The sequence below is a fragment of the Cryptomeria japonica genome, chromosome 11 (genome assembly GCF_030272615.1).
Source record: "Cryptomeria japonica chromosome 11, Sugi_1.0, whole genome shotgun sequence".
NCBI classification, from domain to species: Eukaryota; Viridiplantae; Streptophyta; class Pinopsida; order Cupressales; family Cupressaceae; genus Cryptomeria; species Cryptomeria japonica.
This window is the reverse complement of record NC_081415.1, coordinates 69,596,450-69,668,538: the sequence shown is the minus strand read 5'-3', so window position 1 is coordinate 69,668,538 and position 72,089 is coordinate 69,596,450.

The following is a 72,089-nucleotide window of genomic DNA, read 5'->3' as shown; positions in this document are numbered from 1 at the left end:
ACAGTTAGCATGTAGGAAGTAAAATTTGAGATAGAGGCAAAGGCATCAAAAGTAGCTTGAGCAAGTTCTCCATATTTTGGAAGAGGAAGGAGCAGGCCTCTCCAGTTGCTAGGAGTATGTTTTTCACTCCTTTCTTACAACCAACCTGTGTTTGAATGTTCATATTGAGATCCTCATTATGATCCCAGTTCATAATTCAGATAAAAATGTCTACCTCCCAACCTTTTTTATACAAAGGTTTGCTAGATTAATTGGGGATGAGATTTTGTCTTTTATATTTTGAATTTTGTTTTTAAGTCTTTCTAAGATATTGTATGTGACAAATTCATTAATTAATCCATTTCATTTTATCTAGAAACAAATCTTTGAACCTAAGACTCAGCCATGGAAACCCTATTAGTATGCAAAGAAAAAAAAGATTAGGAGTACAGCTTGCATACCTCGCAAATTGATTTTTTTCCAATCTCTGTTAGTTTTAGGTATGCTTTTTTATCTGTATTGCAAGAATTTTTCTGCCTATGAACCTTTGTATTACAAGTTTAAGTTGACTCGCATTTTTGTTAATAACTGTTGGTGTGTGGGATATCTGCCTAGAAGGCAATCGTTAATCACCCGTGCTCCTTGAAATGCAGACATGTTGGGGTCAAGGTTTTACTATTTGGATGCAAAGAGGTTTTCTTGATGCTTTTTATTTTATCAGTCCTATAATTTAGGACTCCAACATGAATTAATTTTGGTATCCTTAATGATACTGATGAATACAGTGTTATGTGCTGCTACAAAAAACTAATAGAAAGAGAAACCTACTTTTCCATGGATAATTATTTGGTGAACCGCATACATTTTTTTTGTTGTGTTAATTTTATTATGTTTTATATTGTCAATTTTTTTCTGCTTTTATTCATATTTTAACAAACGATATTAGAGTCTAATCAACTTTGGTTCTTGAAGAGTTTAAGACTGTTGCACTTTAATGAAAACATGGTATTTTCTTTTTTAGATCTGAATGCAAAAGTTATAGTTCTCTTATCAAGGATAGATATTATCAATGGAATGCGATCTGTGGAAGCCCATGGGTGAGAATCTTGTTTATAATGTATTTGATTCTTGCATGGTGGTGACCTAAAGTTCAAGTTTTGCATTATGGCACTATCATCTTATACATTGGTTATGTTTATTTTCTTTGTGGTCATGTCCGTGAGAGGGTGTTCATTTTTGGTGGGTGCTGTTGACCCCTTTGTCCCATGGAAAAATTATATGAAGTGCTTAGATTGGGTTCATGGATTTAGTCCTTGGTTATATGAAAGCACTAGATGATTGGCCATTAGTTTCTTATGGGTTGTGAAGTTAGTATGTTTTATATTTTATAATATCTTGGACAATTTATTTCATCCATTTCATTGTGACTTGTGGAGTTGATCTTTTTATGACTTGAATGCTTTTCGACAATCTGGTTCTTTTGTAATTTTTATAATTTTCATGATTCTAAAAAATATTGGTTTGTAGATCTAGGGTATTCTATATTTTTAGATTAAATATTTGATGTGAATTTCTATATGCTTAAGTGCATTTATATTTAAAGAGAGATGATTTGCAAGTCTTACATGTTCACCAAAATTAGTGGTTTTATATACGTGGAAATATTGTGTTCAAACACTTAAGAGGTTTCTAGATGGAAACAATTACAAATTTGCAAGGCTGCTTGTTAAGTTCGAATTGATCTATTAGTACTCTTATGTAGATTTATTTTGTAAATCGCATATGATATTGATCATAGTGTTAAGTCTTGAAAGTATACATGTTATATATAGTTACCTCTATTTTGCACGATACTAATGTGCTTTTGAATCTATTTGTTCTAATATTAGAGCATTGATTGTGGATTTCTCCTATGAGATATTGCATATGCCTAGGTCTTGTAAAATTGTCTAATGCACTAATTCTATTTGGTAAGGATTATTCTTGGTCACCTTGGTTATGTGGTTATGTGTATTGCAATGAGAAAAAGGTTTTTGAGTACTAGATATAGGTGTTCAATAGAATCTATAGTAATAGTCTATGACCCTTGATAAACTCTATTCACATTGAATAGTTTTTTTGAAAATTATGTTGGTCATGATGCTATAGATAGTTTGGTATTACTTATAGTTAGTGTTTCATGGTTACATAGTATAATGTATCTTTTCTATTGATAAAATATGGTTTATCTTCATTTAGGAGACGATTAACATGATTCTTGGAGAGTTTAGTATCATGGTTAGTGAAAACTTTGGTAATGATATGGATTCATCACTTGGTGATGGATGATCTTTTGTAGTGGTTTTTTAGTATAATGGAGGAGCTCCAAGATCTTGTTTCTTTAGTGATATTTCTATGACATTTTAAGATTTATTGGAAAAACATTGTTATCTTTATGTGATTGGACATGTTGACATCTTATTTAGCCATAGAGAAATCTTGAGTCTTTGGTGTAAGTGTTAGAATTATAAATTTTTAATCTTTTCAAGTGATCATTGGTTGAGAAGATGGTTTGTATTTTGTGTCTTGGTGTACTCTACCTTCTAGCTATAGTTTTGACATGATAGAGGGGGTCCTCGGAGAATCATATGTTCATTGGACCATATGATATTCTTTTTCAGAAGATGTTAAAATGTGATGTCATGATATGTGTTACTTGATCTTTTATAATGGACTAGTTATTTATCATGGTATTGAGTATATTAGTCATTTACTTGAGAGATTTATGAGAGTGTAATATTAAATTTGGATCTTAGAATGGATTGATTAGTTTGAGGTTCTTTTGGATACTTGGAGTCTTCAGTGAGGAATTTACTATCAAGATGGTTATACTTTTGAGTTTCTAGAAAAAATTATAATAAGCCTTCACTTGAATATGGACATGATTTTAGGAAGGACCTATAGAGGATATTGTTCCTTAGAGAGAGTCATTATGACTTGGTGTATCCTAGAGGAAAAATCTCGTTCCCCAATCTTTTCCTAATCAGTCGACAATCATCTAAGAGATACTACCCATTTTACTTTAAAATATGTTTTATTTTCTCATGGATGTAGGTCCTGATATAATACATCATCCAAAGGACCAAGACAAATATAGGGCTAACATTTTCTTTTTGAAATGCTAGCATTAACGTACCACATCATGGAAGATAATAGAGATTAATTTTATCTGCAAAAGAATTATACAGAACAATTTTACACAGAGATATAGTACCAACATGGTTGAGTTAAGAGAGTAGTCCTCACCATTGCATAAGAAAGATGATATCAATAGAAGACTAATTTTCTCTAGAGTAAACTCATCCATGAGGGAGAATTAAGAGAGTGCATAAGGACACCCCTAACTCTTGCGGTCACCCCAAGAAGATTCTTTATCAAAGATATATGGATAAATAGAGTTTAATTTCTTAGGTATTATCTATGCCCTTGAAAATTATAGTTTTAGAGGTTTCCAAAGTAGATATTTGGCTCTACAAGTTTTGTTCCATGACTTTGTGTAGTCCTTTCTATGACCCTAATTTCACTAGTATGAAGAGTTCTACTTGTGCAACATCCTTGTTAATTACTATTTCCTAATTTATCTAACTCTCTTATGACTACCCAAATATGTAATATGCTAGTAAAGATACTAAGATAAATTTATTTAATTATGATATAATGCAAGTTATGCCATTATCCTCTTAAGGTGGAATTTAACCCTTAAAATTATAACTTCATAAAATTTATTACTCAACAATAATCATGGGCTTTATCCAAATATATCCTACTACTATATATATGAATTATATTTAAACAAAATTTAAATAAAGAATATTATTATTCTATATGTAGCGTTGTAAATTGTAACCAATCTAACTTACACCTCATTTTTGTGCTCCCACTTTAGTTTGTCCCATCCTCATATTCTCTCTAGGTTTATTCAGGCTCGATTATCCAGCTCTGATGTCATATACATTGATTGGTGGGTCCTACTATGGAATACCCTCCCCTTGGGTTGCTTGTTCTAGTTTTTTTTGTTGAAGGACCAGGGTGCCCCAAAATGCTTTAGTCCCTATCAAAGGGGCCCCATTTGAAATGGGGTAGGTGTTATATCTTGTTGATAGCATTTGATTCTTGGGAGTACACATCACCACTAGAGGTCAGCCTAATCAGTAATTTACCTAGAGAACCCTATATAAAGACATACTATCATTTTAGTTAGATCTAGAACATCAATTAGATCATTTGTGCATTCGTGAAGCATAGATTATCAAGAATCTTAAAAGATTCAAGGCTAGATATTCATCATTCAAGCATTTTTCAGAAAATTTATAACAATCTTCGTGCAATCATTTGTGTGTGCTTAGGGTTTTTTGTTTTCATGTATTTTTCATGCCATTACATTCAACTTTTATGATTACATTCAAAGAAAATCCTTCATTAATCTTTGAAGAGTTGGGGGATTTGTTGCTAGAAAAGAAATTTCAGATGCGGTGGTGATTGCTAGTAAGGCTATTCACTCTATGGTAGACTCTTAGGTAAATGCTATGTTAATTAAACACATATCTAAAGCTTATGACAAAGTAAAATGTAAACCCTTTCAAAAACTTGTAATATCTCATCTTTAGTAATGAATGGGTTAGTTGGATTATGGATTGTGTTACTTATACCTCTTTCCTAGTTATAATGAATAATGAGTCTTTTGCGCTATTTGGGGCTTCTCAAGGTCATCATCAAGGAGACACTATATATCCTTGATTTTTTTTATTATCATAGTTGAGGGCTTAGAAATATTCATTAAGTCTCAAGTTTCATAATTTTTGATTCAAGACTAGAATTGGGGTAATGGGCCGCCAACTCATTCCCACTTGTAGTTTGTGGATGATACTACTTTAATGGGTATTTCCCAACTTTATAAGTAGAGAATTTTAGACAAACTTTGGAAATTTATTTAGCTATGTTAGCAATAAATCTAAAGGAGATAGACCAAAGTTTTGTTCCCAGAGGATTTCTATTATTATAATCTAATTATCCTAGACTTTGTCCGATTAAGGTGATAGAGTTATTTTGAATCTATTATAAGTCTCAACTAGAAAGGAAATATCATACATAGTATTAGACTTAAGAACTAGATCTCTTTATATTCACGTATAAAAATATTAAGTACATTCCCTTATATCTCCTTAAGTCTTTTATCTTTTCTATATATTCTAACTCTTCCCTATTACTCCTCTATTATGGTAGATATTTTATCTATACTTATAGCTCCTATTAGGGATGTGTCCCTTAGATAGTATCCCTAAATACTACTCACATTCTATCTTTCAAACTACATTTTCTGAAACTTCATTTCTGCATTACACCCTTATATCTCTGGACTAGTGTCTATATCCATTTTTTGGTCAAGAAGATGCATTAGGATAGAAATTCAACAACCACAAATCTTTTATCTATTTTTTTAATGTTGTTGAGCTTATTTAGATAAGGATTGCCAATATTTTGAGATTTCAAATTTGTTCCCTTCCTTTAATTTATCTTGGTGTTCCTCTCATTGTGAGTAGACAACTTATAGGATATTAGAAAGAACTGTTGGATAAGTTAAGTAGGAGAATTAACTAATACAATCATCTATGTCTCTCCACTACTGGAATGACGACTCTTTTGTTGTTAGTTATCCAGGAACTCCTTATCTACGTGTGTTGTGTTTAGGTGTTTCCTTTGTATTTTATGAGGGAATTTGATTCTCTTTCTCACCAATTCCTTTGGAGTGGCATTTTTCTTGCTTCTAATTGGAGCTTAGTTAAGTGGGATGCTATTTGTAGGCTAAATATTGATGGGGACTTTGTATTCATTAAATAGATCTCAATGGGCAAGTTCTAACTACTAAATTATATTAGTGATGGTGTAACAGTCAAGATTATGTTTGGGATAAAATTACTACTCATAAATATCTCATAGGCGTTGATAGTTTAGATGTTCTCAATGCAACCTTGAAAATAAGGGATATATGGTTTGACATTTTTTTAGAACTAGAACAAATGTAATTAAACAAGGGTATTTTTAGCTTTGTAATAAGGGTTTAGAAGATTTATTTTGGCTTGAATCTTTCGGATTTTGAGGCATAATTCTTGGAGGTGTTTCATATTCGACGTGGTTGTTTAGGTCCACACTATGTCTTAGCCAACATTGTTTTGGACCGCATACAATATTGTAGCATGTAGGGTTATATCTTTGTAATTTTTTATTTGTGTTGAGATGATCTTCAAAGATAGGTTTATGTCATATATAAATATATGTTAGAATCTTGTTAGAGGAATGAATCAAGTGGGAAAATAATGTAAATTGATCATTCAGTAGTAGTGTGAATAAATGTGAAGAAGTGTGAAAGAGAAAAATATGTGTTATGTGCTTAACCGAAATTGTAATAAAGCATGAGGAGATGCTATCCTATCAGTTCATCATCTTCCGGATGTAATTCGAATATGTTTGTAAGATAATGAGTCTTCCCAAGGGTTGAATCCCTTCTTGTTTTGTTATTTGAGTAGTGAGCTCTAGGCAGTGTGCCTGAATGCATTTGCATTCCCCATTGTAATATTTCATATACTTCTAACAGGGTATCATCATATTGTGAGTAGGTTCCCACCATGGTTTTTCCCTTAATCAGTTTTTCCACATCAAAAATTTTGGTGTTATGTGTATTATTGATGTGTTGTTTATTTATGCTTTCACTATTAATTATCAGATCTAAAATTGTGTTTGAGCTTACTTAAAATTTTGAGGAAACTGATTCACCCACTGTCTCAGTGTTTTACATTGTTTTCGATGAGTGGTATCAAAGTTAGATCCCCCGAAATAAGCTTGAACACTTGAAGAGATCTAAGATGACAACATATGCTTACAAGAAGGATAGTTCGAGATTTGATCGAACAAACTACACTCTTTGGAAAACCCGGATGGAATGTCATCTGAGATGCATTGGTAAAGACCACTGGAAGATTACTAGAAAAAATTATATACTATTCCTTTGAATAGTCCTATAACTCCAAATGAGATAAAGGAAGTTGCATACAATATTAGAGCTAAGGAAGCATTGTTGAGTGTCATAATTGATTTTGAAATGACAAATGTGATGGATTTGCAGACTGCTCATGAGATCCGAAATTTGGAAATCTTGTATGAAGGTGTCAGTCATATGAAGGTAGCCAAGTTTCAGAGCTTGAAGGGAAAGTATGAGTTGTTGAAGATGCGAAAAGATGAGAACATTACTTTTATATAGAAAGTGAATAAGCTTGTGTGCAATATCAAATGTGTCAATGGAGTATTGGAAGAATCAAATATTGTTGCTAAAGTGATGAGATTCTTGACTTCTTCTTACAAGTATAAGGCCACTACTATTGTGGAGATACAGACAGTGACAAATGTGGCTAGAGACATGTTGATTAGAAAACTTATTGCCTTTGAATTGAGTGAGTTTGGTGACTCTCTTCCTAAGAAAGAATCTGCATTCAAAGATACTATTTTTTGAAAAGCATAGATATGATCTAGGAGAAAAGTTTGAGAAGAGTATCTAGATATGAAAAGCGGAGGAAGGAGATGGAAGAATAATAAAAAGAGCTTGAGGAGCTTGAAGTCCTTATTACCCAGAGATTGCCTAAAGGAGCTAGTAAGTATGAAGGAAAGTTCCCTCTTAAATTATTTTCATGTAATAAGATAGGACATTTTCCTTCAAGGTGTCTAGAAAGAGTTCCTAAGAAACCTTATAATGCTAAGTATAAGAAGAAATATTATTATGTTGCTGAAGAAGGTGTGATAGATGATGAATCTGAGAAAGGAAATTTAGGTGATGATGAATGGGTATTTATTGCTATCAAGGAAGATTAACCAGTGCGTGTTGATTTTGCTAGCTATACTAATGATGAGATAGCTTTAGTTTATAAAGTTGAAAAAAAAGATGAATGGGTTATTGACAGTGGTTGCTATCATAATATGATGGGTGATAAGAGTAAGTTTGTGAGCATGGAAACGTATGATGGTAGCATTGTTAGATTTGGTGATGGTAAAACTTGTGTAATCTATGGTAGTGGTTCCATTTCTCTTGATGTTAAGCACAATACTGATGATGTCTTGTATGTAGGAGGTCTAAAGAATAATATCTTGAGTGTTGGTCAGATGGTTGATAAGGGATATTATTTGCAATTCAAGAGTAGCAAGTGTAGAATCTTAAGTGGTTTTGGAATTGAGATTGCATTAGATACAAATAATAAAGCTAATATATTTCACTTGAATGCCGGTGGTAAAATTTGTTTGATTTCTCAAATTGATGAAAGTTGGCTATGGCATAGGAGGATGTGTCACACAAATTTTGATTGCATGGTTAAAATAAGTTATACTCTAGCAGTGAGAGATCTTCCTAAGTTAATTAGTAAAACCTACTAATCTGATATGCAAGGAATGTCAATTAAGAAATAAGACAAGACTTGCTTTTAAAATTAAATAGTATTATTCTAATGGATTATTGGATCTTGTGCATACTGATTTGTATGGTCCTTCTAGAGTGAGAATCTGGCAAGGGGGTAGGTATTTCATGTTGCTGATTGATGACTATTCAAGGATGATAGGGGTTACATTCTTAAGGGATAAGTGTAAAGCCTTGGAGAAGTTCAAGATTTTTAAAGCCATGGTTGAGATATAGACATGATTGAAGATAAACTATGTGAGATCTAATAGAGGTGGAGAATTCATTTTGAGTGAGTTTAATGCTTTTTATGAAGAGCATGGAGTGAAGAGACAGATATCTACACCTAGAACTCCAAAGCAAAATGGTGTTGTGGAGAGGAAGAATATAACAGTTCAGGAAGCTACTAGAACCATGATATTGGAAGGAAATGTTATACATATCTATTGGAGAGAAGTTGTAAGTATTGTTGTATGCACCCTTAACTGGGTGCATATCAAAGGTGATACTAGTAAGACTCCTTACGAGTTATGGTTTGGTCATGTTCCTACAGTTAGATATTTCAGAATTTTTGGAAGTAAATGTTATTTCAAAAGAGATGAAGATCTAGGGAAGTTTGATGCTAGATGTGATGAAGAAATTTTTCTTGGTTATTCTAGTAAAAGCAGGGCCTACCAGTGTTATAACAAGAGATTGAAGAAAATAGTTGAAAGTGCTAATGTGATAGTTGATGAAGGCAATGAGAGATAGATCAGATCTTGTTGATATGACTCTGATGATCGGAATGATAGATCAAATAAAAGAAAGCAAGTGCAAACCCAGAATCAAATTCATATTGTTCAAAAAAAGCCAAAAAATCAAGGAGAGATTGGTGCTAGTGTAGAAGAAAGAACTCAAGAGTCTGAAAATCAAGAAAATCCTAAGACTCCCACATATGTGAGGTGGAATCATTAAAAAAAATAGATCATAGGATATAAGAATAAAGGTGTTATGACTATAAGAATAATTGCTGAAGATATTTACTTGATTTCTAAGATTGAGCCTAAAGATTTTAATGAAGCATGAAAATATGAAAATTAGGTCAAGGTAATGGGAGAAGAATTGAATCAGATTGAGAAGAATATTACATGGGATCTTGTTCGTAGACTTAAGGATAAAAATGCAATTGGAACTAAATGGGTCATTCGAAACAAATTGAATGAATAGGGTGAAGTTGTTAGGGACAAAGAAAGACTTGTTTATAAGGGATATTCTCATATGGAAGGAATTGACTTTAAGTAGACTTTTTCTCTAGTGGCAAGAATTGAAGTTGTTAGATCATTTCTTGCTTATGCTGCTTACAAAGATTTCAAATTCTATTAGATGGATGCCAAGTCAACTTTTCTTAATGGTGAGTTGGAAGACGAATTTTATATTGAGCAATTAGATGGATTTCAATTAACGAATAAAAAATACATGGTTTGTCGGTTGAAGAAAGCATGGTATGGATTGAAGCAAGCCCCTAGAGTCTGCTCTACCAGATTGGATAAGTATTTGTTAAAGGTTGGACTCAATAAAGGTATTGTTGATAGCAATTTGTACTTAAAATTGATTAGGATAACATTTTGATTGTTGAAGTTTTTGTTGATGACATTATTTTTGGAGGTAATTTGATAGTTTGTGTAAGAAGTTTGCTGAAGAGATGCAGAATGAGTTTGAGATGTCTATGATTGGTGAAATGAAATTCTTTCTAGGATTCTAAATTACTCAGTCAGAAAAAGGTATTTTCATATCTCAATCCAAGTATGTGAAGGAGTTATTAATTTTTTTTGGTTTAAATGATACAAAGCTATTCGGCACACCTATAGTGACTGGATGAAAGTAGACAGAGGATGATGACTCTCCGAAAGAAATTCAGATAAGATACAGATCTATGATTGGTGGATTATTGAATTTGACTCAAACTAGACCTGATATTATGACTGTTGTGTGTCTAGTTGCTATATTTCAAGCTGATCCTAAGGAATCTCATGTTGTAGCTATGAAAAGGATATTCAGATTCTTGAAGGGAACAATTGATTTTGGCTTATGGCATCCTAAAGGTAATGAATTTCTTTGAGTGCATTTACTGATGTTGATTGGGTAGGTGATATCAATGATTGAAAGAGTACTAGTGGTGGTGCATTTTTCTTGGGTAGGAGATTAGTTGCATGGTTGAGTAAAAAGTATAATTCCATTTCTTTATCCACTATAGAGGCATAATATATTGTTGCTACTAGAAGTTGTACTCAAGTAATATGAATGAAGCAGATGTTGAAGGATATCAGAGTTATAGTTGATGGGCCTACTGCTATATATTGTGATAATTCAAGTGCTATTAATATTTATAAAAATCAAGTGTTGCATTCTGAGACTAAGCATATATCTATCAAGTTTCATTTTTTAAGAGAGAAGGTTAATGAGAAGGAGACCAGATTAGAGTATGTATCCACAAAGGAACAAATCATAGATATCTTCACAAAACCTTTGCCTAAGGATAATTTTGAGTACATCTCAAAGAGAAGTTAGACGTGATTGCCTCTCATGATAAGAGCTAAGATTTATAAATTAGCATCAGTCCAATGGATTTCACAATCATATCTTGTAATCCAGATTGATGAGTGGTGGTTGTTACTTAAAGGAAGTAGTCAGTGTCGTGTTTCAGATATTCATAATTGTTAGTTTTGTGGTTTGCAAATATGTGCCTTTGTCATTGATGTCAAAGGGAGAGAAGAATCATGGGAAAAACCTTGAAGTAATCTAGGGGAGAAGAATCTAAGATTTGTGTGTAATGTATTTTGATCAAAAGGGGATATTGTTGAGAGTTGTTATTTTCTTTGTCATTGATTGCTTTTCACATCATATGTTGTCATCAATGCCAAAAAGGGATATTGTTGGATGTTTGGTGATATTTTTTGAAATATGTGTTTAGACTGACCGAGTGATGTGTTGTCATTCATGTCAACATATTCCTCTACATGTTTTAGAGTTGCAGTCATGTTAAGTGAGTTGGTTTCATCAGTATATTACAAATGAGTTGTTATAGATTAAAGGGTTTTGAGATAACTGTATCTAGTTGATTCATCTTAAGTTTTAATGGTTTTCATGATGGTTTGATCAAATTATGAGATTAGGTATTGTGATTGGTATTTCAGTTATTTGGTGTTTGGTGTTAATTAGCATTCTGGATTATGCCTTGCATTGCTCTGCGTTGCAATATCTTTATTTGCAAATATGTTGGGATGTTGATGTGTGTCTTCAATTCGAGTGGTTCATATTTTAGAAGTCCACAAGTAAATCTTTCATTTTGACAGTCGATTCTTATTGATTTTCTTGAGCTCTGATAGATAGATGATGACGATTCTAGAAATTTGAGTTGATGTGTTTGTTGCAGTGTGATTCACATTCTTGTAGATGTTTCTAGATCGTATGCTATACGTGTTGATGATCTGCATTGATCGATGAGTGAGTTATTGATGATTTTTCTAGGTATATTGGTGTTCATCATGTTCTTGGCTGACATGATGCTTGTAGTGTGTTGTGGATGTTAAAGGCATAATTCTTGGAGGTGTTTTGTGTTCGAGGTGGTCATTTAGGTCCATACTATATCTTGGCCAACATTTTTTTGGTCCGCATACAATATTCTAGCGTGTATGGTTATATCTTTATAATTTGTGATGTGTGTTGAGCCGACCTTGAAAGATAGGTTGATATCATGTATAAATATATGTTGGAATTTTGTGAGAGGAATGTATCAAGTGGGTGGATAATGCATTGATCATTCAGTAGTAGTGTGAAGAAGTGTGAAGAAGTGTGATAGAGAAGAATATGTGTTATGTGCTTAATTGGAATTGTAATCAAGCATGAGGAGATGTTATCTGATCAGTTCATGATCTTTAAGATGTAATCCAAATATGTTTGTAAGAGAGTGAGTCTTCCCAAGGGTTGTATACCTTCTTGTTTTGTGATTCAAGTAGTGAGCTCTAGGTAATGTACTTGAATGCATGTGTGTTCCCCATTGTAATATTTTATATACTTCTAATAGGGTATCATCATATTATGGGTTGGTTCCCTCCATGGCTTTTCCCTTAATCAGGTTTTCCATGTCAAAAATCTTAGTGTTATATGTGCTATTGATGTGGTGTTTATTTATGCTTTCATTGTTAATTATCAGATTTGAAATCACGTTTGAGTTAAGATTTTGAGAAAACTGATTCAACCCACCCCCCAACATGCCCCCCCCCCCGCACCTCTCAGTTTTCTACATTGTTGCCAACATTTTGGTCAAGTTAAGGCCATTGATCTTGTTAGTGAGCATTATATTAGCCACAATTGTAGCAAGATGTTAAGAAGTTTGTGCAAAGTTAGAGAGTATGATAAATGTCAAAAGGAACAAGGAAGAAAATATGGCTATATCACCCATTACATGTACCAAAGAATCCATGAGAGGATATTAGTATGGATTTTGTTCTTAGTTTACTGTAGAATTAGAGAGGACATAATTCTATTTTAGTGATAGTAGATAGATTCTCAAATATTTCAATTTTTATTCCTCATAAGAAGACTAATGATTTTGTTCATATGGCAAAGATATTTTTGAAAGAGATGGTGAGACTACATGATCTACCAAAGAGTATATTTATCAATAAAGGAAAAAAGTTTGTTGGGTACTTTTGGAGGACATTGTGAAAAAAAATAAGGACACATTTAAAGTTTAGTTCAATGCACCATCCACAGATTGATGGGTATACAAAAGTGGTGAATAGGAGTTTTGATATCCTATTGAGATGCTTAGTAGGAGATAAACATAAGGGATAGGATTAGTTAGGTGGAGTTTGTACACAATCTAATTTTATCAATAGGAGCATTAGTAGATCACCATTTTAGACTGCATATGGAAGTATTCCTAGAAATGCTTCAGAGTTAAGGAAGATGGACAAAGGAGAAAAGAGTAGTGTTGAAAGTGAATACTTTGTAGAGAATTTGAATAATTTTCCCAAATAAATAAGAAAACATATGAGATAATGAATAGTCAGTACAAGGCTAAGACATATCAAAAAGGAGATATAAGAAATTTCAGATTGGTGATGAAGACATGGTTCATTTGAAATAAGAGAGATTTCTAAGTGGAACACATACTAAGTTGAAGATGAAGAAATATTTTCCACGTAGAATCCTAAAGAGTCTTGGTGTAGTAAATTCTTATAAGGTAGAGTTGCCAACTAGACTTAACATTTCACCTATTTTTAATATTTCAAATTTGACGGAGCATCATTAAAGAAGTATTGAAGATGAAGTGGTAGAAGCATACTAAAATATTCTAACATATACATCAAATAAGGAGGATATAGAAGACATCCTATATATTTGTGTGGGTAGAAGCACAAGGAATATGCAATACGAAGAGTGTCTGGTTAAATGGAAAGGAAGACCTGTTGAAGCTTCATCATGGTTGTTTAATGTAGAAGTATATTGTTTTGGTTTTCCTTAGAACACCTAAGATGTGACAAGGTCACTTCTCAAATTTTCATGGGTGTTCGATGCAAGAGAATCTAGGGTGTAAGAGAAATATTGCATCTCCCTAAACTATTGTTTAGTTTTTCAATAAGGGATAATAATGACAAGGTTACTATTTTTGGTAGGGTTGCAATTTTTAGTAAGTTGTTAGTTTTACATGAAATCTTACATACACCTCTTGAATGGTAAAATAAAGTCAATATTGAAAAAATTATCCCAATATCTTATGGCATTCAAAAGATATTTTGATTTTTCTAATAAAATATCAAAAGCATTTTTTAGGGTCTTAGAGGCTTCAGATGGGGTTGAAAGTTAACTGGAGGTGCATTAGAACACTCTGCCACTATATGTATCTTCACAAAATTTCCAACAATGTATAATGATTGAAGACTTGATGGTCAGTTTCAAAGTTATGGTCCCTAGAGTTTCGTGTATCAAAAATTTAATAAAAAGTTTTTTAAGAAAAAAATTAGTCAATTAGGGCTTTGGTGCCCAAAAATAAGGGATTCCACTATGGAAAGTGTTCTAGAGTAGTTATAGATTCCAAATAAAGAAGGTGAATGAAGGTGACAAAAAGATAGTTCTAGTAGTGCAGATTGTGGCTCTAGGTTGTAGATTATTGTAATGACAAATCCCAAGTAGCTATAGCATGTTATTTTTTGAATTTTATAATTCCATTTGATTGAGATAGTAGAAAGAAAGTGTTTCCTTTCATTCAATTTCTTTTTCTTTCTCTATTTTTATTGTGTATTTGGGTTGTAAGGGTAGCACTATTCATCAGTGGCTCTATTTTTTAAAGGTTACCATTTGTACTTGCACAATTCAAATACAATAATTTATAAATATACAAAATAGTCCAAACCAACCAAAAAAGATGATCTTCAATAATTTGGATCAAATTTCATGGAGATTATCATTGATTTTTTTATAAGGGAAATGTTTTCCTATTGGTAACTCACTAATATTTATTAGTGATTTATTTGTTAGTTAAAAAACCCATGAACCCCCCCAAAAAAAGTTGAACAGTTAAATTCATTCATTTTCTAGATTTTAAAATAAATAAATAAATAAATAAATAAATATATATATATATCATTCAAGTCATACAAAACAATTTTTATTATAGAAAAAAACACATGCTTTAGTTGAGAAACTTTTAAAATACTGCTCAAATTTAAAAACATTGAGTGAATTGATTACAAGATGATAGACCTCATAATAAGCCAAAGGAGGAACAATATAAGACTCTTAATATTGGCTTGGAGGAGGGTCTCCAAATTGGTTAGGACCTATCTAATATGGAGATTGAGAAAAATCTTGCTAGGGACAAGAAAAAATAAGTGGATGACCTCACGGCCTCATCATCAAATAGCTCTAGGAAAAATAATGAAATCCTGCCTCCTGTAAATAAAAAATCTAAGGATCAAATACAAAAGGCTTCCCCTAAGTAAGGGGAAATGGTGATCAATCTAAGTCACAACCCAGTCCAGTAGACGAGCGCAAGTAAATAATATGAGTCCAAGGCAACAAAGGAAGGTGAGTCAAAGGACCCTACCCAAGGTAAGGAGAATAGTAACTCGGAGAAGCGGATGAAGACTTTGAAGAAGAAAAGTAAGGAGGTTTTGTGAATCTCAACGAAAACTTATAGATCTTGGGGTTCTCTTCTACCCCCCTTACTTCCAAGTCAAAGTTTTGGGCCTATAGAGAATGATAGTGATGACAAAGAATGGACCCAGGTAACAACTAAGAATTTAAAAAAGAAAAAAGTAGATGTTGATGGTGAAGGGAAGATTGGGAGACATTCATAGAAAGATTCTAGGTTGAAAGATGCAACTCGGGAGGTTGTGGTAGGAAGACAAATAACCTTGGATGGTCTCTCTGAGAACAAAAAGAAGAAAACTTAACTCATCCCAAATGTGGGATACTGACTCTACTCATGAGAGTAGATTTGTTTGTGTTGTGTTTAAATGAAGATTTTATCTTGGAATGTGAGGGACTTGAACAACCCCCTAAAACAACATATGCTTAGGTGTATGTTGAGGGAAGAAAGTAGATATTATTTTGATTAAGGAGACTAAAATGAAAGTTTATGTCTTCAAGAAGGCTATAAACTCTTTTTGGGCCTCTACCTCTTTCCTTGATAGTGATGTAGAGGGTGCATCTAGAGGAATTGCTAATCTTTGGAACCTGGCATACATTAAGGGCATCCTGATTCACTCAACCAGTAACTACTTGATAGTTAAGAAGTGGGACCTAAGTTCTCATCTTAAATGGTTCCTTATAAACTTTTATGCTCCCAATGTTAGATCTCCATGTTCTTCCCTTTGGTCTTCACTGGATAACTTTATTTTAGCCAGGTGAACACCCTTTGGATGGTGGCCAAAAATTTCAATTCTCCACTATATCTCTCTCAAAAAATTGGAGGTATAGAAGACTACTCAGAGAGTATGACAAATTTGGCGAACTCCATTTCAACTACAGGTTTGATGGACATCAACTTCTTTGGTTCCATATTTACTTGGTCAAACAGAAGGCAAGGGAAAAATCTAATTCAAGTTAGACTTGATAGGTTCTTGGTTTCCAATAACTGGAAAAACTATGACTCTTTCTCACTTTGTTCCTTCCTAAGATCTGGGTCAGTTCATAATGCCATTCTTCTATCCTTGGAGGAAGCTAGGGAGAAAAAGTTATATCCCTTCAGATATGAGATCATGTGGTCACATCATCTCGATTTCAAATCTATAGTTGAACAATGGTGGAATGCCCCTATCAATGGTACTCCAATGTATCATGCTGCTCAAAAACTCAAAATTTTGAAAGAAAAAGTCAAAGGATGGAACCATTATTCATTTGGCAATATTTTTGAACAAAAAAAGGTCATCATGGAAAGTATGGAGAAGATACAAAAAAGTATTGAAGAAAGCAAGGCCTCAGAGGAAGAAAAAAGGGAGGAGATTGAATTAAGAAGGAGGAGGTTATGATTTTGGGGTAACATATAAATTATGAGAAAAGTAAGATTTTCTTTATGAATGCCAATCATATCCTACAAGAGAAAATCACTACTATCCTAGCATGACAAAGTATTGTTATTATAGACTCTTATTTGGGGTTACCTTTCATTTCCAAATCCCCCTCTTTAGAATTTTGGAATGGGAATATTTAGAGGTTCCAAAAGAAATTAGTTGGTTGGAAGGGAAAGCTACTTAGTATGACTAGGAAAATTCAATTGGTGAAATATTGTCTCAAGAACATCCCCATATATTACCTTTCCCTACTCAAAATGCTAGAGAATGTAGCAGGAAATATTTAAAGGATTCAAAAAATATTTTTATGGACTAATGCAAAATCAAAGAACAAACTATCCTTAGTTGTCAAAGATAGGGTTTGCTGCTCCATTAAGTCAAGTGGACTAGGGATAAGGAAAATAAAATCACTCAATAGGGTGTTATTATCTCTAAATTTGGATGGACATATTGAAAGCCAAATACCTCAACATTGAGTGGTGCAGAAAATTCATAAACCAATTTGAGTTACCTATAGGGTCATTCATCTGGACTAATGTGGCTAATACTAAATCTTTCATTAAAAAGAATGGAAAAATATTAATAGGGAATGAAAAACAAACCAATTTTTAGGATGATATCTGGATTCATGACCAAGCCCTTTAAAATCTACCTCAATGTAGAAAAGATGACCAATTTTAATTGAGAGATATCGGAAGATTGTTCAAGACTATATAGTTTGGAAAGGAGACAAAGCAGAGTGGAAGAATCTGGAAGAGGTAGTGACTCAACAAGCTGATATTTTGATCTATTATCAAGATAAATTTATTAGAGATGAAAAATCTCTATTCACACTCTTGCCTAATTGTACCTTATTCTCTCCCTAGATTGAGGATGAATGGATATGGACTCCTTGGGGTCCTTCTTTATCAAGTCTGCTTACCATAGTATAGAGGAGGAATTAGTTAAGAATTTTAACTAGAAGAACATCTAGATTAAGGGCCTGATCCCAAAAATCAATTTCTTCTAGTGGGCAACCGCTCATGGAAGAATTCTCATAGTAGATAATCTTAATAAAAGAGGATTTTCCTCTCTTAATAGATGCACGTTTTATGCTATCCAGACATGGAGAGTTTTGATTATTTATTTTTGCATTGCTAGAAGACTTGAAAATATGTTGGATCCTCACATATAATATGAAAGATTTCATGAAGAAATGGCCCCTATCCCCATGCAATCACCCTATGTCTAAAGAGATTTGGCTTCAAATGCCTCCATTAATGTCTTGGAACATATGGAAAGAGTTGAATAATAGAGCGTTTAGGGATGAAAAAAGAAACAAAAAGGTTCTCTTCAATATCGTAAAACAACAAATTAAAGCGAGCATTAATGTGAGTCAACCATGTACTTCAAAAGTTTTGCCAACTCTATTGGATGTTAGACTAAAAAAAATAAAATGGAATCAATCAAAATCTATTAAAGCTAATTTGGCACTCTATGCTTCTTAGGAGGAGTTTTAATTGGTCCTCACTAGAGGAAGGTTTACTCAAGTGTAACTTTGACGGTTGTTTAAAAGGGAACCCTGGATTATCAAGAGCTAGAGGCTTAATAAGGGATTGTAGAGGTTACATGATAGAAGGATTATGTGCTAACTTGGGAACAAGCACGAACAACAAAGAAAAAGCTCTGGTGACATGGATGGGCCTTACTAGGCTTCAACATCATAGAGGGAGAAATGTGATCCTAGAAGGTGACTCGAAACTTATTATAGACTACCTAAATGATATCACCAGAGCCCCATGGGAGATAAGAGGAATAATCCAAAACTATAAAGATTTATTTAGGGTTTTAATAGAATTAATGTGCAGCACCAATATAGGAAAGGAAATGTAGCTATAGATGATAGTGTGAATCAAGGGTAAATGGAAACAGCGTGGTGTTAATTTAATTTTGATGAGAGCTCATTAGGAAAAATTCATCATGGCATGATATGGTTAACTACTCAAATGGGATAGGTGATGACTTTCTTCTTTTAAAATGAGGACCAAGAATTTTAAAATTCAAATTAACTACCCACTTTCTTACAATATGCTGAGTAGGATGATGATTACCTGGCTAATACGTATGATGTGTAAGGTTCCAAGTTGTTGGATGAATGATGTGTAGGTAACAAGTTCAAAGGATCTAGAAGGATGTATGAGATAGATCCTCCCTCTCTTTATGAGGATTTAAAACGATAACGAAATCATTAGTGAGAAAGGTGATGGTCATGTTTCCCAAAATACCTTAAATTTTAATAATGATAAAAGAAAGCCTACATGTGTGGACAACGAATCTCATCAAGCCAAAAATGACCTTTTCAGGAAGTATTGTTTAAGGAAGAAAGCTATTCTAAAAAAACTAAACTGTTTTGTGAGTCACTTTCATATCTGTTCATTATGCTCTGCAAGGAAAGAGATTGATATGGGAGGCCCTCTCAAAAGGATGAAACCAAAAGGTTGTGATGGGTTGTAGAGTAATGATGAAATTTGGGAACTCTTCCTCAATGCAGGCCTAACACCTTATTTTATTTCCATGAAGGGGTATAACAAGGGTTTTCTTGTGAGATTTTGTAATTCATGGAAAAAATGGTGCTATAAATGTGGGTAGTATTCCTTTGTGGTGTCGCCAAAGTTTACTGCAGAGGTCACAGAGCTAAAAACTGAAGGTGAAAAAGTGGAGAGGTAGAGCAATGAGGACTACAAGGCTTATATAAAGAAATTATTTGAGAACAATGAGTGCTCAGCTGTGATATAAAATGGGTATGGACACTCTACTCTTCCTAAACCCTACCCAATAGTTATTTATTTCATTATGAAATTCTTCACTTTGGAGGGGGATTACACAACTATTGATTGGTATCACTTTCTAATTTTAAATCGCATTAGGCATGGGGAAAGAGTTAACCTACCTTATTTTGTGTTTTTCATCATTGGAGTCTTCCATTTAAAATGGAGCTAATATGTTGCTTCATCAAGGCTTAATTTACCTCATGCACAAATTTTCTTTTGAACATTCCTTGAACCATAGCTGTTTGTTATCCTTACCCAGTATTTTTTAGAAAAAAAAAAGAAAAAACAGGTTTCCTTAGTCAAGATTGAATTAATTGAATCCAAACCTCTTTTCTCCCTAAACTCCACACCCTCGGTTAAAACCAAGGACAATAAAATCCTTAATGTTGCAAGAAACTGTACCTCTTGAGTTAGCCATTTTAAATATCAACCCAGAAAAAAAAGAAAAATGGATACCCCTAAGAAAAACCTTGCCAAAGCCAAAAGGATATACAAAGACTTGGTGACGAAGAATATCATTATTGACTTGGATCTGCATGACTCTAAGAATGAGGAGGAGAATTTTTTGGAGAAAGAAAGAAAAGAGGGAAGCTCGGGGGAGAGAAGATCGACTAGGCTTCGTGTGAAGGAAAAGAAAAACAAGACAGAGACAAAAGAGATGGTGGAAAATCTCAAGGAAGCCTTTAATTTGGTGGAAACATAGGAGATATACATTGATATTTCAATAGATGAAGACCTACAGACTCAATATGACGACAAATATGAATAATTTAAGGAAGAAATAGAGGAAGAGAGTGAAATGGAGGAGGATTCTAAAAATGCTGACCAGAGACCATTACCCCCCAATTATATGGAAGAGGATGAGATGGTCCCTTACTCACAAGAAATACCACAAGACAAATAGATAAGAAACAATATGTAGGATCAAATAAAGGAGTTCAAAGAGCATGTTCTCAACCTAGAAGAGAAGATTGAATATTTTAGACAGAATTTTGGCAACTTGTGTGAGGCTTTCAATTCTCTCTGTGATATTATTGATGGTGTAATAAACAAGGTAGTCATGGGAGTGGTACCTAGACAATACAAAATAAAGAGGAAAACTAGGAAGTTGGAAAAGAAAGGGAAGAAAGTGGAAGCACTAAAGGCAAGAAAGAGAAGAAAATGACACTCGAGCGACAAGCTTTATCTTAACTGCAACTTGATCAATAATGATTAGACAATTCTCCGTTATTTTAGTTAAGTACATTACTAGGTATAGGAAGTTAATAGTCTTGATAGTGTGTATGCTCTATTGGGCCTATGTGCCACTTAAACCAGACTTTATTTTGATGATGATTGTTGTTACTATGTTTAAATTCAGAAATGCTCATCTTTTATTATGATAGGTAGATGGTGGTTAGTTAGAGTTAGCATGTTTAGTTATAGAGACATGTTAATTTTTTTAATCATTTTTTAGGGTTGGATGTGGCTCGTTGTGACTGGCTAGCTATAGCCAGGGTTTTTCCTATTGTTCAATGATTTTATTGTTTCTAAGGTTCAAGGCCTTCTCCCTACTAATATAATAAAAAACATGATAGACAATAGAAAAGAACACTTGATTTCATCAAAGACAAAGGGGGATATTTTTGGAAGTATGATTTGATATATTGCTATGGTTCTCATTGACGACAAACTTATTCCAGTTTGGTTTGAAATGTCTATGGTATACAGTTATCTTGTTATCTTATTATCGATGCAACTGTTTTGTTGGTTGTTTTGAAAGTGCTTGGATTTGGAATCTATTTTTAGTGTTGATTGTTATTTTTATCTTCATTAGTTATGGTTTTGATATCATGGATATGTTGGTTATGTGGTCGAAAAACATATTTGTATCCTCTAGGTGTTGTGGTATTAATCATTGCTAGTTGTGAGATTCTATGTTAGTCCTATCCTTAGGTCTGCATATGATTTATAGAAGTGTGTTTAATATGTTATGGGTCTCACCATAGCATGTGGAGATCCAAATTTGAGTTATTTGTATTGGAGCTTATGTTTTGATTGGTAATTGCTTATATGAATGCATAGTGTGTGGATATGTTGTCAATTTGGCTTTGGTGATTGTGGATTACTAAATTGATCTTTAGAAGATGTTTTTTGGTCCTCTCTTTCTTCTAGAGTAGATTCGCATGGATTTTTTTAGTTTGGATAGTATATTTTGATTTAGGTCGATTTGGTTCAATCTTTGATGATCTATCTTGTATATAAGGATATCTGTGTTTGAGTTGTATGGTGATATGAGATGCGAGACAGTGTAGAAGACGTGGTGAAGAGAAAAAATCAGAGGAAGCATGAGAGGTAAAGAAGAGTTGTGTTCGAATGATATGCAAGCTATGTTGAGACTATGACCGAGAGCTATGAGACAAAGTGTTGTAGTTGAGACTAGAGTTGTGTGTGTGTGGATTTCGGTTGCTTGATGCAAATTTCAAGGAAAACTTCATGATCAGGAAATCCTTCTTTTTAGATCATTTTGTTTTTTGTATCTTTCCTTGTGTCCAGTTAACTTCAAGTTTTGCAAGTCCTCTTTTGTATCTTTCTCCATGAGCAGTTAACCTTGGATAGCATGTATGGAATGATGAATACTAAGAGGGGGGGGGTGAATTAGTATGCCAAAAATCTTTGCACTTAAACACTTTGCAAGACTAACAGTAAACCGGTAAAATAGTTTAGCAGACAAACCAGTTAACACACATGCAAACCAAATAGCTAATAATCCATTCACCCACAGAAGCAAAAACACCATAACACAAGAGATTTTGACATGGAAACCCAAATGGGAAAAACCACGGTGAGATGGAACTCACAAGTAACTATCTGCAGAATAGGAACCAGACCGGTTAAGGTCTTACAATGTTCTTTACCAGAACAGATCCTGTTAGGAATCTCAATCTCTGTTAGGAGATAAGTCTGATTAAAGACTACCTTGCTAGAGGATTTTAGATCCACAGATGTGAACCACCTTGTTAGAGGATTTACAAAAGGCTTTTGGGCCTACTCGGTTAAGGGCTATAGACTTTTCGAAGATGTGAGTAATCAACAAGTGATTGATCTAGCTAATAGCACAGACTGCTTGGTTAGATCCTTGATAGCTCATTCCTAATGCATTCCAGCATTACTTCAGTCTTCTACACATTCATACTCTCTCTAACTCCTCAACCACCTTAAACCCTAGCCGCAATATCAACTTTTGCAACAATAACATTATCAACAACCTAAAACCCTAGACATGATATCATTATAAAAGAATATGATTTCATGTCGGTCCAATAGGATTACATTACAATTTCCTAGGTTCAATGCATCTAGACATATCTGGTAACACAACACAAAAAGCACCGCTAAAGTGTCGGCACCGTCAAACAATCAGTGGATGGCAACTTATCATAAAATGCCAGTTGGTAACTCATCACAGAGTATTACTGGTTCATATAAAATACCAGTTCAAGCAAAATGTCGAGTGTCGGTTTGACAAAATGAAGACTGGCAAATATGTATTCTGCCCCTTTGGTCCTTTGACCTGCTTGAGATGCTCAAACTACTTGGGGTCTAGATACCGCTTCAGATCGGTCATCACTTTCTACAAAACACCAATAGTCTAAGGACTATAATGCATCATACTAGTTGGAACAATTATCAGTTGAGCATAACTCATACATACAAAAATGATCTCAATGCAAGTGTGTGTCCATCAATGACAATCACAACATAATCATCAAAAATGCCAACAATCTCCCCCTTTGGCATTGATGGCAACACTTAGGAAAATAAAATTTTGACATCTAAGTGTTTTACAACAAAATCATGCCATTAGCAAAATTGCTCCCCTTAAGCATATACACTATCCCTTTGACAATACAATGTATAACAATTTTGCATATAGAGGATAAACATTGAGATATTCAGAGCATATATCAAAATTTTGATTACCAGATACTTCTCCCCTATACTTCTCCCAAATAGAATTCTTCCCCCCCTTTGCAAACAATGACAAAGTACAGCTGAACAACCCTATTTTCATTTATATTAAAATAATAAAATTTTATGACAATAAGGAATAATACTTGTCAAAAATAGATTTAAAGTCTTGCAAGAATTGTTTCATCGATAAAGACCAGGACTCAAGTAGGGAGGTGGCTACTTCTTTCTCTGTCTGCATCTGGGAGACCTGTTCTTCCATGGCATCAATTGTGCTCATCTCCTGTGTCACTGTTAAGGCATCCAGGTTTAGATAGCACTTCTGAAGAATTTGCAATCGTGGGAGTAGAACTAGTTGTAGCTCCTGCAAATCTCTAGACTGAGTGCTAATCTCTTGCTCCATTTTTGCTAACTGGACGTGAAACCAGTGAGCGGTTTGCCCATAAGTTGTAAAGGAATCATAAGGCGGCTTGAATGTGCTCATGTAGGACTGCAAGTCTATTTGAATCTTTTGCTTATGAGCTAGCACATCATCATAGAATAGATGGGGATGGCAGATCTTGTTGAGTAGCAGACTCCCCTCATCTAGAGCGTCCCTTATATCCTTTTGTTCTTTTTGCAGTTCAAAACAGAGCTCATTCAACTTCTTTACTAGAGCTATATTAAGAGCTTTTTGATGCTCTTTCTTGACATTTGCCTCTACTGCCTCTTCTAGGCTCTGCACCTAATCATCCACTACTGTGCATAGAAGCTTAAGTTTAGCTAGTGATGATTCAATGTTGGGAAGGTTAGTACCGGGTATCAAATCGGTAAGAGTGTCCATAGCCGCTTGAATTACATCATGCTCCTTCTTCCTCCGTATGTTTTCAAGTCATTCTTGGGCAACTTTGATGCTCTGCTTCAGCTCCATTTCACTTGTAGACTGGAGGTCAATAGGACTAGTAAGGTCAACTGGTTTGGCTTGATTGCCAGTTGCCTTAGGTGTCTCCATCTGCATGCTCTTTGCCACTTTAGCTTTCTTGTTCTCCTCTGCCTTCTTCTTCTCTTCTTCTTTTCTCTTTTCCTCTTCCTTTTCCTCCTCTGCTTTCTTCTTTTCTACTTCCTTCCTTTTCTCCTCTGCCTTATCTTCCTCTTCCTTCTTCTTTTCTGCTTCCTTCCACTTTTCCTCTTCCTTTCTCTTCTTCTCATCCTCTTCTTTTCTTTTCTTTTCTTCTTCTTTTCTCTTCTCTTCCTGTTTCCATTTCTCCTCATCTTCTTCCTTCTTCTTCTTCTCCTCTTCATCCTTCTTCTTTTTTTCTTCTTCATCCTTTTTCTTCTTCTACTCTTCGTCCTTCTTTTTCTTCTCCTCTTCATCCTTTTTCTTCTTCTCCTCTTCATTCTTCTTCTTCTTCTCCTCTTCATTCTTCTTCTTCTTCTCCTCTGCTTGCTTCTTTGCTTCCTCATTTTTGTCCTCTATTTCCTTTTGCTTTATTTCCTGTTTAGCTTGTCCTGTTGCTTCTGATGGTGTACCCTAAGCAATATCTTCTCCATCCAGAGCATCAACATCAATAGTGTCGATCAGTTTAGTAACTGGATTTCCTTCATCATCAAACACTTCATCCGGTTTAGTTATTGTCAGTTCTTGATCAGCCTTCTTGTTGGCTTCAGCCACTCGATGCATCTTCAAGGCATCTAAAGTAAGGGTGTGTGTATTCTTGAGCACTTCTTTACCCTTCCCTTCTAGTAACAGGAGTCTTCTTCTTCTCATGAAGAAGAGGCCTTTGTATTTGTTCATTACTTTGAACAGTTCTGAATTTGATACATCAATAAAATGTTCAACAAATTTTTTTTCTCTCATTTCCTGTTCCTGCTCTATGGTAATGCGCCATTTATTATCTAAGGATTTATACAAAGAATTCGGTGTCTCAGCTCTAATTTCTGAAGGCGACCGGTCATTAAGACATAAATACTGAATAATTTCTTTTTCTACCGCTTCCTTTTCATCATCATTAAAGTCATCAAAGCAATCAATCAAATCATTCAACACTTTTCTCCTAATGTTTTTGATAGTTCTTTCACAATGTGTCAAAGGTTTGTAGGAGGAGATGTCAATATTTACCGGTGCTGATGATGCCGGTTCATTCTTTGTCTTTTTCTTTGCTTGACGAGTCTTCTTGGGTTTTTCCTCAGACACAATTTCTTCTGAGTCTAGAGAGGCATTCCTTGTCTTCCTCTTTCTCTCGAAGACTTTAGCAGGTGCTGCTTCCGGTTTCTTTTTAGCTAGTGACCGCTTGGTCACTTTAGGACTGGCTATAGTAGCCAGTGCCAATGTTGAGGGCACTACTTTTGCCTTCTTTACTGAAGGTTCTTTTCCTTTCTTTGCTGAGGGTTCCTCAACCAATGTTACCCTTTCTAGGTAGGTGCCAGTTCTCCTTGCCTTTGGATCAAGCGGTGAGGCAATAAGGGTAGAGGCATACCCTTCCAACATATCATTCATTACCTCATAGCCCATAGGCTCCACTTCCTCCTATCTGGGCTCAACAACCTCCATTATGCATTGATCCACTTTAATGGTGAAACAGATATCATCTTCATATTTCTTGACAATGTCCCCTGATATTCTCACCCTCTGACTCATTTTACGTCTGAACTCATCAAAGTACTTGTTCAGAACTTTAGGGTAATTGGTTCCAACTACTTGAATGCTTTCCTTGATTTGCTTGGTTACCAGTTGGTCAGTAGACCATTGGACATCACTTACTCCTGGAAAGTAGCCTTGGAAGTAAAAGAATAGCCCAACCAGTAGTTGTCCAAACTTGAACCTTAATGCATTATCCTATTTGATAGATTTTAGATTCAATAGGAGTTGCCTTTGCATACTGGTGCATAGGTCAAATGATGCATCCTCCTTGATCATCCGGTAAGCGGCATTTACCACTGCAGTATATACAGAGTTAATTCTACTAGCTGAGAATGTTTGGTATCCAATCACCATACATGCATACTTCACCAGATCATCCTTGATAGAATTGATGGTCATACCTCATGAGTCGCTCACTGAATTGGTGAGCTTGGACATTTCAGTTTTGCTTACCATCCTTAGGGCTGGTATTTCCCCTTTATTGCAGAAATCAATGACAACATGAATTGCTTGTGGTGTTATATCATGCGTTCTTTCCAGGTACATCTTGTCACCATGAACTTTGCTCAAAATGATCCTAATGTGATCATCTATGAAATCTTCTAGGAAATAAACAACATTGTGGAGCTTCTTCTTCTCCAAGATACTATACTTCGGTTTGATCTTTTTATCTTGTCCATAGAACAAACCTAGCTGGGAGTGGATAGCTAGAGACCCTAGGTCTTCAATCTTGCAATCTATGTAATCAGAAATCCCTTCTTTTACTATAACACCAGCTAGAACTTCTGATAGGGCATTATAATTAGACTTGCGTTGAATAAAACTTGCAGACTCGACAGATGCACTAGAACTGGTATGAGATGCGGAAGCCATGATAGAAATCTTTAAAAAAAACTCGAGAAATACCTTTTTATACATGTGAATTTAGGGCTTTCAGATTCTCCTTCACTTCACACTCCGTTGGTTGCAGAATCACCGCTTTGCATTCTTCACTTGGCCATTTGTAATTTGAATTTGAATCTCCTTCGCGGTTTCTCAATTTCTCAAAATCTCAACACAAATCGCTTTGTCATCGCTCTGCACTCGAAAACCTCCTTCGCTTCAAAAACTTATAGTGAGAAATGATTTGAAAAATCCTTTTAAACATATTCCTCACCTACCACAATTAATGCTCCATCATTAGGGCGTAAACCCTAATTTGCCTTTTACCGTTTCTGGTCTTCCGCCTATTGATAGGTATCACATACTGGTTAAGTTCTTTTACCGGTGTAAACTGAGGGTTCGAAACATTTCACCATTTTCTCCCCCTAAGCTTTACTGAAGCTTAGTTTGCCAGTTCTGTGATTTCCACACTAGGTGCAGAAACCAATTCCTCTTGTAACACCGCTGGTTTCTTCTTCTAGGTTTTGTTCATGTCTACTTGAATAGTGTCAACGTCAATGTTTCATTTCGGAGTGACCGATATATCATCAGATATGTTCTTTTTTGATCTACAGAATCTGGCAATGTGACCCGGTTTGTTCCAGTGATAGCAGACCGGTCCAGGTGCTTCCAAGGTCCATTATTCATGTTGTCGTTCTTCCTCCTGCATGTTGCAGCAGTGTGACCATGACCATGACAGACCATATAGTTTTCTCTCCATCTGGTTGCCGCTTGATGGCCATCACTTCTTGGCTGATGATTGAAGACATTAAACCGGTTGTGATTCTGGTTCACAAAAGGTTCAGGACCAACTCCTTGGGTCCTCTGAGGCTATCTTCTAGTGTTATTCATAACAGACCTGCATTCAGATGCTCTATGCCCAAACTTGTTACATGCATAACAGTTACCATTGAATCTATAGGATCTTGGCTTATCTTTTAGAAAATAAGGAAAATTATTGTAAGCCTTACTCCTACACACATTGGCAGTATGTCCTTCTTTAAGACAGTTAAAGCAAACAGGTTTAAACTTTTGCTTACCTTTATTCTTTGATGCCGGTTGTTTCTTTGATGCTCCAACACTTTTACCAGAGGTCTCACCTTCCTCATGACCAAAATAACCAAGTCCATCAGTATTCTTGACAGGTTTGGCAGACTCAAGCTTTTGCTCTAGCTTGACAGTACTCTTGTTGAACTTAGCAAGTATTTCCTTTGACTCAGAGAGTTCTTTGGAAATGGTAGCATTTGTTTCCATCAGGTTTTCATTCTCAGAGATGGCAATGTTCAGTTCTCCTTGCATGTCTTCCTTTTCCATTTTTCTCTCATGGAGTTGAGCAGTTAGGGCACTGATCTCTTGCTTCAGCTTGGAGTTTTCATGATCTTTGTCTTCGACTAGATCTTCAGCTTTCCTCTAGTTCTCAAGCTCTTGACACATTCGAATAGTCAGTCCTTCCAATTCTTTTCTCAGGTTGGAATTGGATTCATTCAACTTTTCAACTTCTTGAATTAGGGCTTCCATGTCCACTTCATCAAAGGAGCTATTTTCAAATAGCTCCATCATCTTTTCTGCATGTTCTCTCCTTTTTGCTTAAGAAGCCTTGTATTTGACCATAAGATCATCATAGGCTTTCTCAAACTGAGTGAGCCGATGAATAATTTCCCTCAATGTGTATTCCCCCATATCTCTTTCCAAGTGGTTAAACTTATAGAAAGGTAGGCTCTAATACCAATTGATGAATACTAAGAGGGGGGGTGAATTAGTATGCCAAAAATCTTTGCACTTAAACATTTTGCAAGACTAACAGTAAACTGGTAAAACAGTTTAGCAGAAAAACCGGTTAACACACATGCAAACCAAATAGCTAATAATGCATTCACCCATAGAAGCAAAAACACCATAACATAAGAGATTTTAACATGGAAACCCAAATGGGAAAAACCACGGTGAGATGGAACTCACAAGTAACTATCTGCAGAATAGGAACCAGACTGGTTAAGGTCAAACTGATTAAGGTCTTACCATGTTCTTTACTAGAACAGATCCTGTTAGGAATCTCAATCTCTATTAGGAGATAATTTCGATTAAAGACTACCTTACTAGAGGATTTTAGATCCATAGATGTGAACCACCTTGTTAGAGGATTTACAAAAGGCTTTTGGGCCTACCCGGTTAAGGGCTACAGACTTGTCAAAGATGTGAGTAATCAACAAGTGATTGATCTAGCTAATAGCACAGACTGCTTGGTTAGATCCTTGATAGCTCGTTCCTAATGCATTCCAGCATTACTACAGTTTTCTACACATTCATACTCTCTCTAACTCCTCAACCACCTTAAACCCTAGCTGTAATATCAACTTTTGCAACAACAACATTATCAAAAACCTAAAACCCTAGACATGATGTCCTTATAAAGGAATCTGATTTTATGTCGGTCCAATAGGATTACATTACAATTTCTGAGGTTCAATGCATCTAGACATATCTGGTAACACGACACAAAAAGAATCGCTAAAGTGTCGGCACTGTCAAACAATCGGTGGATGGTAACTTATCACAAAATGTCAGTTGGTAACTCATCACAGAGTATTACCAGTTCAAGCAAAATGTCGGGTGCCAGTTTGACAAAATGAAGACTGGCAAATATGTATTATACTACTTTGGTCCTTCGTACCGCTTGAGTTCCTCGAACTGCTTGGGGTCTAGATACCGCTTCAGATCGGTAATCACTTTCTGCAAAACACCAATAGTCTAAGGACTATAATGCATCATACCGGTTGGAACAATTGCCAGTTGAGCATAACTCATACATACAAAAATGATCTCAATGCAAGTGTGTGTCCATCAATGACAATCACAACATAATCATCAAAAATGCCAACATGGAACAATGAGCTCCCTTTTGTAATAATTTTAATTCATATTGGATATATTCTTGTGAGTTAACTCCCACCATGGTTTTTCAACATATAAATCTTGTTGTTCATGTGTTGATATGTGTTGTTGGTTAATTCTTTAACTATTGCAATAATTATTTTAGTTGGACTTATTCCCCCCGTCTCAATCCTACCTTGGATTCAACATAAAGAAGACACATGGTACAAAGAAAACGCAATAAGATATAATTTGTTGTGTGAATTTCATAAAATTTTCTTTAATAACACTAAATATTTTCAAAATATAAAAAAATCTAACTATGGAGACACGTAGAGAAAATTTTGATCTTAAATAATTAGTAACAGACCTTTTTAAGAAAAAGAAAAGTGAGTAGGTCATTGAAGAAAACCCATATGCTATGGCAATTAGTGAAAAAATATTACAGTGTGAAGATGAGGAGAGATTGTTTCATTGTTGGTTAGGAGATAAATCTTTACACTTAATTGTTCATTATTGAAACCAAAAGAGCTCAATTTCTACTAGGACCATGAAAAGATTAAATTTAAAAACAACATACCGACAACCCTACTCTACAGGATTAGTAAATCAAGGGAAATATATTCAAGTGAACAATAAATTTCATCGTTTGTATTCCATCAAACCATTCAAAGATGAAATTATTTATGATGTGGCTCCTTTATATGTTTGTTATGATTTATTCAGGCATCCATACATGTATTAGCATCATGGTGTATATGAATATACACCATGTAGTGTTAATATCAAACTTGGTGAGTAATAGTACCAAATACCTCAAGTAAGTCTAGCACAATCTACAATTAGTGCAAAAAATATAGATGATTGTTTTCTCAAAATGGATCTTTTATATTTGTAATGGTGAAAATATTAGGGTTTTCACATTTAGATATATGAAAGCCACTATTTTTTACTTATCTACTATGTCATTGAAAGAGGGATGAAACCAATAGATCTAGCCACATATAAACAAGGATAGGGCTGAGAATCCTTATTAGGTTTACTTGATTTGGATTTTATTCCCTCTATTAAGTTGAATTCTAAAATGCTAAAATTAGGGTAAATGTGTGGAAACTAAGGTAAAAATGCATGAACAATGAGCTATAGTTGTTGAATCAAGCCACAAACCTAGATATAAGGAATGTAAATGTATGTGGGTATGTTCCCACAAGGAGCTCCTAAAATGTTAGGACCAGTATGCCCATCGCTCCAGTCCTCCACACTTTTTGTCTTCCAAAGGGGAATCTATTTCACTGTAAATAAAGCTAATCTTGAATATCACAACTCTATACCCACTTTCTAAATACATAAAAGAGGGGAAATAGGTTGGGAATAGAGGTTTTCCTAAGTCAAACCTCAACTTAGGAATTAACCTTGAATGAAATATTGCAAATACTAAATAAAATAATGTAAAGATATACCTCTGATCTACAATGATTGACAATGATGCTTTCCTTATTGAATGTAATCACATATGTTGTATGAAATTGTATGAACGTGAAAAAACCCTAATCACACAAACATGCTTGCATATGAATGATGCAATTTTTCTCTAAAATGGTTGAGTGAAGAATATGTAGCCTTAAAGATCTATGGAAATGCTTGATGATGGATGCTTTAATTCTTGAATGCTTTATTGCTTGGTTATGGAGACTTCTTAGATTAAAATAAATTAATCTATGTCTTTACATATGAGATCCTATGTCAATTTACTGATTAGGCCAACCTCCAAGAGTCATATAGAGCCCCCTATTTCATTTCCAACAGAGAGGTAGGTCCCATCCTTCATTTGAAAAATGGACCCTATTGAGGAGGTACAGGGCACTGGGTGCTTCGGTCCTACGACCAAGGCACTAGCACCCTATTACTCCTCAATCAAACACCAAAATTTAGGCCCGGAGAGGAGGATACCCCTCTAGAGATTTATTTGCTAGGTGTATATGGCATCAAAACTAGAGCTAAGGCATTGAATGGACCCAAATAGAAGATGAGGGGGAGATGTGCTAAATTAGGGGCACAAACATGAGGTGCAAATTGGCTCAATGATAATTTATGATGCTACTGTATTACTCATGATTCGACCTAAGGAAAATAAATCAGTTGTGTGTAACTCACATGGGGCAATGACCACTATATAACAAAATGACAAAGAAAAATAGAAAAAATTTGAAAAAATATTAGAATGTATTTGAGTTACCAAGTAGGGTACGACCAAATCGTCAAGTTAATAACTCCATTAATTTGATACCGAGAACACCATTACCTAATTAACCAATGTATAGGAGATCAATTTTAGAAAATTATGAAATCGCAAGACAGATTCAAGATTTAATAGAGAAAGGGTACATTCATCCAAGTGAAGCACCATATGGTAGCCCAAATTTTATTGCAAAGAAAAAGGATAGGACAAGGAGACTTTGTATTGACTACCAAGCATTGAATAAAATCACTATAAAAAATAGGTATCCAATTATGTGGAGAGATGATCTTTTGGACCAGCTTAGAGGAGCTAAATTATTCACCAAAATTGATCTAAAATATTGATACCATCAAGAACTAATTGATCCATCAAATGTGTAGAAGACTACATTCAAATCTAAGGAAGTATCATTTTAATGGTTAGTCATGCCTTTTGGCATAACCAATGCTCCAACTATTTTTTTGAGGTTGATGAATAATGTGCTTAGTCTATTCACCAGTTGTTTTATAGTTATATATATAGATAATATACTCATCTTTAGAAAAACTTGGGATGAGACTATGAAACATGTGGAACAAGTAATCTGAACTTTGCAATACCATTATCTCTATGCTAACAAATATAAGTGGCAGATTATGGAATACAATGTATTAAATATTTGGGATATGTTATTGATAATGAAGGTTTTCATGTTGATCCTAATAAGATACAAGTGATTAAAGATTGGCACTCTCCAAGAAATATCATAGAGCTACATATCTTCATCGGGTTGACAAATTTTTATTGCATATTTGTGCTTTGATTTTCACATTTGTCTTGACCTTCAAAACAATCATTGTAAGGAGGAGTATAAGAAAAGTTTAGATGGATGGGTACATAAAAATAAGCACTTGAAGAGTTAAAATTAAAAATATCAAAGTAATTTGGAAAGATGAAATCAAAGGCTACCAAACCATTAAAGAATTTTGTGAGTTTCAAAATAGGGAATTAGCAACTAATGACATAAAATATTTGAGACAAATGTTGCATGATGATGGACAACAATTTGAGTTTACTAAAAGTTTGATGATTGAACCCTTAAAAATAGGATTTTGGATCCACATTCTTAGTGCATTGATTAGGTAGATATGAAATAATTATTCTATAAAAAATTTTAATCTATTTATTAAATGAGGTCATTAGAAAGGCTTCTTTTAGCTTGAGGAAATACGATAGTTTCTAGTTTTATTTCAAACAATGAATTTCCAAATTTATAAAGAAAATTTGATTGAAGCAAGAATTTCATTTCCAGCAAGTGTGAATTAGATTTTCCTTTTCAATTCCTGAAAATATGAGATATATTAGTATTTCCTTTCATGCAAGTGTTCTTTTTTCAATTCTTGTAAGTGTGTTTTAGACTATCTTTCCATTCTCACAAGTGTGCTATATATTAGACATTGCCAAGCAATTTGTTTTCTTCTCTTTCATGTGCAACCATAGACACCACTCTAAGCTGATAAATTAAATGACGAGGATTACAATGAACCAATTATTATTCATGTATGTTGTGAGAGGTGAGTGTTGCATTGAAAAATATACAATATGATCAATTATGAAGCTAGCTGCCAATTTTAAGAATGATATTGTAGTTTAGTGTATGTAAGGATTGTGTAGAATAATAAAGGTAATCATTGTATTGGTTTTTTCCAATATCATTAAAAATGCAATTTTTGTTAAAACATAAATATAGAATTTGGGAAGCCATGTTTTTGAGTAAGAGGAAGACCATTTGCCCTAGCCAGAGCAACCAACCAAAAGAAGAGATTCACTGAACCTAGATAGTAAATCAAATAAGTATAAAGAAGTTTGTGAGGTCAGAGGAAATTGTGGAGCCACAACTTAATTTAACCATAAAGTAATTTTTTGATAAATAAAATATTTGTTCTAATGGGAAGAGTAAAATAGTGAAAAAAATTACAAGTTTAATGTGTGAGATATTTTTTGAGAGATGAATTGGTGGAACATATAAGGTCTAATTCAAAATTGGTAGAAACTATAAAGTAGTTGAGGAATGATATATATGAAAATTCATGTGAAAATAATATTCTTCAAAAATAATTGGAGAAAGTTAAAAAGGAAAATGGAGAAGTAAAGAAAATTTTGAAGTTTTTGATCAAGTCAAAAACAAGAACATAGATTCATAAAAATAATTAAAGTTATCAAAAAAAGAGAATTATAATCTAAAGTCAAAGACTTGGATTTGTAATATCACATGTAATACAAATGACTTATGTTCTTTGTTTGATATGGGTGATATAACTAATATTTGTTTAGATAAAAAGTGTGAAGTTAAAGGTAAGGATCATGTGCCCAAATCTACAAACTTTTCAATTTGTGATATTGATATTAAAACTTATTTTCAAAGGAATGTTGGCTTGCAGATCATGAAGAAAATGAATTATGATGGAAAAGGTTTGAGAAATAATGGGAAAGGGATAAGAGATTCAATTTAGATAGTTATGAGGCCAAAGCATGAAGGTATTGGATATGGTAAGAAAGGTAGAAATTCAATGTTGCGGGTATAAAACTTTAATGCATAATTTAAAAAATAGAATGGATTTCATATTCTCGTTGTTATAAAGAAGGTAATGAGAAGGAGAAATGTTAGGATCTTTACTCCTGTATAATTTGAGGGTTGAATAATCACTTTGAAAAATAATGTTGGAAAAAAGAGTGGAATGAATAATATATGAAACATTGTATGTATATTGATTATGGATGGATTGAGGGATCTAGTTAGAAAAGGGTTATAGGGATCTTCAAAAGGTTGTATAAGAGTAAGTGTTTGAATGTGAAAAATGATGGTGTTTAAACAAAGTTTAGATGTTTGAGTCAAGTGGCTGATGACTTCTTGTGATGATTGGTACATTGAAAGGTGTCATACAATTTGGAGAAATATGAATCTTCCCTATCTTAGAAAAATGAAGAGAAATACGTGTGATCTCCCAAGGAGAGATATGAGTAAATGGCTTCTTAACTTCTATAAGAAGTGTCTAAGTGGATATATAAATATCAATGGATGTAAATATTGTACATTGTGTTATTAAGGTTTAGATTTTTCAATATTCAGTTATCTTGTACTAACAAGGTCACATTGAATTAGAAAGATCACGTTTTTGAAGCCTTGAGATCAAATTGTGAGTCTCAACATCAAGGAGAAGTATGTTGAGAAATAATGCATGAACCTCACCGCCATGCACACCACTTGCTCTAGTTTTGTCATAACATTGGAATATTCTCATCCAAATGTTAAATAGTTCAAATAACCAGAAGACAACTAAGAGGGGGGGGGTGAATCAGTTGTCACATATTACAAGAATTATTACCAATTTAAAAATTTAATACCGAAACCCAAAACATTAATACCAGAATAGCAGTTAAACCAATTAAGCATAAACAATAATACAAAATAAGAGCCATCCACATGATACCAAGATTTATATGTGGAAAAACCGGTAAAGGCAAAAAACACGATGGGAAGCCTACCCACAGTTAGATAATACTTCTGCAACAAGTATGTGAATTACAATTGAGCAGCCTACACTTAAAGGAAGGCCAATAGCCTAAAGCGCACTGCTCATCATAAAAGGAGCCTCAGTGACTACATAGAATGTTGGTAAATGCACACTCCAATGAGAAATTGTAGGTGATTGAAGGTATTTTCATTGATGGAAACCTTGCAATCCTATGGAACGGGCAGGCACTGACACCGACAGACTTTACACCGGCAGATAGTTCACCGGCACCCTAGCTGACATGATTTTATTCATTGCATATTGTATTTAATTGTAATATCTTTTTGTAAGCCGACATGGCATATTGTAATAAGACTCATATATAAGTATGAGATCTTGTAGAACATTTTGTAAGAAGATGAGATAGGACATATGATAGATGGATATGAGGAGCGAATAATAAGGCAAATTTTGGAGTAAGGTTTATGATTGTTGTAAGAGCTTAAGCTAGTACTGAACCTATCATAGCAAATACTTTTTGTAGCAGTACATCACTTTGGATTTGTATAATCCACTTTTGTAAGTCAGTGAGACTTCTTTTGTAATTGAGTAGTGAGCTCTAGGTAGTGAGCCTTCCTACATGTGCAGGAACCACCTACTGTAAGTAATATTCATTTATTGGCTAGTGAGTGAATATTGTGTGTCACAAATCCCACCGAGGTTTTTCCCACACCGGGTTTCCTCGCCAAAATATTGTGTTATGGTGTGCTTTCTATGTTGTGTTTATTGTTCTTATTTACTGCATTGATTCAAGAGTCTATCAAAAGGATAAGGACAAAGGTAAAGGCAAGGTAGGCGGTCCTCCAAGCATAAAAGTAATTGCAAATTTTCCCCCACCTCCTTCTGATACTCCACCTGTTGAGACTATTGATACACCATTGGTAACTGAAAATATTGAGAGTATGGAGACTACACATGAAGACACCAATCCTAATTCAGAGGTGTTATATATAATGAACATTGATACAGAAGAGGTTAACATTGTGGTTGATAAGGAAACCATTGAGAAGAAAGATGTGACAACTGAGCCACTGGCTGAGAACATTGCAGTGGAAACACATGTTGAGAAACCAATTGAAAATGTTGAGATTGGGGCTAAGACACATACTGAACAATCAGTTGATCCCCTTGGTACTAGAATAGTAATTGATGCACACATTGAGCAACCAACTACTAATGACACTGAAAAACCAGTTGAGATACCGATAGTAGATAGTTCAGAGGTGCATACTGAGAAACTAGTAGTAAACACTGAGACCACATTAGAGAAATCGACAGTAGAAAGCTCAGAGAAGCCAATAGAGGTACACAATGAGAAATCTGAAGAGAAAAAGGTTGAGGTAAAGGTTCAGACAGAGACAATGCCACCGACAACAGCTGAGAAACCCAAGCCTTTGCTAGTTGAGATGCAAACTCAAACTGACCTACCAGAAGTCAACATAAGAAAAGAGGTTACTCACACTGAAGAAATGCAGATTGTTAAGGCAGTTGGACAATCATCTGGTTCCTCCTTAACAGAATTCAGACTGACAAATGTAACAGAGGTAGTTTTGGATTCCATCAAGAAAATAACAGATTGCAATGCACTTGCATACAAGACTATAGATGATACCATCCCCATTTTGAAATTGATTGCACCCAAGTGCAATGTGGAAAATAAAGATTCTTTAAGCCAATTAGACACATTGTCTAAATATATCACCAGTAACTTACTAACAGTTGATCAAATTAATGAGGAGATGTTCAGTGAGAAAATGAATAAAGAGAAAGAAAGAGTCTTTGATGAAACAATAAATAGATGCAAGGAACACATTGATACCCTATTACTAGCACTAGGAAAAATAATAATTGAATTTAAAGAGTTTTACAGAGATTCATGTAAGACTAACATTTTGACAGTTGATATAGATAAAGAGATCAACAGAGTACAGAAAGAAATAAATGATATTTCTGATAATCTCATCGGTTCATCAGAACCCATATCGGTAATAGAGAAGGAAATAGAAGGCATTGAAGAGAAAATTGAAAGGTTTGAAAAAGAGAAGGAGAAAATAAAATTCAAGCTAAGGAACTCAAATGCAGACTTGGTTTGAAACTTGACATCCTCATCTCTTTGAGAAAATAGATTTCAAAGGCACTTGTTCCAGGACTAAAGACACCGAAAGAGAAAATGCACATACTCACCGGTACAATACAAAGGACATAAGCAACTTTGAAGGATAGTGAAACGTTCACTCAGAGCTTAAATTTTTCACTTGCAGATCTATATCAGATTGTAACCAACCGATTACAGGGATCCAGCTGAGAACTACACTCAGTTGACATTTTTGACAGCCTTTGTCATTGATGTCAAAGGGGGAGTAGTAGAGATGAGAAAAATGATGACACAAGAGATCATCTGCTCAGGGGGAGAATACAATTTTGGCACAATTTTTGGTAAGATTTTTGGACAACAAATTTTGGATATATTTTTCACTTTTTCTCATGGGTGTTGCCATCAATGCCAAAGGGGGAGATTGTTGGAAAATGCACACTCCAATGAGAAATTGTAGGTGATTGAAGGTATTGCCATTGATGGCAAGCACCGGCATCGACAGACTCTACACCGGCAGATAGTTCACTAACAGCGACAAAGATGTTTACCGACACCCTAGCCGACATGATTTTTTTTATTGCATATTGTATTTAATTGTAATATCTTTTTGTAAGCTGACATGGCATATTGTAATAAGGCTCGTATATAAGTATGAGATCTTGTAGAACATTTTGTAAGAAGATGAGATAGGACATATGATAGATGGATATGATGAGCGAATAATAAGGTAGATTTTGGATTAAGGTTTATGATTGTTGTAAGAGCTTAAACTGGTACTGAACTTAGCATAGTAGATTCTTTTTGTAGTAGTACATCACTTTGTATTTCTATAATCCACTTTTGCAAGTCAGTGAGACTTCTTTTGTAATTGAGTAGTGAGCTCTAGGTAGTGAGCCTTCCTGCATGTGCAAGCACCACCTATTGTAAGTAATATTGATTTATTGGCCAGTGAGTGAATATTGTGGGTCACAAATCCCATCGAGGTTTTTCCCACACCGGGTATCCTCACCAAAAATATTGTGTTATGGTGTTCTTTCTACGTTGTGTTTATTGTTCTTCTTTACTGCATTAATTCTTGCTTACCGGTACATTGTTTTGGAATGCAATTTACTTAATAAGTTCAAAAAATCCATTTACTCATTAGATACTGATTCACCCCCCCTCTCAGTATCTTTGGGAATCCTAACATAGAAATCCAGACTAAAATCAGGAGAAGTGTTCAACTGCAAAATATAACATCTCCTATGCCTGAGTACAGTTTCGGTTAAGCTCAATACCGAAGGATTAAATCCTCTTACATAAACCCAATTTAATCTCCAATTATTGACCAAATCCTCTGCCTGAATGATATTACATTATTCACACATTACATTCCTTGACCATGACCTCTAACATAACCATGATGATCTACAATGAGATCTTACATCTATATATACAAACCTTGACCATAGACAATTTGTTCAGCCACCAGATAATAAACCAATTACATAATTACAAACCATGTTGGCCTTAGACTAAACAAATAATATCAAAAACATAAGACATCCCAAAAATACATCGAGAGGTCCAATCCACATGTTACATTAAAGTCGGTCCATAACCTAGATCAACTAAGACCCAGTATAGGTCCACACGCTATAGTAATGATCTCCATCTACCAAGTCTCGAACATGATCAACAACAACATCCTAAAACTCCACCAGAAGCTACACCAACACCACTTATGCAATTCATCAAAGATCGTCATCAAAAGCTCTGTCATTGAAACCCTCGCTAGAACCAGAAACTAAGTTTCTAAGCAAGCAAGATAGCATCCAATCACTAGACCAAAACCAACTAACTAAATATGAGAATGAGTATCACGAACAAGCCAATTCCATCACCAAACTATACCAGAGCTTGCCAGATCATGTCAGATCCAAATTAACCAGAAACCACTCAACCTACTAGGACCAAAACAATGTTGGTAAAGCATCCAAACAGCTAATGTTGGCATCAATGACAAATAATCAATGCAACACATAATCAATTCCGTCAAATGTCCCACAATCTCCCCCTTTGGCATTGATGGCAATAGTAGATGTGAAAAACATCTAAGTACCAAGAAATGCCAAACAAGTCTTCCCCTAATGGAAGACAGCCAACAATCTCCCACATACATCTCTAAATGTTAATATCTCTTCCCTTTACTTTTCTTATTCATATCTCTCCCCCTTTGACTTTGTCTTTCTCTTTCTTTGTCTTTTTCACATCAATATCTCTCCCCCTTTAACATCAATGCCATAAGTCTAATAAAAAATATCAAAGCAAAAACATAAACCACTGAATCACAAAGCTAACTACTCCCCCTGAGCAGTAGCATCCCACATCAGTGCCAGAATGAATGGTATATATGATAGTGCATGCTAGACTAATTTTGAACTGCATCAATTGAGTCTCTACCGGATGGGTAGAAAATCTCAATCTGTCTCTCGCGTACTCAAATGATTCATTGGGAAAAGGTTTAGTGAAAATATCTACAATCTGCTCTTTAGTGTTCACATAAACTAGTCTAACCTCATTTGATTCCACCCTTTCCTTCAAAAAGCTATACTTGATAGATATGTGCTTTGTTTTAGAATGAAATACCAGATTCTTTGATATATCAATAGTAGTAGAGTTATCATAGTGAATAACTACTGGTGCATCAAAATCCACCTTTATATCCTTCAATATTTGCTTCATCCATAAAACTTGTGTACAATTAGTACCAGCAACAACATACTTAGCTTCAACAATAGATAAAGAAGTACTAACTATTTCTTGCTGATCCATTAAACCAACATCTTTCCAAGAAAGAAATCTGCACCGGAAGTGATTTTCCAGTCATCAACACACAAAGTAAAGTTGTCATCCTTAGGGTACCACAAGCCATATTTTGATGTACCTTGCAAGTATCTAAAATTCCTTTTCATCGCAATCTCATGATTTTCTTTAGGATCACTCTGAAATCTTGAAACAATGCAAATAGCATTCATAATGTTAGGCCTAGTCTGAGTCAAATAAAGAAGACCTCCAATCATAGATTTGTATCTTGTAGGATTTACTGGTGCAAAAAGTATCTTGTAGGATTCTAAACCATAGGAGTACTTACCGGTTTAGAATCTCCCATACCAAATTTCTTCAACAATTCCTCATATTTAGTTTGATAGATGAAAATACCTTTGTCAGTTTGAGTAATCTACAAACCTAAGAAATTTTTTATCTCACCAATCATAGACATCTCAAATTCTTTCTCCATATTCTTAAAAAATTCTATGCATAACTTATCTTCACCTCCAGAAATAATGTCACCAACAAATACTTCAATAATCAGTATATCATCATCAATGATCTTATAATATAAATTATTGTTAGCACTTCCCTTAGTAAAATCAATCTTCAAAAGATATTTATCCAACCTTGCATACCAAGCTCTAGGTTCTTGTTTCAATCCATATAAAGCTTTCCTTAACCTGCAAACCATATTTGTATCATCTGATAGTGAAAAACCATCAGGTTTCTCAATATAAACTTCCTCATCAAGATCCCCATTAAAAAATGCACATTTAACATCCATCTGATAAACCTTGTAGTTTTTATAAGCAACATAAGCAAGAAATAATCTTACAGCTTCAATCCTAGCTATAGGTGCAAAAGTCTCTCCATAATAAATTCTTTGGACTTCTAAGAATATCCTTTACAAACCAATCTAGTCTTATTCCTTATAACTTGACCATCCTCATTCAATTTATTCCTAAAAACCCATTTACTTCCAATAACATTTTTATTTATAGGTTGGGGAACCAAGGTCCATGTGTTATTTTTCTCAATCTGATATAATTCTTCTTCCATAACTTTCAAACAATATTCATCTTTACATGTCTCAGTTATTGATACCGGTTCAACTTGTGAAATTAAACATACCTCATTAGTTTTCAGTCTTCTTCTTGTCATCACTCCATTGCTATTATCCCCAATGATTTGATCTTCTGAATGATTCAATCTCACATACCTAGGAGTCTTCTAACTTTATGTTCCTCTTCCCTGTTCTTCAATTACTATATAATTATCCGATACTGTCGGAGTAACTGGTTCAACACTTTGTTCCGATAAAGGTGCTACCCATTTAGATATAATCATTTCCATTGCAGGTTCCTTTTCATAAACTCTGATTTGACTTATGTTCAACTCATCTACTTTAACATTAGCACTCTCCACAATTCTTTGCAATCTCTTGTTATAACATCTATGTGCTTTGCTTTCATTAGAATAACCAAGAAATATGCCTTCATCACATCTAGGATCAAATTTACCAATTATATCATATCTCCTGATATAACATTTGCAACCAAAAATTCTGAAATACTTAACTATAGGTGCTACCAAACCATAATTCATAAGGTGTCTTACCAGTTTCTCCTTTTGATATATACTATGTTGAATGTATAAACCGTTGTGCTCATTGATTCTCTCCAATAGATATGAGGAAGACTAGCTTCCATCATCATTGTTCTAGCAACATCCAAGATAGTCATGTTCTTCCTTTCCACAACTCCATTCTATTGACATGTCCAGGGAGCAGGGTAAACACACAAAACTAGGTCACATTTCAGGCTAGCTTATCAACACAAGTGAATTTAAGTAATTTTAATGAAAAATTAATTTTAGTCAAACATATGGTCTATATAGATTCATTATAGCTAAGTTATATATGGGCCAGAAATTTTCCAATTCGAAGTGTCTACTAAATGTATATTTTATACTAGTTTTGGTCTAACTACAAAAAAAAAAAATCGATGTTTCAACAATTCCTACACTTATAAATAATATTTTTTTTGAAATGTAAAAATATGCTTTTATAGATCTATAAGTGAATTTTCCAATATATATATATTTTAATATTTTAATTAGTTTTTATGTTTTATATTTTATTTTTATTGAAAGTAGGTCATCAACACTAAAATATAAGGTTGATCATCTTGTCAAGGAAAAATATTAAAATTTATTAAAAATTTTGAAAAAAAATATGATGCTGTAGACAAAAGAATCTATGTCAAGATGATATAATTCTTTTATGATTTGGATAAATAATTAAGAAAAAAGGTGGTGAGAATTGGTAACAGTTATATTTCAGCACAAGCAAATTTTCAAATTTTTTGAAAAATATATGTTTATAAAAAATAGTAAAAAATATATACATGCACTAAAGTTTCAAGTTATCAATATACAAAAAAAAATTCAAGAAAAAAGTGTAATTTTACTAAATAAAGTGTGGTGGCTTGTGTAACTTCAATTTTAGCATTTTTTCAGCTACTAAATTATGGTGTTTACTTTATATATATATATATATATATTCAAATAATTTTTTCAATTTTTATTAAAATTACAAACTTAAAATAGACATAGAATATAAATTTGATTATTTTACATTATTTCAAAATTCAAAATATATATTTCACTTTCTATTGATTTAATTTAAAAAGTTGAATCAACATTGGCCATTTCCTTTATAAAAGTGTGACATAGCTTTGTACTTTTACCCAATAGAAAATTATCTTCTTATACCATGCTTCTCACAATATTTATTAAGCTCACCGGATGTGAATTCTCCACCATGATCTGACCTCAAATATTTAATCTTCAATCCTGTCTTAGTTTCCACTTTAGCCTTAAAGATTTTAAACTTTTCAAATGCTTCACATTTTTCTTTTAGAAAAGTAACCCACATCATTTTGGAATAATCATCAATGATTAGCATGAAATATCTATTACCTTGAAAACTTTTAACTCTAGTAGGGTCACACAAATCAATATGAATAAGATCAAGAACATCATTAGATTTATCTTGTATACTCCTAAAAGAGGTTCTGGCCTGTTTACACATTTGACATTCTTTACATAACGAAATATAGGGCTTCATAATCTTAGGTATATCCCTAATTGCCTTAGTTGAACTGATCTTCACAATACACAGCCTTTTAGGCCATAGCCAACTCTCATCAATCTATGTAATCAAACATATCTTCTCAGCGAAGTTCAAATGAAATATATTACCTTTTATCTATGTACCAATTGCAATCTCCAAACTAGATCTGTTAATGATTTTGCATTTTTCGTCCTTGAACTATAATTGAAATCCCTTATCTACCACTTATCCTACACTCAAAAGATTATGCCTTAAACCTTCAACATAATAAACATTGTCAGTATTGTTCTTACCATCCAATGATATGGTTCCTTTTCCTTTGATCATACATGCTTTGTCATCTCCAAATCTAACTAGATCGCCATCAATTTCTTGCAAAGATAGAAACTTCCCTTTATCTCTAGTCATATGATGTGAAAAATCACTGCCAATTATGCATTCATCCTTGTCTTCCATTTTAGCAGCAAGTGCCTTCTCTTTAGGTACATTTACTTCCAATGCTGGATCATCTTCTTTGATAGTCAGGAACACCCATTCCTTCCTATTGTTAGAACCAATACTAGAGTCTTTTGTCGGTTCATCACCAGAGTCAGTAATGCCTTCCTCATCCACTATGTAGCATGATTTGTCTTTGTTTTTCTTGTATTTGTACATGTTCTGATATCCAAGGTTAGGCTTAAATGATCTTCTAACTCTTTCTTCAAATCTTGAATTCCTTTTAGGACATCTAGATGCAAATGACCAATCTTATTACATGCAAAACATTTAAAAGGTTCTTTTCCTTCATACTTACTTCCTACCGGTCCTTTAGGTACTCTTCTAGAAAATAGTGCTTCAAATTGCTCAAACTTGTCTTCTTCTCTCTTCATATCTTCCAATTCCTTTGCATATAAATCTTTCCAATCTTGCTTACCAGTTGTAGATGTAGATGCATGAAAAGAAAGTTCATAAGGTCCAAATTCTTCAAGCTCAAAAGAAGATAGTTTCCCAACCAAAGTATCTATGTTGATAGATGTATTAGCCATTTTTCTCAACTAATTAATAGTAGTAGCCTTCATTTTTTTAGCTGGTGGTAGGGCTCTTAGAACTTTAGAAACAATTTCATTTTCACCCAGAGTTCCACCACAAAATTAAATTCTCATAACCATCTCATTTACCCTTTCCATGAATGCAGTAATCCTTTCATCTTCTTCCATCTTCAGGTTTTCATATCTCACCCGGTAACCATCAAGTTTTGAAATCTTCACTGTAGCCTTCATTAAGAGTCTCCAACTTATCCCATATAGCATTTCTAGATGATTTGTCCGTTAATCTCATTATTTTCTTATTAGAAAGTGCACACATGAGGGCTTCTCTTGCTCTACAATAATTCTCAAGCTCCTTGTCCAGGTTTGTTGGAGGAGGATTGCCAGATCCTAGATTATGAGGTGTAACACCATTCTGTGTGATCTCCTCAATCTCCTTGCAAAGACATCTTAGATTATTCTCCATTTGAATCTTCCATACTATATAATTTGTTCCATCAAGCCTTGAAATATCCCTCCGAAAGATAGCTCCACAAGAACTGGATGAATTTGAACTGTTAGTCGCCATAGGATCTTCCTCAAGTGGTTAAGCTATCTGTAGAGAGGACCAAAGCTCTGATACCAATTGTTATAAAATTCAAATAACTAGAAGACAACTGAGAGGGGGGGGTGAATCAATTGTCACATATTACAAGAACTATTACCAATTTAAAAATTTAATACCGAAACCCAAAACATTAATACCGGAACAACAGTTAAACCAATTAAGCATAAACAATAATCACAAAATAAGAGCCATCCACATGACACCAAGATTTATACGTGGAAAAACTGGTAAAGGGAAAAAACATGGTGGGAATCCTACGCATAGTTAGATAATACTTCTACAGTAAGTATGTGAATTACAATTGAGCAGCCTACACTTAAAGGAAGGCCAACAGCCTAGAGTGCACTGCTCATCATAAAAGGAGCCTCACTGACTATATAGAAATCCAGACTACAATCTGGAGAAGTGTTCAACTACAAAAGATAGCATCTCCTATGTCTGAGTACAGTTTCGATTAAGTTCAATACCGAAGGACTAAATCCTCTTACATAAACCCAATTCAATCTCCAATGATTGACCAAATCCTCTGCCTGAATGATACTACATTATTTGCACATTACATTCCTTGACCATGACCTCTAACATAACCATGATGATCCATAATGAGATCTTACATCTATATATACAAACCCTCGACCATAGACAATTAGGTTGGCCACCGGATAATAAACCAATTACATAATTACAAACCATGTTGGTCTTAGACTAAACAAATAATATCTAGCACATAAGACATCCTAAAAATACATCGAGATGTCCAATCCACACGTTACATTAAAGCCTGTCCATAACCTAGATCAACCGAGACCCAATATAGGTCCACACGCTATAGTAATGATCTCCATCTGCCAAGTCTCGAACATGATCACCAACAACATCCTAAAACTCCACCAAAAGCTACACCAACACCACTTATGCAATTCATCAAAGATCGTCATCAAAAGCTCTGTCAGTGAAACCCTCGCCAGAACCAGAAACTAAGTTTCTAAGCAAGCAAGATAGCATCCAATCACTAGACCAAAACCAACTGACTAATTATGAGAATGAGTATCATGAACAAGACAATTTCATCACCAAACTAGACCGGAGCCTGCCGGATCATGTCAGATCCAAATTTACCAGAAACCACTCGACTTACCGAGACTAGAAGGATGTCGGTAAAGCATCCAAACATCTAGTGTTGGCATCAATGACAAAACATCAATGTAACACATAATCAATTCCATCAAATGGCCAACACCAAATACATATTTCATTGACCATCTGTAGTTTAATTTAATAGTTAGTTTCATGTGGTTGATTCTTAGATGCACATATTAATTTTACATGCCAAGTGCACTTAGGAAAATACTTTATCTTATTGTCTATATTTAAACAATGTAATATTTATAAAAGATACCCCCTGTGCTATTTAAAGTAGCCTTCAATGAATGAGAAAGACCTTTATTCAGGTAAGATGTAGTGCATTCTTTGAATTAAATAATGAATTTTTGTGTCTAATATATAGTTTATTTTTTGTAGCACTTTTTTTTAATTCCATTTGTTTAAAATCTAAAAATAGGGACGATGTAGATAGCTATATAGAACTTGAGAATGATGAATCGAACCTTGAACCTACTAAAAGAGACTCGTCCCAATCATATATGCAAATTCAAAAGTTGAGATCATTCAAAGAAACATGGATAAGTCTAGTAAATGAAGGATAAATAACATTTGATTTGTGTAACCCATCATATCAATTTTGAAATTATATTAACATTCATATCATGTCATGCAAAACCATCATATTCTTTACATCTTTGTCTATGCTACAACTTAATATAATACTTTATCTTTTTGGTACTATTGACATATTTGGTTGAGTCTAGCTAGTAGTGGTTGTTGGCATTATGGATGAATTCATTACGTGTGGCATTGATGTTTTGTTAATGATGTCAACACTAGTTGTTACTAGCAGACAAGTTACCGACAGAAGAGATTATCTATTGGACACTTCTGGCATGTTTGGATCAGTAAAGTATATTGGATCTCATGAGTTATATGCTCCATGAGCATGTTTTGGTTAGTTGGTATTAGCTTGATAATTGCATGTGTATCATACACTTTGGTAAACCCTTACTGACACTAGTTTATGGCTTTACTGACAGAGCTTTCATTGAGGAATCATGATAGGATGCACAATTGGTGTTGGTGCAGCTTGTTCAAGGATTTCAAGATACTCAAGATGTTCATTGATCATTCTTTAATTGATTGAAGACATTGCTTTGGCATGGTGGACCCATAATAGGTCTGGTACCTATCTAGGTTATGGATCGGTATCATGCTAGTGTGTACTCTACACGTAACCTGGATGATTTGAGATGTTTTATGGATTTATTATTATTATTTTGATCTTAAGCCAACATGGCATATCAATGTAAAAAGGAATTATATAATTGTAATATCTTTAGGTTGTCGACATAATTGGTTTAGGCCTTACGGTTTGTATAAATAAGAGGTAGAAACTCTTTGTAAAGTATCATGGTTATTGGAAAGGTCATGGTCAAGGAATACAATGTGCGAATATTGTAATATAATTATGGCAGAGGATTTGATCAATCATTGGTGATCGGATTGGTTTTAGAAGAGGATTTAGTCCTTCGGCATTGAGCTTAACTGGGACTGTAATCAAGCATAGTAGATGTTATTTCCAGCAGTTCAATCTATTGGATTGTTGTCCATTTATCTTGAGAAGGTTGTATCATCTTTGTAGTTAGTGAGACTCTTTTTGTAGTGAGCAATATGCTCTAGGCGGTGTGCCTTCCTACAAGTGCAGGCCCCTCATTGTAACACATACTTTCTACAAAAGTATCATCTAATATTGGGTAGGCTTCCCATCGTGGTTTTTCCTTTCCAGGTTTTCCACATACAAATCATGGTATTATGTGGTATGGTTTCTTCGCATTGATTATCTTGTTAAGTTTTAAGTTGCATTCTTTACCGATATCTGTTTCTATCAACATTTATTTGTTCTTTACCGATACTTACTTAGTTTAAGGTAGTATTGTGGACTAAAACTTATAATCTGTTAACAACTAATTCACCCCCCCCCCCCCTCTCAGTTGTTCACTAGTTATCCTAACAATTGGTATCAAAGATTTCGTCCTCTTTTACAGAAGCTTAACTGCTTGAGGTAGATCCTATGGTAGCTAACACTTCTAATCCACCGGCAGCTATTTTTAGAAGAGAAACCCCTAAGCTTGATGAAAAAAACTATGGGATATGGAAAATTTGAATGGAAACTCACTTTAGATGTATTGGAAAGGATATTTGGGAGATCACTAAGAAAGGATACACACCTTATGATTTGGCATCTGACAATCCCGCTTCTCCAGACCTTGACAACAATATTGAAAATGATTGCAGAGCTAGAGAAGCCCTCTTGTGTGCACTTACTGATCAACGAATCATTGGATTGACTGACAAATCATCAACTAAGGTTATATGGGACAAATTGCAAACTCTAAATGAAGGTGACCCTACTGTCAAAATTGCTAAACTTGATGGTTACCGGGTAAGGTATAAAAACTTGAAAATGGAAGAAAATGAAAGAATGGTTGTGTTTATGGAAAGCATAAATGAGACTGTTATAGGAATTCAATGTTGTGGAGGATTTCTAAGTGGAGATGAAATAGTTTCCAAAGTTGTGAGAGCCCTTCCACTGGCTTGCAAGATGAAGGCAATTGTAATTAATGAGTTAAGAACAATGGCAAACACTTTAGTCAACAGAGACATTCTGATTGAGAAATTACCTGCTTTGGAGCTTGAAAATTTTAGATCTTCTAGAGTTGTAAAGTGTGAACCTAATTTTCATGCATCATCATCAACATCTACCAGCAAAAGTGATTGGAGATCCCTATATGCAAAATAATTGGAACATACAAGGAAAGAAGATGAAGATCTTGAACAACTTGAAGCCTTATTTGCTAAAAGAGTACCTAAAGGTCCAACTGGAAGTAAGTATGAAGGAAAAGAACCTTTTAAATGTTTTTCATGTAATAAGATTGGTCATTTTGCATCTAGATGTCCTGAAAGGAATGCAAGGTTTAAGGAAAGAGTTAAGAAAACTTTCAAGCCTAACCCAAATAGATATAGATTCAAGATAAACAAACATTGCTACATAGCAGATGAGGAAGGAGTAACTGATGACTCTAGAGATGAACCAACGGAAGACTCTGGTAGTGGATCTGGAAATGGAAAGGAATGGGTGTTCTATTCTTTGAAGGAAGATGAGCCTGGACTGGCTATCAAAAATGAAGAGAAGGCCCTGGCACCAAAAGTTGAAGATAGGGATGAATGGGTAATTGATAGTGGATGCTCACATCATATGACTGGAGACAAAAGGAAATTTCTGTCCCTGCAAGAATACAATGGTGGTCAAGTCAAATTTGGAGATGACAAGGCATGTATGATCAAAGGTAGAGGTATTATTGCTTTGGATGGTAAGCATAACAGTGATAATGTCTATTATGTAGAAGGTTTAAGGCATAATCTTTTGAGTTTTGATCAATTAGTTGATAAGGGTTTTCAACTTCAGTTTAAGGATAGAAAATGCAAAATAATTAAAAAAACTAGTTTGGAGATTGCAACTGGTATTCAAATAGGGAGTAATATCTTTCACTTGAACACTGGTAATAAGACATGTTTGATTGCTCATATTGATGAGAGTTGGCTATGGCATAAGAATTTGTGTGATGTTAATCTTGATTGTATTGTTAAAATCAGTTCAACTAAGGTAATTGGAGATATACCTAAGATTATGAAGCCTCATAATCTGGTATGTAAGGAATGTCAATTGGGTAAGCAAGTCAGAAGTTATTTTAAAAGCATACATGATAAATATAATAATGTACTTGATTTGATTCACACTGACTTATGTGGTCCAGTAAGGAATAGAAAATTTCAAGGTGATAGGTATTTCATGCTGATTATTGATGACTATTCTAGAATGATGCGGTGACTTTTCTAAGGGAGAAGTCTGAATCTTTTGAGAAATTCAAGATCTTTATAGAGAAGGTTGAAACAAAAATTGGATTGAAAATCAAATGTCTAAGATTAGATCATGGTGGTGAGTTCACTTCTCATGAATTTCACAGTTATTGTGAGACAAATGGAATCAGGAGACATCTATCTACACCTAGGAATCCTCAGCAAAATGGAGTAGTTGAAAGAAAGAACAAAACCATTTTGGATGCAGTTAGATCTATGATGATAGAAGCCAAATTGCCTCATATCTACTAGAGAGAAGCAGTGAGTACAACAGTCTACACACTTAATAGAGTTCACATTAAAGGTGAAACCAGTAAGACCCCTTATGAACTATGGTTTGGACATACACCTACTATTAAGTATTTCAGAATTTTTGGAAGTAAATGCTATATCAAAAGATATTTTTTAATTGGAAAGTTTGATCCTAGATGTGATGAAGAGATATTTCTTGGTTATTTAATTCAGAGGAAAGCATATAGATGTTATAACAAAAGATTGTAGAAAATTATGGAAGTATAAAAATCATTCTATATCATATGACAGGGAACTAGAAGTAGAAATGATCATAACTGAACCAGCAATGCCTCAATCGGTATGGGAAGCTAAAACAGTTACACTAACATAGTTTGAACATTCAACTATGACTGATGATTAGAGTGGTGAACCTGAAGTTCAAAAGAATCCAAGGTATGTAAGATTAAATCATTCTGAAGATCAAATTATTGGAGATAGGAGAAAGGAGTAATGACAAGAAGAAAATTGTAAAATGAAGAGGTATGTCTTATTTCTCAAGTTGAACCGACAACTATTTATTGGCCTAAAAATAAGAATGTTATTGGAACTAAATGGGTTTTTAGAAATAAACTGAATGGGGATGGTCAAGTTATAAGGAACGAGGCTAGATTGGTTTGTAAAGGATATTCTCAAATGGAAGGAATTGATTATGGTGAGATATTTGCACCTGTAGCTATAATTGAAGCTGTTAGACTATTTCTTGCCTATGCAGCTCATAAAAACTATAAGGTCTATCAAATGGATGTCAAATGTGCATTTTTGAATGGTGAGCTTGAGGAATAAGTTTACATTGAGCAACCTAATGGATTTACATTGAAAAATGACAAAGACATGGTTTGCAGATTGAAGAAACCTTTATATGGTTTGAAACAGGCTCCTAGAGCTTGGTATGCAAGATTGGCTAAATATCTTTTGAAGCTTTATTTTACTAAAGGCAGTGTTGATAGTAATTTATTTTATAAGATCATTGATAATAATATTCTGATTATTGAAGTCCTTGTTGATGATATCATTTTTGGAGGAGAAGATAAATTGTGCATGGAATTTGCTAACAACATGAAAAAATGAATTTGAAATGTCCATGATTGGTGAGATGAAATTTTTCTTAGGTTTGTAGATTACTCAAACTGACAAAGGCTTTTTTATCTGTCAAACTAAGTATCTGATGGAATTGTTGAAAAAAATTGGTATGGAGAATTCCAAACCGGTAAGTACTCCTATGGCTAAAAGTGAGAAATTATCTATCAAGGATACTTCTTCATTGGTAAATCTGACAAGGTATAAATCTATGATTGGTCGTCTATTATATCTAACTCAGACTGGAGTTGATATTATGAATGTAGTAAGTATTGTTTCAAGATATCAAATTAATCCTAAAGAAAATCATGAATGTGCAGTAAAGAGGATATTCTAGTATTTGTAAGGAACAACAGAATATGGTTTATGGTATTCCAGAAATGATGATTTCACTTTACGTGCATATACTGACTAGGATTGGGTGGGTGATACTAATGACAGGAAAAACACTTCTGGTGGAGCTTTCTTTCTTGGAAAGAAACTAGTTTCATGGATAAGCAAGAAATAGTCATGCATTTCTTTATCTACTACAGAAGCTAAATATGTTGCAGTAGCAACTAATTGCACTCAAGTCTTATGGATGAAGAAAATGCTAAAGGATATCAGGGTAAATTGTAGTGAACCGATAGTAATCTACTTTGATAACTCTGCAGCTATTGACATGTCAAAGAATCCGGTATTTCACTCTAAGACTAAGCATATTTCAATAAAGTATAACTTTCTGAAGGACAAGGTAGAAGCAAAGGAAGTCAAACTAGTTTATGTGAACAATAAAGAACAGATTGCAGACATATTCACTAAACTGTTGTCTAAGGAATCATTTGAATACTTGAGAGACAGGTTAGGGGTTTCTGCCCCTCTGGCAGAGACTTGATTGATGAATTTTATCATCAGTCTGGTATGCATTATCAGGAACATTATTCATTATGTCTCTGATGAGTGGTGCTACTACTCAGGGGGAGTAGTGAGCTCTGAGATTCAGAGGTTTGTATCATTGCTTTGATATTTTTGTTAGGTTTCTGGCTTTGATATCAAAGGGGGAGAGATATTGATGTGAAAATCAAATAAAAGTTGTATACATTGAGGAGAGAGATTTGTTCAGAGCCTTATAGAGATATCATTCACTAGGGGAGAGCTATTGATTGTTGGTTTTCTTCCACAGGGCGAGACTTGTTTGGCATTTATTGGTACTTGGATGTTTTTCACGTCTAGAGTTGCCATCAATGCCAAAGGGGGAGATTGTTGGCATTATAAATGAATTGATTATGTGTGGCATTGATGTTTTTTCATTGATGTCAACACTAGCTATTACTGGCAGACAAGTTACTGGTATAAGATCTAGTGTTACTGGTAGAAGAGATTATCTGTTGGACACTTCCGACATGTTTGGATCAGTAAAGTATATTAGATCTCATGAGTTATATGCTCCATGAGCATGTTTTGGTTAGTTGGTATTGGCTTGAAAATTTCATGTTATCATACACTTTTGTAAACCCTTGTTGGCACTAGTTTATGGCTTTATCGGTAGAGCTTTCATTGAGGAATCCTGACATGATGCACAATTGGTTTTGGTGCAACTTCTTCAAGGATTTCAAGATACTAAAGATGTTCATTGATCATGCTTCAATTGCTTGAAGACATTTCTTTAGCGTGGTGGACCCAGAATAGGTCTGATACCTATTTAGGTTATGGACTAGTATCATGCTAGCGTGTACTCTAAACGTTACCTGGATGATTCGAGATGTTTTATGGATTTTTTATTATTGTTTTCATCTTAAGCCGACATGGCATATCATTGTAAAAAGGAATTATATAATTGTAATATCTTTAGGTGGCCAACATAATTGGTTTAGGCCTTATTGTTTGTATAAATAAGAGGTAGAATCTCTTTGTAAAGTATCATGGTTATTGGAAAGGTCATGGTCAAGGAATGTAATGTGCGAATATTGCAATGTCATTCTGGCAGAGGAGTTGATCGATCATTGGTGATCGGATTGGTTTCAAAAGATGATTTAGTCCTTCGGTATTGTGCTTAACTGGGACTGTAATCAAGCATAGTAGATGCTATTTCCAAAAGTTCACTCTATTGGATTGTTGTCCATTTATCTTGAGAATGTTGTAGCCTCTATGTAGTCCGTGAGACTCTTTTTGTAATGAGCAGTACGCTCTAGTTAGTGTTCCTTCCTGTTGTTGGTATTATGGATATGTTGCTTGATTTTGTCATTGATGTCAACACTTATCAACACTTATCCTTCTGGAGATCTTTGATTATATTCATTGGCAAGTTCAGTCACTTATGCCAATCACTGGTTTTTGGTTCATCGGCAAGTTATATTGCTCACCATCACTGAGGATAACTTGTTATGATTTGGAGATCACTCGGTTATGTTGAAGACATTGTTTGGACACTTGGTTTTGGAGATTTGGTTATTGGTCTAATCGGGTTGACATATTTGTTGTTACTAGAAAATTGGTCTAGGTTATGGACTGGAATGCATTATCTATTCTAGATCAGCATGACATGTTATGGAGATGATTTAATCAATTAATATTGTTGTTGACCCAACATGATGCATCATATCTTGACTTGTTGTAATTGATTTTTATTGTAATATTTTTAGTGAGCCGACCTACATATTTGGTCTTAGGTTTTCGTATATATGTAAGATCTCTATTTTGAGATTAACATGGTATGGGTATGGTATGTAATAAGGTATTGTAAGGTTGTGATATTCAGTATATGCGAACATAAGCTGAGGTAATCATGCAGTCATCATTTGAAGGTTCAAGGAAGGTTTGAAGAAGACAATCAGAGCTTAACTAGTATTGAATCTAGCATTAAAGATGCCACTTCAAGCAGTACATTATCATTATATTTAATCATCCATTTTTTAGTCAGTGTAACTCCCATTTTGTGATTGAGCAGTGAGCTCTGGGCAGTTGGCCTTTCTGTATGTGCAGACACCATTTGTAAATACATACTATCTACAGTAGTATCATCTGATTGTGGGTAAGGTTTCCCACCATGGGTTTTCCCCTTATAGGGTTTCTACATACAAATATTTGTGTTATGTGTCTTGGATATTGTTTCTCTTTCAGTTTCATTCATTAAGCTTCATTGGTACTATTATTAACTATTAATCTGTTTGTTGGTATTTAGTTTGGTTTACCGATATTAAGTATCAAGTTTGGTTAAGTTGTATTTGAGATAAAATTATTTGACAAATAATTCACCCCCCCCCCAACTCTTAGTTGTGTCTGGGTCCTAACAATTGGTATCAGAGCACAGTCCTCTTTTTGTAGAAGTTTAACAACTTGAGGAGATTCTATGGCAACTAACTATATCAGGAAGGATAGTCTAAAACTTGATGGAACTAATAATGGTATATGGAAGATCAAAATGGAGACACATCTGAATTGCATTGGAAAAGACATATGGGATGTTACACAAAATGGTTATGTTGGGCCTACACAAGGTCGACCTAATCCACCTACATTGGCTAAGGATCAAGAGAATGATTGCAAAACAAGAGAAGCACTTTTGAATGGCTTGTCAAATCAGCAAATAATGGGATTATCAGATCGATCTACTGCTAAAACTATTTGGGATAAGTTGGAAACATTGAATGAAGGAGATACCATTGTCAAAATTGCAAAACTGGAATGCTTTGAGGCTAGGTATGAAAATTTGAAAATGGAAGAAGATGAAAGAATTTTTGCTTTTATGGAAAGGGTTAATGAGATTGTTTTGGGAATACAATGTTGTGGAGGTTCCTTAAGTGAAGATGAAATTGTTTCTAAATTTTTAAGAGCATTGCCACCAACATGCAAGATGAAATTAATTGCTATTACTGAGTTAAGAACTATGCCTAATACATCAGTATCTAGAGATACCTTGGTTGGAAAACTTTCAGCATTTGAGCTTGAAGAGTTTGACCCTGTTGCTACAATTAAGACAGATTTGGCTTTCAAACCATCATCATCTGCAATATCTTCATCATCAGCTGATAAATTTGATTGGAAAGCACTCTATGCAAAATAACTTGAAGACATCAAAAGGGGAAATGAAAGACTTGAAGCACTATTTGCAAGGAAAATGCCTAAAGGTCCTATTGGAAGTAAGTATGAAGGTAAAGAACCTTTAAAATGTTTTAACTATAATAAAATTGGTCATATGAAATCTAGATGTCCAGATAGACATGAAATATTGAGAGAAGAAGCTAAAAGAACATATAAGCCTAACCCTGAATTTCAGAGATACAGATTTAAGAAGAATAAAGACAAATCATGTTACTATGTTGATGAAGGAGTTACTGATGATTCTGATGAATAACCAAGAGACAATGGATGGGCTTTTGTTGCAATAACTAAAGATCAACCGACACCTACTATTCCACTAGTAGAACAGGCTCTAGCAGCTAAAATTGAAGAAAAGGATAAATGGATTATAGATTCTGGATGCTCACATCACATGACTGGTGATAAAAGTAAATTCTTATCTTTTCAGGAATACAATGGAGGTTTACTAAGATTTGGAGATGACAAAGCTTGTTTGATTAGAGGAAAAGGCACTATATCTTTTGATGGTAAGCACAATACAAACAATGTTTATTATGTTGAAGGTTTGAAGCACAATCTTTTGAGTGTTGGTCAATTAGTTGAAAAAGGATTTCAGTTACAATTCAAGAATGGTAAATGCAAAATCATGAATAGAACTGGTTTGGAAGTTGCAACCAGTAATCAGACTAGAGGTAATATCTTTCATTTGAATAACATTGAAAAGACATGCTTGATTGCACATATTGATGAAAGTTGGTTATGGCACAAAAGACTCTATCATGTAAATTTTGATTGCATTATGAAGATTAGTTCATCTAAGGTAGTAAGGGATTTACCTAAGATTGTAAAACCTCAAAATCCGGTATGTAAGGAATGTCAATTAGGAAAGCAAGTTAGAACAACTTTCAAAAGTATTTCCAAGAAAACCAATAATGTTCTTGATTTAATTCATACTAACTTATGTGGTCCGGCAAGAACAAGAAGTCTACAGGGAGATAGATACTTTATGGTAGTCATTGATGATTATTCTAGAATGTGTTGGGTTACCTTTCTCAGGGAGAAATCAGAAGCTTTTGGAAAATTCAAATTATTCAAGGCACTTGTAGAGAATAAAACTGGCAAGAAAATCAAATTTTTAAGATCAAATCAAGGAGGTGAATTTACATCTAAGGAGTTCAATACATTTTGTGAAGTGAATGGAATTAGAAGACAACTATCAGCACCTTGGATACCTCAACAAAATAGAGTTGTGGAAAGAAAGAATATAATGATTCTGGATGCAGTTAGAAGCATGATATCAAAAGAAAATCTACCTCATTTATATTGGAGAGAAGCAGTGAATACAACGGTTTACACTTTCAATAGAGTGCACATCAAAGGTGAAACCGATAAGACACCCTATGAATTATAGTTTGGTGGTATTCCTACTCTTAAGTACATCAGAATATTTGGAAAAAAATGTTACATTAGGAGAGATGAGTATATTGCCAAGTTTGATCTTAGAAGTGATGAAGAAATATTTCTTGGGTATTCATCTAAAAGCAAAGCATATAGATGTTTTAATAAGAGATTGCAGAAAATCATTGAAAGTGCAAATGTGAAGATTGATAAACTCTTTAGAAGAAATTCAAGGTCTATGGATTTTGAACCGACAGTTGAGATAATAACTAATGAACCTGTACAAAATGCACTGGTACAAAATGTTGATCCAGTCACTCCGGAATTATCAAAGAATTCCACAGTGACTAAAGAACAACAACAAGTGAACACACCTAGGTATGTTAGATTGAATCACTCTGAAAGTCAGATAATTGGGAATAAGTATCAAGGAGTTATGACTAGAGGAAGACTGACAAATGAAGAGGTATGTTTAATTTCTCAAATTGAACCAGCATCTGTTAATGAGGCATGTGAAGATAAACATTGGATTAAGGCTATGGAAGATGAATTAAAACAAATTGAAACGAACAATACATGGATATTGGTTCCCCGGCCTAAAAATAAAAATGTAATTGAAACTAAATGGGTATTCAGAAATAAACTTAATGAAGATGGTAAGGTAATTAGAAACAAAGCAAGATTGGTGTGTAAGGGATATTCACAGAAAGAAGGAATTGATTACAATGAAACCTTTGCACCAGTAGCTATAATTGAGGTAGTTATATTATTTCTTGCATTTGCAATGCACAAGAATTATAAAGTTTATCAAATGGATGTTAAATGTGCATTTTTGAATGATCTTGAAGAGGAAGTTTACATTGAACAACCTAATGGATTTTCATTGACAAATGATAAAGATATGGTTTGCAGGTTAAGGAAAGCTTTATATGGATTGAAGCAAGCTCCTAGAGCTTGGTATGCTAGATTAGACAAATATCTTATAAAACTTGGTTACACTAAAGGTAATGCTAACAACAACTTATATTTCAAAGTGACTAATGAAGACATTTTGGTTATTGAAGTTTTTGTTGATGACATCATTTTTGGTGGAGAAGATGGATTGTGTAAAGACTTTTCTAACAAAATGCAAGAAGAATTTGAAATGTTTATGATTAGGGAGATAAAATTGTTTTTAGGATTGCAGATTTCATAGACTGATAAAGGTATATTCTTATGTCAATCAAAGTACTTGAAGGAATTATTGAAGAAACTTGGTATGAAAAACTCTAAACCGGTAACTCCTATGACAACAACTAATAAATTATCATTGAAGGATGATTCAGCTCCTGTTAATCCGACAAGATACAAATCCATGATTGGAGGTTTACTGTATTTAACACAAACAAGACCTGATATAATTAATGCAATATGTATTTGTAGACGTATAAAAAATGACCATATTCCTAAATGAATATTTTATGTTCATTTCTCTATTTAGTTAAATCTAATTTAATTAAATCACCCACATTCCTCTATTTAATTAAGTAAATTATTCAATTTATTTAGTTAAATTCACTAAAACCTTTTGCATCATTTAATTGAATAAATGATTTTATTTAATAAAACCCTTTTCTCCTTACTTTTAATTAAATTTACATTTAATTAATAGTCCACCCCAAATTGAATAAATCTAATTTATTCAATTTCCCAAATTGCAACCAAATTGAAATAAAGTAATTTATTTTAATAAATCCTATTATTCCTCATTTACTTGCATTTTCCTACATCTTCCACTTGCATCCTAAACCCTATTCCTAATTTCTTCAAGAATTCATCTAATCCTAATCAATTAATCTAAAACCCATCCATTGCCCCTTTTCCCTAAATTTGAGGAGGTCACTTCTCAAATTTGGAGTAAAGTCTTCAAAAAAGCATTAAAGCCTTTATCCATTCAACAAGCTAACTTGTTGAATACCCCCAAATTTGAAAAGACTCTTAAAAATTTGTTCCCAAAGTCTTCAAACCATTAATGGTTAACTAACCCTTAGTGGCATGGTTAGAGACTTTTTGACTAATGGTTAGAGACTTTTTGACTAACTCAACCCTCATCTAACCCAGGGGTCTCATCAAGCATTCATTTCTTTGACCATGGTTATTCCTTTAACCTTTGCACAAGAGTTTACCTCTTGGGTAAAAGCTTTATCCATTGGATAACCCTAACCTAACCTTAACCCTTACCTCCTAGGGTAACCATGAGGTCTTCTCAAGCATTTAATGCTTCCTACCTCTCCTCTCAACCAGACTTATGTTGACAATTGTCACCATTTCATTGGTGAAAATTGAAAACATGGATTGGCAACTTTCAAACTTGACCCTTGATTAACTCTTTTAATCTTGGCCATCCATTGCCCTATTTTCACTATAAATAGAGCTCTCATTCCTCCATTTTGGGATTCATGCAAGCTGTTAGTATCTCATTTATGCTCAATTTTATTAACACATCTAATCTCTCTTTGCAATAGGAATTAATCTAATAAATATTTTAGACTATTTCCTTTATCATTAGCTTAATTCATAAACTAGTATATCATGCTAGGATAGTATTACTACTAATCTTGTCATCTTATAAACTAGTTTATTGCATTTGTAGAATCATGCATAGATAGGATGCATTTGCATAATTAAATCAAACATAAGCATCCCTCGTTCTTGCATTTGTCATCCCTAAGCCACTTTGCTCAGTGATCTGAGAGCAAAGGCATTGGCTTGAGGGACCTTGTGAGATAGAGAACCATGGAACCAACCTTGGGAAGTTGAGTCATTCTTCATGACTCCATAACTTGCACCAAGAAGTCCTATGGGTGTGTGAGCAAGCCTCTTTGAGACCCCATTTTCACTTTTTAAGTTTCATTGACCCGTTTTTCCCACACACATTTTCTAGCGCCCACCATGGGGCACTACCCCATTAATCAAATCGGTTTTAAAAAATAAACACTTTTGTAGGCACGTGGGAAACAAGAATTAGCGCATAGGGAACATCCCTTAGCGCATTTGGTGGATCTTTTAGCACATCCGGAGCACTGTTTGGCACATGGGGTCTATTCTATAGCATGTGAAGTCTTTACCTTAGCGCATCGTCCCCACTAATACTTTCCTATAGGTCTCAGCACGGGAGAAAAAGAGAGTAGCGCATCTAAAACATAGTTCAACATGTCAGGCTTGTCCGATAGCGCATCCAGATTACATTGTAGCACGTACAGTTTGTTCTATAGCGCATCATAGATAAAGGAAAAACTAAAAAACTATAACCGAGTGCGAAATTAGACTTGTTGAAGTCCACAAATTTGTCTAACAATTTTACTTGTTATTTTGCAGGGTTCTAACAAATTTCTTGCAAATAGGAGCTCAATTTTAGGACCATTAAGATAGTTTAAAAGTTTTTACTAACTTAGTTAAAGTTAGTTAAAATTTGAACTTCTTTTAATTCTTCTTAAAACTGAACTCACTTTTGTTTAGGCTTTACAAAGAACCATAATCAAAAATCTTTCTTGCTTTCATAGGAGAAAAAATTTCCTTTTGGGTTATTAAAAAGAACAAGACAATCTTTCATTTTACAAAAAGCTTTAACAACAACCTCACCATCCTTTGGTGTTTAAAAGGATCAACTTCTAATTTTTGCAAAGTAAAAGAAACCACATTTGTCTAAATTTTGTTTTCAAGTTAAAGAGGGAAGTTCTTCCCCTTTTATCGATTTCTTTTGTTGAATATCAAGATCAGAATTTGCTTTGTTGACCAGGTTCCTTTACTAGCTCAGATAATCACTAATTTGATGAGATAAAATAAACACCATGTCTTCGTGGAGAATCATCTCCATATAGGATTAGCAAATCATTGCTTTGAAAGACTAAAAAGAATTTGTGTGCTTTGTATCGAAAGTGGAAGGTATATGCTCTCCTCTTTATTGGGTGATAAAAAAGCCAAACCACTCTTAAAGCTTTCTTTAAATTCATGCAATAAATCCTTTAGCAGGTCTCCCTTCCCGAGGGGTTGAAAAACTCTTAAAGCCATTTTTGGCCGGTGTGAAGGGAATGACCTAAGTGGGAAACAACTTTGAATCTAAGTGTTCCAACCCACTATAATCAAAAGTGGAAAGTGACGAAAGTCCTTTTCAATGATTGCATGCAGTGATTAGCCTTCCCCCAATATCCTCGTGATATGTAAAGCCTTTGTTCTAAAGGTTGGGAAGCCTCCTAAGGGAGTTCATCACTGACAACTGAACAGGAAGCTTGATTACGAACCTTAGCATAGAAACTTTAAGCCGAGTCAGTAACCAGACATTTGAAATATCATAGTGCAAGGGTGGGGAAGAATCCGTCCCCAAGATCTCTCACCATATATCTCCCAAGATAATTACTCAATTGTGAAGCAATTCAGTTTGGGTTAATTTCTGGCAAAAGGCAAAAAAACTGGAGCCCCTTAGGGGGTGACATGACTATTTGAGCTGACGGAGTATCAAGACTAGTGGGCTATGATATTGCTTATAACCCTTGAATAAAGAGTCTGATTGAAATGCATGTTGTCTCTAAACCTATTGAAACATTGGGGATTTGAACACATCCTTGCAGAACATACACTTATTGTTTAGATTAAGAAAAATGGTTGTCTCTTTGGTGTCATGCTTTCATTGGTTACTTCAGAAAATCATCTATCAGCATTAAAAACTAAAGGTAAAACTCCAAAATTGCAGAAAACAACCAAGTCAAGGCAGTTTAGCGCATAAGAACAACATCTTAGCACGTGGCAACCATATTTTAGCACATTAAACCTTATCTTTAGTGCGTAAAGTCTTAACAGTAGCGCTTCACCAGAATCTAAAAACAAACAGTGGTAGTTAGCGCGTTTTGAAAATAGTTTAGTGCATTGAAGCATCAGCTTAGCACGTGGAAGCCAATCTTTAGCGCATAGGGTTTAATCAATAGCACATAGGCGGCTTATTTTAGTGCATGATCTTTTGAACCAAAACTGAAGCAAAATTAAACAGTATAAACCAGTTAGCGCGTAGCGGGGGAAGCATAGCGCGTGGGGTCTTTTCGTTAGCGCTTTGAGAACTTTCTGTAGTGCATCACATCTCTATTTTAGCGCATACCAGAAAACGGGGGGCAAAACAAAGGTCAATTTTGAAAATTTTAAGAGCAATTTTGGAAACTTCCTTTCATCAGCCTGAACTTCGTAAATCAGAAAACCAAAAATAGAGTGTCAAAACTATTTCCAAAGTAAGTTTCTCAGCAAACAAAGTTGTCCAAAATCTGAAACTAGTCACAAGATAACACATCTCTCCTATCAAAATTAGGAAACACCATCACAAGTGGCAAATAGGTCCTTTTAATCAAGCGAATTTCTATCTCAAAACACACTTGTTTCAAAACTCCAAGTTGCCAAATCGAGTTTCCATATCAGGAAAGCTCGTATTCCATATCATTTGACACACTTTGTCATGAGGGGGCATCTAAACCTTCACTTTGATAAAGTAAAACTTGAGTTTCCAAAACAAGCTCAAACTGAATCTAAAACAACTCAAAGGAAACCATTGATCACTTGTGCATGACTAATCCTCATATTCTGAGAAGAAATAATATTTATCATAACACTAAGTTGAAGAAATAGCAACCAAGTTCTTCGAAACTTGCCAAAAGAAATAAATTTTCATACATCAATTGTGAACTCTTCAAATCTCATCGAACATTCCTTCGTCATATACGATTATATCTTCAAAACAAAAAAAATGAATTTGACAAGGAACCATTGAGAAGTAGAGCATTCTGTTAGAAGTCCACATTCAGTCAACAAATAAATCGTGGAATAAAGATCAATCCAACATTCTTTCCCAACGAGTGCATCACTTCTAACATACCAAGGTTGCTGCCTCCAACCCCTGAATATTTTTAAAATGCCCACTATCACTCACTCTCAATGAAACAAACAAAGCGAAATGCAATCAAAATCTAGCATGAATCGGAGATTATCAAATCCTTTCGAGCACCCAAATCTAGAGGACGCTGAAATTTCTGAATAACTTCTTCAACAATGTCAAGAGAGCGCTTTGTTTCAAAGACTTGTGGAAAGACTCATGGAAAATGACAAAGAAAAATATATGCTCATGCTCACAAGTAAAGGAGTTAAACTTCCAGAAGATTTAGACACAAACATTTTTGGAATAGGATCTCAATAATATGAATACCAAGAAAGACAAAGAGAAGAAGAAGCCCGTGACCCTGAACAAAACATACCTAAACAATACATACCTGAACAGAACATGCTTCATCAAGGCATCCCTGAGCAACACATCCCTGAATCAAACATACCATTCCACACACCATTTCAACTAAGAACTAATGCAAGGGAAGAATTCTTCCCTCGGCAAAATAATGCACCTTTGAATGCTCTTACTCAACAAATGCAAATGTTACAAAGACAAATTCAAGACATAAAACAAGGGACAACAGTATGGTATTCACTAACTGAGATTTGTCCTTATCTGTTTGACAGAAGATTGAACATGGGCCTTTTCCTCCAAACTCAGACGTTCCCAAATTTGACAATTATGATGGAAAAATTGATCCCCGTGATCATGTTCGAGAATTTTGTACAATGAGTCATGAATTTGCTCATGATGACACCTTTTTCATGAGGTTATTCTCAAGAAGCTTGGTGGGCAAACAATGGAATGGTTATCCAAATTCACACCTCCTATCAGATCATTCGATGAACTAGTCAACAAATTCATAACTCAATATTCCTATAACATTCAACATGCTATCACCATGTTAGATGTCTATGACACCAAATAGAAAAACAATGAAACATTCATGGTATTCCTTCAATGTTGGTGGCGTATGGTTTCAAGATATCCTTGAGATATCCCTGAAAAGAAAAAAATGGAAATTTTCATCGACAACTTAAATAGTGAGATGAGTTACAGACTCAAGCTCCAATGCATACCATCTTTCACTAAATTGATTGAGAATGGCATTCAAGTAGAAGAAACATGTGTCAAGAAAGGAACGCTAAAATTTTTCAAAGAAGGAGCAAGTTCATCCAATTACAACAACCAAAACAACAACAACTTAGACAAATCCAAATTCTGGACTAGAAACAAAAACAATGGAAATGAAGGAGGCAATGAATCAAATGATCCAAAATCAAAGCAGCCCATGCTTGCATTATTAGGTAATCCTCAAGCTGCAAAAAATCCTAAATATTCTAACCCAGGCACTAACACTTATGCACCGAATACCAATCAAGGTCAACCCAACACCAACAACACCAACAATGCTCAAAACAATAACACCCATGGGGGACCAAATCCAAACTCACAGGGTATTGCAAAATGCATTTACACACCATTGGGACAATCACTGGAGTCAGTGTTCAGAGAACTCCTGGCAAACAAAATTATCTCTTTACCAGCCATTAGCAAATTTGAACCACAAATCAAACCACCTTGGTGGAATGACTCGCACTTTTGTGATTTTCATCGCAACAAAGGTCATTAAACAAATGATTGTATGAGGCTGAAAAACATTGTTCAAGACATGATTGATAGAGGTGATTTAACAGTTGATGGTCTCAAGACAAATGGTGACCATGGAGCCTTTAAGAATCCTCTTCCAAACTACAACAAAGATGGAGCTTCAACCTCAAACAATACATGTGGAGCTCGTATCAATCACATCTGCAATAACACCATCAATCATATATCAGCTGCAGACAGTCAAGTAAACATCATCACAACCAATGATAAACATGATCATGAATTCGTCAACGTAACAACCAGTGCTAAAAAATATGTCCTGAAGGGACATATGTCAACAACAAACACCGTACCCAAAATTCAATATGATCTAGTCAGTCAACTACGCAAAACTCCTGCTCAAATATCCATACTAGAGTTGCTAAAACTTTCGCCAAAACACAAAGACATATTGGAACAAGCGTTCTTAGAAACAAATGTACCTCAAGATCTGGATGCTGACAAATTCCAAGCCATGGTCACTCATATGACAAGGCCTCATAATCTCACTTTTTCAGAGCATGATAATATCTCATTGAGTCATCCACATAATACTCCTCTCCATATTGAAGTCATGGTCTATAAACACCAAGTTAAATGAGTATTAATAGATGGAGGAGCTGGACTTAATATTTGTACCTTAAAACTTATCCATGTATTAGGCTTCTCTGAGGAGTCTATTGATCCATGCAAAAAGATTACTATAAAGGCATATGATGATGAAGAAAGATCGTCTAAAGGAACAGTGATGTTACCAATTCAAGTAGGACTGATACAAAAGGATACTATGTGTCAGGTCTTAGACATAGATCTCACATATAATATCTTATTAGGTCGACCTTGGATACATGAAATGCAAGCAGTACCCTCCACATATCACGAGTGTGTCAAATTCCCCTACAATGGGTAGGAGGTTTCTATATTAGCTGATCATAATCCTTTTCAATATTGTAATGCTATGGGGGCAACCCATGACAACTTGGTTCCGCATAATAGAGAGAAACAAAATTCCTTAGCACCAGATCTTCAACAAGAAAAGTCTAAATCATTGCCTAGAGATTTCAAGAAGAAAATGAAAATCAAAGAGCAAGGCATGGGAGAATACTCTTTGGAACCCATGTGTTTAGCCAAATTACCAACATCACCTAGATCTCATGGATTACCTACAACATCAACACATCAGGCAACTCAACCCATCACCAAGTTTGATGGCACATTCATCCAACTCGACACTCTAGCACATGAATCAAAGGAAAAGGACATCCTTAGCTGGTTATACAAGGATGAAGAAAAAAATAACAAAGCAGCTACTGTGGAAGTAGTTATACCAACACACCTATATGGAAAAGGCTGCTTAATCATGCAACAAATGGGATACAATGGCAAAGGACCTATCGGAAAACATCAAGAAGGCATAATAAAACCAATAGATCTTCCTTCACAATTCAGTAAAGACAAAAAGGATTGGGCTTTGAACTCACTCTACTACCAAGGAGGGCACCATGCAAATATCAAAAACCTTAGTGGAAAGAAAAGAAGAAGGATAAGGAGGACTCCTAGCAGGAGGCACTATTTGAGTCAGCAAAGACAATACGTAAGGAACATGAACATCAAGAAAGGAAGCAACATCAAGAGAAGTTCATCATTCAAAAGAAGACAACATCTATAGAAGTACATCAAGAACCAATATCCAATAAAGAAGAATCACCTCCTGATAACATCATTTCACCCCAAGGAGAGACAATATATGAACAACTACAAAGAGTAGAAGCAAGATCTGACACAGAGTCAAAGAAAACTATCAAACTTGTATCAATCATCAAAGACATGTTCTCACCCTACAATATACCAGTCCACAGCACTACTAGAATCTAGGATACTACCTCTAAGACTGATTCCAATGAATATGAATGGGGTAGTTGTTCTAACATTACTGAAGAAATTTGTGCAAAGGACAGTCATACACCCATCTCTCAAGAAGAATGCAGCACAAAATCTAGACTGCTTGAATTTGGTCCACAAAATATCTATGACACCAAGGAAAACGAGCAGCGGCATTATGAGCAAGTCTACATGGAAGATGATACCATCGAAGACCTCGATGAAATCCTTAACTTCTTTAATGCCCAGACCAATCATGATGATACCTCCATCCTGACACTTACAGCAATTGAACTTGATCCACCTAACGACTCCTTACCACTTGTCTTTCCTAACCTCATAGACTGGGATGAATATGAAACTCGTGATATACTAATCTTTCCAAATGATGAATCCATTATAGATTACTTATGTACCGTTAACCAGGAAACATACTCTACTAGCAAACAAAGTAACGACATCTACAATCAAGGGAGTGCCAAGTATCTCAGTTGCAAAAATGAAACCAATAAAGGATCTACTGCTGAAAATCAATCAATGGCAGCAATGGATCACAAAAAAGTAAAAATAAAGGATGCATCTTAGGGTGAAAACCTTTTAAAGGCACCTAAAGATGGGAGACTTGACACTCTTCCTAAGCATTATCATGAGCGATCACCCATTTTGATTGAGCCCACTCAATCAATCAACATTGGTACTACAGAAGTAGCCAAAAACATACACCTGGGAGAATCTCTAACAAAGGAAGAAAGATCAGAATTTATTAAATTTTTTAAGAAAAGCAAATCAACTTTGCTTGGTCATATGCAGATATGCCCAGGATTGCTCCGCAATTAATCATGCATCACTTGTCCATTACTCTAGAAGCTAAGCCAATCAAACAAAAACTACAAAAGATGAATCCACATGTGGCACTCATGGTTAAAGTTGGACTAAAGAAACTATTAGATGTTAGATTCATTTGACCTATCGACTATGCTGAATGGATTTCCAACATCGTGCTAGTATCAAAACCAGATGGTAGTATCAAAATATTCATTGATTTTAGAGATTTTAACAAAGCTTGTCCAAAGGATGACTTTCCTTTGCCCACTATCAACATAATTGTAGACCTCACAGCAGACCATGCAATGCTATCACTAATGGACAGTTTTTTAGGCTATAATCAAATCAAGATAGCCCCAGAAGACCAAGATAGAACAACATTTACCTGTCCTTGGGGAACGTACTATTGGAATGTCATGCCTTTTGGCTTAAAAAATGCAGGAGCAACTTATCAATAAGCAATGACAATAATATTTCATGACATGATGCATACCTTCATGGAAGACTATGTGGATGATTTAATAGCTAAATCCTTCACCAGAGCTGAACATCTAAGCATCTTAGAAAAGATTTTTGACAGATTAGAGAAATTCCAAGTTAGGCTCAACCCTAAGAAGTGTGTCTTCGGGGTTACATCAGGAAAGTTACTAGGCTACATAGTTTCAGCTAAAGGTATTGAAGTAGATCCAGCAAAGGTACAAGCCATTATGGAGATGCCACCATCACAAAACATCAGTCAGCTCAGATCTCTACAAGGATGACTCCAATCAATCAAGCGGTTCATCGCTCAACTAGCAGATAAAAGTCTCCCATTCAATCATTTGCTACATAAAAATGTACCATTCAGATGGGAAGCCAAATGTGCAGAATCTTTCTATCAAATCAAACAGTATCTAATGAACCTACCAGTTCTAGTACCACCAATAGTAGGAAAGCCACTCATTCTCTACATTTCAACAATAGATATATCACTTGGGGAATTGTTAGCACAAGAAGATTAACAAGGAAAAGAATGAGTTATATACTACATCAGCAGGACATTAAACGGATATGAATTAAACTATACATTCATTGAGAAGGCTTGTTTAACAGTAGTATTTGCCTCTCAAAAATTCTGGCACTACATGATAACTCACACAATTAAGCTAGTCGCAAAAATTGATCCTCTCAAATATCTACTCAGCAAGGCAGCTCTTACAGGCAGATTGGCTAAATGGGTCATGATTCTTAGTGAGTTTGATATTCACTACATGGAATGAAGAGCTATCAAAGGACAAGCAGTTGCAGATCAACTGGGTGAAGCACCACTACCTCGGAAACAAACTATGGAGATCAAATTTTCGGACAAGGACGTTTTTGCTATTTCCACCCAACAATGGACCTTGTACTTTGATGGATCCTGCACACAACATGGCTCAGGTGCTGGAATTTTGTTCATCACTCCTAAAGGACACACTATACCAAGATCATATAGGCTTATGTTTCCATGCACAAATAATGTGGTTGAATATGAGGCATTCATTATAGGCATCAAAATGGTTGTAGAATGGAAAATCACAGAGTTAAAGGTCTATGGAGATTCACAACTAGTCATCAATTAAATCAACAATGACTATCAGACAAAGGACGATAAGTTGCTACCATACAAGTGAATGGTGGATGACTTCAAGCAATATTTTGTACACATCACCTTTGAACAAATAACAAGGTTGGATAACAAAGCAGCCGATGCAATGGCTACTATGGTTACAAGTTTCTGGTAGAGCAACTATTCTCCCCAGCCTATGACCACTCTGATTCCCATGTTATCTATGCCTTGACTAGTTCGGATTCTCCATTATATGGACCGATATATGATTATCTTAAAAATAACATCCTACCCATTGACCTATCTTGGAACCAAAAATGTAACTTTATCCGGCAGGTCGCCCGTTATACTCTCACTGCTGATACTTTGTACCATTGAGGTCTAGATGGTACTCTTCTTTGTTGCCTTGATCGTAATGAATCTGACTCCTCTTTACACGAGCTTCATGAAGGTATCTGTGGCACACATTCAAGTGGTACTACTCTTGCTAAAAAGCTTATAATAATGGGATATTATTGGCCAACAATGGGAAATGACTCTTATCACTTTGCAAAGAAGTGTCCTAAATGTCAAATCCATGGCAATCTTATACATGCACCAGCACAGGAACTACATTCATTCACAACATCCTAGCCCTTTTGTCAGTGGGGACTAGACTTGGTTGGCAAAATTCACCCTTCATCTTCAAATGGACACAAGCTCATTATAACTATAATGGAATACTTTACCAAATGGATTGAAGTAGTTCCCATGACCATAGTGACTAGGAAACAAATTGTGTCTTTTATCCTTAATTATCTGATCAGCAAATATGGTATTCCAAGTTCCATCATCACAGATAATGGATGACCTTTCAAGAACCAAGATGTGCAAAAACTATGTGAAAAATTCAAAATCCAACATCATTTTTCTACACCTTATTACCCACAGGGGAATGGTCAAGCAAAAGCATCCAACAAGACAATATTGAAAATCCTAAAGAAAACAATAAATGATGCAGGCAAAGATTGGCATATACAACTTAATCTAGCACTTTGGGCATATAGAACCAGCATCCGTACACCTACAGGAGCTATGCCATATTCATTGGTATATGGATTAGAAGCTATTTTACCCCTAGAGGTAGAAATCTCATCTCTCAGAGTCTCTCTGAAAGGCTTAAACCCAGATGAAGCGTGTCGAGTTAACTGACTACAAGAGATCAAACTGCTAGATGAAAGATGCCAACATGCCTACACTCATCTCAAAGCATATCAGCAACGCATGTGCAGAAGCTACAACCACAAGGTTATTCCCAGAATTTTTAAAATTGGTGACGTAGTACTCAAAGAAAATCCTAGAAATCAGCAAGATCAGGAAAAGAAAGGGAAATTTGAACCTAACTAGTTAGGTCCCTATGTCATCATATCAGCCTATGGATTAGACACTTATCAGCTCACAACTTTAGAAGGAGATGTACTCAACAAACCAACTAATAGCATCCATCTAAAGAAATACTACACTTGAGTAGTCTAATGCACGGAAAATTCAAAAAATCAAAGATATCAAAAAATAAAGAAAAAGCACATAAAAAGGTACAATAAAAGAAACTTGTGAAAACCTAGCAACAAGCGCTATTGTGAGAGGACAACTCCTCTATCTATATCCATACCATTATATCCACAATAAAGCACTATCAGCCATCACGTAACATTGTTATCAAAATATCCATCCAGGGCATACTTAACATAGTCACTATCCTAGTTTTTCTCCATAGCCTTTCACCGCATCTCACCATGGCTTGGTAATCACTCTACATATTCACATCAAGAGGCACACTTGGCTAGGGGCAATATTCGTCAAAACTTATAGCACATTCTAGCCGTCAAAACTAGAAGCAAACTCAGAACATCATATCGAGCAAACAAAACTCACACAATCACAAAGCAAAACATTGATCACTTAACAGGATTCACAAGACACAATGGATGGTTTTCTGAAGTATCAAATGCTGCATCTTGCATTAAGTTTTGACTATTTTTTCACTTGAACTTTTTGAATTATTGGATCCTCTAAATTTTCTCAACAATGCTTCAACACTAGAGAACATCGAGGAGACTCCAATATTTTCTTAGTTTTCTATCTGTGAGGTGATCATCTGTAAATGTGTAAATACTTGTCTCAAGACGTGATTCACAACATATCACTGAAGACATGAATCCACTTTATGCATACAAATGGTTTAATCTTGTATGTTTATACACAATCTGCACTTAGGTCGTCCTGGCTCAATTATACCTTGACGCTTGTGCTATCTTGCAAAATAAAAAATCATGTAAATTTTGCTCAGGTCATTATGGTTCAATTATACCATTATGCTTGTATAAATTTTCAACATATCCCAAAAACAAATCAATGCTCAATGATGATACATATGAAGAAATCAAACAACATGTGGCTCTACAAGGATGACAAATGCAGAATGAGGATACTCGAAACAATTAGTTGCATATCATTTTACAACTAGTTGCATATCATTTTACAATTAGTTGCATATCTTTTTACAATTAGTTGCATATCATTTTACATTTAATATCATATCATACATCTCATTTTAAAGATACATCTCACAGCATATCATATCATACATCTCATTTTCAAGATACATTTCACAACAACATGCAATATCACATCATAGGCATCTATCTAAGCATTGCATCATCATAAAATAAACAAAAGCATATAGAACGCATAATCC